Below are 70,827 nucleotides of genomic sequence, written 5' to 3'. Positions count from 1 at the left end.
CTCGTTAACAGCACTTGCCCCGACAGCCTGTTTAGGCTACACAGAGGTGGGGGAGGGGGGGGGAGGGGGATCTTTTGTCTTTATCTTTGTTGAGGGTGTTGCAGCAGCAGCAGCAGCAGCGCCAACAACATCGGCAGCACGTGACGGCGTTTAGTGGAAAGAGACTCCTCCCACGTGCCACGTGACAAAATGGCCTCCGGGTACTGAACTGTGAGGTCACTCGGGGGGCCTTCAGCCCCCGTGTAACGGTGTGTGTCGTGTCGCGTGTCGTGTCGCGTGTTGCGGTGCGTGCCACACGCTGCTCTCGAGGCGAAAGGAGCGTCCGGGTTGTTGGGAAGCGGCGGGGGTGGGTTTGGAAAATAAGTTCTGTCGAGAAATGTTGCCGTTTAGTTTTTGACGCCCTTTGAGTCTTTCGGTAAAGTCACAGCTCACATCAAGCACAAATGTGTTTTTAGATTGATGCGAGTTGCACTGAGGCCGGTGGAATAACAAAAACCAAGACCCCCCCATCGTGTAGCATTAACAGATTGTAGGGGCAAGTGTTGTGAGTAGCGAGCAGCACCTATAGACACACAGACAAAGGTCCCCCGTGTAGCCTCTAACAGGCTGTAGGGGCAAGTGCTGTGAGTAGCGAGCAGCACCTATAGACACACAGACAAAGGTCCCCCGTGTAGCCTCTAACAGGCTGTAGGGGCAAGTGCTGTTAGTAGCGAGCAGCACCTATAGACACACAGACAAAGGTCCCCCGTGTAGCCTCTAACAGGCTGTAGGGGCAAGTGCTGTTAGCGAGCGGCACCCTATGAAGGCCGGAACGGCACGCGAGGGGTTTGGTAGGCCAGCGCCACGCCCGGCCGCCTTTGTCTCCCCAGTGCTGGCGATGTTTACGCCACACCGCTACACCAGGTACTCATTTGCAGCCGAGTCGACCTAGGGGAGGCCCAGGTACCGGTTGATGTCATCGTCACTGGTTCGTGTTTGCCGTGAGCGGGAATCGAACTCCGGTCGCCGGGGTTCGTAGCGCTAACCGCTACTGTCGCTCCCCGTACGGAACAACGAACGCACGCACGCACACACGCACACGCACGTTATTGCTATTCAAAAATGTGTAACTTAACGAAAATAAGGAGGCGATTGGAGGTAATTGTTAGTGGCCGTTTGATTTTTCGCTATTGTTTAAAGCACCGCGCGAACCTCCTTGTGGGCTGTGATGTGTACACACACACTCACCCGTCCAACCCCCTTGCCATGTGCCCTACCGTTTGCTGCGTACAAACGCAGAACGTGTAATGGTCACCCCGTGGCCTCCATTTATAAATCGTCAGCGTTCATCCTACAAAGTCGCATCACCACAAGGGAGAGACGCGCAAACAGACGGGCATATTTGTGCTCGTATTGAAACGGCTGCTCGCTATTTGGGTCTGAAAACGCAATTTCCCTGTACAAGAACACGTGTTTAGAGCGGTATGGGTTGACCGGTATGGTCTAAATTTTGATTTAAAGCTTTCGTGACTGCAGCGATTCATATTATTGGTTCTTTCGGTAAAGTCACCACCGCGTAGAAGGGAAACAATAAAATAATAAAAAAATAAAACAATAAAATTCTCAAGACGTTTCGACTGTAACACAAACAGTCATCATCAGGTGTGAAAACCACAACAAGAAATATTTGAAAAAGTGGCGTTTTTTTAACGTTAGCACCACGTTGGTTTTTTTCCACACCTGATGATGACTGTTTGTGTTAGTCGAAACGTCGTGAGAATTGTATTGTTTTATATATATTTTATTGCTTCCCTTCGACGTGACTTTACCGAAAGAACCAAGAATACGGTATGGTGTAGTGTATAGCGTAGCGTGCAGTGCGCAGCGTACCTGTCAACCCCTTATCAGTGCCCTACCTTACTAAAGACCAATTTGGACCCTATTAGTCGCCGCGCCCCTAATAAATCTCGACGTTCATCCCACAGCGTCCCATCACAAGGGAGAGAAACGCAAACCAATAGACAAACAATGGCCCTTTTACTCAATTTCCCTCTACAAGAATACGGCTAAACTGTGTGGGTTGACAGGTATGGTATAGTGCGTAGTAGTGTATAATGTAGTGTATAGTGTACCTGTCAACCCCTTATCAGCGCCCTACCTTATTACAGACCGATTCGTACCTGATTGGTCACCCCGGTGCCCCTTATAAATCTCGACGTTCTTCCTACGAAGTCCCGTCACCACGAGGTATAACAACACACAAACGCAGACGTTTGGTTTTTGCCCGCATTTAAACGCCGTATGGACCTGAAAACGGCGGGGTGAGCCGTGTGGGTAGATGGGGGTCGAGGAGGAGGTGGTGGTGGTGGTGGGGTCGAGGTGTGGGTGGTGGAGTGGAGGAGTCGGCCACCTGCCTGGGGGTGTTGGGCAGTGAGTCTGGGGGTGATGGGGAGATGGGCAGTGAGTCTGGGGGTGATGGGGGTGATGGGCAGTGAGTCTGGGGGTGATGGGGAGATGGGCAGTGAGTCTGGGGGTGATGGGGAGATGGGCAGTGAGTCTGGGGGTGATGGGGAGATGGGCAGTGAGTCTGGGGGTGATGGGGAGATGGGCAGTGAGTCTGGGGGTGATGGGGAGATGGGCAGTGAGCCTGGGGGTGATGGGGAGATGGGCAGTGAGCCTGGGGGTGATGGGGAGAAACCCACCCACCCTTGCCACCCACCCACCCACCCCTTGCTGTGACTTTTGAAGCCCCACGAGGCTTGACCAATGGGGCCTTGCTGCGTGTCAAGCCCGTGGCTGGCTTGGGTCCATAACAACACCACAAACACACATTGGGATGGAATCAGCGGAAGTGGTGAATAAGACAACAAAGGCACCACCCACCCACCACCAACCCACCCACCCACAACCCACCCATCACCACCAACCCCCATCCTTTACCCCCCCCCCCCCCAAGTTTGTTTGCAGTGTTCAAGCAGCTTTTAAGCGGGCCGACGTTGCTTTGTTAATAATAATTTTAAAGTTGGTACAGCGGTTTGTGTTATTTTGTTTAGTTTATTTTAAATATAAATTTGCGGCTAGAGTGGTGGGGGGGGGGGGTTCCTCTCGATTCGACTTAGCCACGACTGCCGTGGGGTTTTCGTTGTTCTGTGGGGAGGAGGATGTTACTGAAGTCACGTGGATAGGTTCAACCTATAGGTGACGTCACGTCTAGGTGAAGTCACGTGGATAGGTTCAACCTTTAGGTGGAGTCACGTGGATAGGTTCAACCTATAGGTGACGTCACGTCTATGTAAAGTCACGTGGATAGGTTCAACCTACAGGTGAAGTCACGTGGATAGGCTCAAAGGAAAATTTGTATTTCTTTGAACCTATCCACGTGACTATAGGTAAAGTCACGTGGATAGGTTCAAATAAAATATTCTTTTTCCTTTGAGCCTATCCAGGTGACTTCACCTATAGGTTGAACCTAATTCTAGATTTAAAGCTTTCGTGACTGCAAGGATCCATACACTTTGGTTCTATTCTGTAAAGTCACGTAGGTAAAAAATAAAACAACAAAAATCACGTTTCGGCCACAACACAAGCGGCCTTCAGGTGAAGGGATCAGGCTGTCTCGAGGACAGCGCTGGAGTGAAACACAGCCACGCTCAGATTGAACCTATCCACGTGACTTTACCTAGACACGTGACTTTACCTAGACGAGACGTCACCTAAAAGTTGAACCTATCCACGTGACTTTACCTAGACGTGACGTCACCTATAGGTTGAACCTATCCACGTGACTTTACCTAGACGTGACGTCACCTATAGGTTGAACCTATCCACGTGACTTTACCTAGATGTGACGCCACCTATAGGTTGAACCTATCCACGTGACTTTACCTAGACGTGACATCACCTATAGGTTGAACCTATCCACGTGACTTTACCTAGACGTGACGTCACCTATAGGTTGAACCTATCCACGTGACTTTACCTAGACGTGACGTCACCTATAGGTTGAACCTATCCACGTGACTTTACCTAGACGTGACGTCACCTTTAGGTTGAACCTATCCACGTGACTTTACCTAGAAGTGACTTCACCTATAGGTTGAACCTATCCACGTGACTTCACCTAGACGTGACGTCACCTATAGGTTGAACCTATCCACTTGACTACCTAGACGTGACGTCACCTATAGGTTGAACCTATCCACGTGACTTTACCTAGACGTGACGTCACCTATAGGTTGAACCTATCCACGTGACTACCTAGACGTGACGTCACCTATAGGTTGAACCTATCCACGTGACTACCTAGACGTGACGTCACCTATAGGTTGAACCTATCCACGTGACTTTACCTAGACGTGACGTCACCTATAGGTTGAACCTATCCACGTGACTTTACCTAGATGTGACGTCACTTATAGGTTGAACCTATCCACGTGATTTTACCTAGACGTGACGTCACCTAAAGGTTGAACTTATCCACGTGACTTTACCTAGACGTGACGTCACCTATAGGTTGAACCTATCCACGTGACTACCTAGACGTGACGTCACCTATAGATTGAACCTATCCACGTGACTACCTAGACGAGACGTCACCTATAGGTTGAACCTATCCACGTGACTTTACCTCGACGTGACTTTACCTAGACGTGACGTCACCTAAAGGTTGAACCTATCCACGTGACTTTACCTCGACGTGACTTTACCTAGACGTGACGTCACCTAAAGGTTGAACCTATCCACGTGACTTTAGCGAAAGACCCAAAGAATATGAATTCCTGCGGTCACCAAAGCTTCAAGTCAAGATTCTGCAGTAGTTGTTTTTTTTTGTTTTTAGAACTTTGCTGGGGGTGGTTGTATCGTTGGGTTTGCGTGCTGGACGTAAAATCTTATCATTAAGTTTTTTTATTTAACAAAACAAACAAACCGGTTAATGTTTATGTGAGAGACAAATTCAAACTCTTTCCCCCCCCCCATCCATCCAGCTTCCGTTGGCCATTTCAGTTGTCACGTGCGATGGGGGAATTGTTGAGCGGAACCGCACAACAATACAACACACAGCGCACAACAACAACAACAACCCAACAAACGTGGTATTGTTGCGCTTCAAACTTTATGTTGCCTCCCTTCCCCCCTCTTTGTTTCAATGCTTTGCTCTATGCCCCCCCCCCCTGCTCTCCTTACCCCTTCCCTGTCTCTCTACCCCCCCTATCTCTCCACCTCCTCTCTCTCTCTAACCCCCTCTCTCCCTACTCTATGCCTGTGTTCCCCCTGTTTTCTATGTAAAACTTTTTTTTGTAACTACGACAAGTGCTGCATCTGCACCCAGCCCTCCTCGCAGCCCTACGGCCGCCTCCCGTTGGGTAGCTCACAATCTGCACGCGGAGCTCTCCGTCGTCTTATGCCACCGAGCACGCGGCCCTCCTCCAGCTGCCCACCGCTCCTTGAAGGCCGGCACAGCGTGGGTCAGCCGCGCACGGCGGAACTCCGGCCCACTCAGCCTGGCTCCGACCGGAGCGCGGAAGATGCCCAGGCTGCCGGCCGGACGTCGCCCCTCCAGGGCCACCTTCCTCGCCCTGTGTGCACGGCGAGCTTGGCGTGGCCGAAGAGCACGTTGACCAGCCCCTGAAGATGTTGGGGTCCGTCGCCCTTCGGGTATCCGAAGATGAGGACCGTCGGGGAGAGAAGTGGAGGCTGAACCTTAGGAGGATGTTTCTCAGGACCTTGAACAGCGAGTCCAGGCTCTTGCGCTCCACGTATTGGTGCGCCACCGTCTCCACTTTACCGCAGGACCGGCACTCCGGGGACGTGTCGGTGGTGACGGTGCCGTGGGCGATGCTCCGGCTGAGGTCGCCGATGCGGTCGTACGTCGAGCTGGAGTGGAGTTGCCTCCAGCGAGGCCTCTCCGGAGAGACGCAGGGCCGGGCTCTCCTCCAGGCGTGGTCCTTGTGGCTCCTCAGGGTGTCCTGTTGGTGGAACCGGACCATGTAGGAGTAGAGCACCTTTACATTTGCGAAGGCCACCTCCGGCAGGTCTTCCAGCCGACAGGTCGTGATCCGCCTTCGTTTGTCGGCATTGGCGATGCAGTGGCACGACTGAGAGCTCCGGTGGAGGGGGACCGAGAGGGGCCTCGTCATCCCCGACGCTGATGGGGATGGCGTTCTCCCCATCGCTGCCGCTGAGAAGGCCCCCTTGGCTTCGGCCAGGATCCGGGCAGCCACCCGGAGCGACTGCAGCCCCCCTGTCTTTGCGGCCATGTCTGCCGGTCCGAGCCACCAGCCCCGTGTTTCGGGCTCCACCAGATCTCCCGTCCTGGTGAGCCGCGCTTTGGCGAGGCGCCTCTCCATGCCGGGGGTGGTGGCGGTGGTGGATGGCAGCTTTGTCTGCGGGGTTCCTGAGGATCGGTTCGAAGACCAGATCCTCGGCCGATCGCGGCTGTTTCAGCCTCCTGACGGCGAGGGAGCTCCACGTCTGCAGGACGCTCCTGGTAGAAGGGTGGCAGCTGTCCCAGTGGGAGGCCCTGCAGGTCCGTGTAGAACAGTTGCTTGGAGCACTGCAGACCCCCCCAGCTGTTTCAGGAGGAAGGAGGCCGTGACACTCCAGGCCGGTGCAGGAACTCCCCTCTCTCCCTTCTCCCCTCTCTCCCTTCTCCCCTCTCTCCCTTCTCCCCTCTCTCCCTTCTCCCCTCTCTCCCTCCTCCCTTCCCCGGCTTGCCGGGCTGCGTTGTAAATAAGTCACGCACGGCGCGGGACTATGGGGATGCGGTTGTACGTCCGGTGAGACAACCACGGCAAGAAAACTGCTTTTTCTCGCCGTGGTTGTCTCACCTGAAGACGATTGCTTGTGTTGTGATCGTCACGTCGAGATCTATTATTGTTTTCTACCTACGTGACTTTACCGAAAGAACCATACGGTATGGATTCCTGCAGTCACGAACGCTGCAAATCAAGATTGATACTAGAGGTTGATTTTCATTTGGCTTCGTCCGCGTTGGAGAGGAGAGAGGTGATGATGGTGATGATGATACCTGTACAGTTATAAAGAGTCTCACGTTGTGAATAGAGAGGAGGGGGAGGGTCACATTTGTTGTGTTTAAAGAGTTTTCTCGTTCAGCTGATCTCCGCTTTCACTTTGTGTGTGTGTGTGGTGGGGTTTTAAAATGTGGTTTTACCGTGGTGGTGGTGGTGGTGTGTGTCTCTCCCGTGTGGTGATGGGGCTGAACGTTGAGATTTATTAGGGGCATGGGGTGACCAATAAGGTTTGAGTTGGTGTCCTAAAGTAGGGCACTGATAAGAGGCTGACAGGTTTGTTATACACTATACACTACACTACTATACACTACACTACTATACACTACACTATACACTACTATACACTGCACTACTATACACTACACTACTATACACTACACTATACACTACTATGCACTACTATACACTACACTATACACTACACTACTATACACTACACTATACACTATACATTACTATACACTACACACTACATACCTGTCAACCCATACGGGTTACCACCCCGTGTTCTTGTGAAGGGAATTTGAGCTCTCAGGCTCACTGACGAGGGCACTGTTATCATGCCCCTGGCACCTGCGATTAGCCACGGTCGGCTACGTACGGTGTGAAAGAAGTTCAACACACAGCACGGTTGGCTACGTACGGTGTGAAAGAAGTCGTGGGGAGTGGTGGTGCAGCGGTTAGCGCTCACGGCCACCGCCACCACCGGTGACGATTCACCTGAACCGGTCCTGGGGCCAACCTTCCCCTAGGTCGACTCAGCCTCAAATGAGTCGCCGGCGCGGTGTGTGGTTAAACATCGCCACTGCGGAAGGGAAGACAAAGGCGGCCGGGCGGGTCGTGGTGACGTCACGCACTTAGCGGCGGGGGGGGGGGTGAGAGATTTGTGACGAAGTGTGGCGAGGCGGGGGTTTGAGAAATGTGACGTCACGTCAAAACGCGCAACTTTATAAATAAACACAGACAACACGTTCCGCTTAATTAAATTGACTTTTTTTAATAAATGTTTTCTCCTACGACGTCAGAGTGTAGCGCCACATTAAACACGCAACGACTACAATGACGATAGTTTACAGCGATTTTAAGCACGTTTTATATATTTTTTTGGGGGTGGGGGGGGAGGGGCAGAGCTTTGTGACGTCATATTCGAGGGAGGAGGAGGGGGGGGGTCTGACTTTTTGTGACGTGTGACGAGAGGGGGGGGGAGGGGGTAAAAAATCGTCCAAAATCGCGTGACGTCATTTATGGACGGCCCCATAGGCGATGCTGCTGCTGCTGCTCGCTGACAGCACTTGCCCCGACAGTCTGTTAGAGGCTACCTGGGGGCGATGGCGATGCTGCTTGCCGCTAGGTAATTATTTAAAAAAAATTAGCTCCAACTTAAATGTGCGCGCAAAGCATTGGTTGAATTGTGCAATTACTATGGTCATAAATTAATGTCATACGTACGTATATTAGTCCACACACTCTGCTGTAGGAGGGAGTGAGATGGAACAGATGGAGATTAGTCCACGCACTCTGCTGTAGGAGGGAGTGAGATGGAACAGATGGAGATTAGTCCACACACTCTGCTGTAGGAGGGAGTGAGATGGAACAGATGGAGATTAGTCCACACACTCTGCTGTAGGAGGGAGTGAGATGGAACAGATGGAGATTAGTCCACATACTGCTGTAGGAGGGAGTGAGATGGAACAGATGGAGATAAGTCCACACACTCTACTGTAGGAGGGAGTGAGATGGAACAGATGGAGATTAGTCCACACACTCTGCTGTAGGAAATAGTGAGATGGAACAGATGGAGATTAGTCCACACACTCTGCTGTAGGAGGGAGTGAGATGGAACAGATGGAGATTAGTCCACACACTCTGCTGTAGGAGGGAGTGAGATGGAACAGATGGAGATTAGTCCACACACTCTGCTGTAGGAGGGAGTGATATGGAACAGATGGAGATTAGTCCACACACACTGTTGTATAAGTGAGATGGAACAGATGGAGATTAGTCCACACACTCTGCTGTAGGAGGGAGTGAGATGGAACAGATGGAGATTAGTCCACGCACTCTGCTGTAGGAGGGAGTGAGATGGAACAGATGGAGATTAGTCCACACACTCTGCTGTAGGAGTGAGATGGAACAGATGGAGATTAGTCCACAGACTCTGCTGTAGGAGGGAGTGAGATGGAACAGATGGCGATTAGTCCACGCACTGCTGTAGGAGGGAGTGAGATGGAACAGATGGAGATTAGTCCACACACTCTGCTGTAGGAGGGAGTGAGATGGAACAGATGGAGATTAGTCCACACACTCTGCTGTAGGAGGAAATGAGATGTAACAGATGGAGATTAGTCCACACACTCTGCTGTAGGAGTGAGATGGAACAGATGGAGATTAGTCCACACACACTGCTATAGGAGGGAATGGGATGGAACAGATGGAGATTAATCAACACACTCTGCTGTAGGAGGGAGTGAGATGGAACACATGGAGATTAGTCCACACACTCTGCTGTAGGAGGGAGTGAGATGGAACAGATGGAGATTAGTCCACACTGCTGTAGGAGGGAGTGAGATGGAACAGATGGAGATGAGTCCACACACTCTGCTGTAGGAGTGAGGGAGATGGAACAGATGGAGATTAGTCCACACACTCTGCTGTAGGAGGGAGTGAGATGGAACAGATGGGGATTAGTCCACACACTGCTGTAGGAGGGGGTGAGATGGAACAGATGGAGATTAGTCCACACACTCTGCTGCAGGAGGAAGTGAGATGGAACAGATGGAGATTAGTCTACACACTCTGCTGTAGGAGGAAATGAGATGGAACAGATGGAGATTAGTCCACACACTCTGCTGTAGGAGGGAGTGAGATGGAACAGATGGAGATTAGTCCACACACTCTGCTGTAGGAGGGAGTGAGATGGAACATATGGAGATTAGTCCACACCCTCTGCTGTAGGAGGGAGTGAGATGGAACAGATGGAGATTAGTCCACACACTCTGCTGTAGGAGGGAGTGAGATGGAACAGATGGAGATTAGTCCACACACTCTGCTGTAGGAGGGGGTGAGATGGAACAGATGGAGATTAGTCCACACACTCTGCTGTAGGAGGGGGTGAGATGGAACAGATGGAGATTAGTCCACACACTCTGCTGTAGGAGGGAGTGAGATGAAACAGATGGAGATTAGTCCACACACTCTGCTGTAGGAGGGAGTGAGATGGAACAGATGGAGATTAGTCCACACACTCTGCTGTAGGAGGGAGTGAGATGGAACAGATGGAGATTAGTCCACACACTCTGCTGTAGGAGGGAGTGAGATGGAACAGATGGAGATTAGTCCACATACTGCTGTAGGAGGGAGTGAGATGGAACAGATGGAGATAAGTCCACACACTCTACTGTAGGAGGGAGTGAGATGGAACAGATGGAGATTAGTCCACACACTCTGCTGTAGGAAAGAGTGAGATGGAACAGATGGAGATTAGTCCACACACTCTGCTGTAGGAGGGAGTGATATGGAACAGATGGAGATTAGTCCACACACTCTGCTGTAGGAGGGAGTGAGATGGAACAGATGGAGATTAGTCCACACACTCTGCTGTAGGAGGGAGTGAGATGGAACAGATGGAGATTAGTCCACACACTGCTGTAAGAGGGAGTGAGATGGAACAGATGGAGATTAGTCCACACACTCTGCTGTAGGAGTGAGATGGAACAGATGGAGATTAGTCCACACACTCTGCTGTAGGGGGGAGTGAGATGGAACAGATGGAGATTAGTCCACACACTCTGCTGTAGGAGGGAGTGAGATGGAACAGATGGAGATTAGTCCACACACTCTGCTGTAGGAGGGAGTGATATGGAACAGATGGAGATTAGTCCACACACACTGCTGTATAAGTGAGATGGAACAGATGGAGATTAGTCCACACACTCTGCTGTAGGAGGGAGTGAGATGGAACAGATGGAGATTAGTCCACACACTCTGCTGGTGTGATCTACCAAGCCTCATTGCCCCGTGTATTGATAGGGAAACGATTTCCATAGAAATCAATGAGCAATAAATTTTTATTTAAAGCTTTCGTGACTGCAGTGATTCATGTTCTTGGTTCTTTCGGTAAAGTCACGTTGAGAATTTAATTGTTTTATATATATTTTATTATTTTATTGTTTCCCTTCAACGTGACTTTATCGAAAGAACCAAGAATATCAATGTTAAGAGTTGAGGAACCGGTTCCCATAGAAAGTCAATGGGGCAATGTTAAGAGATGGGGAACCGGTTCCCATAGAAAGTCAATGGGCAATGTTTTGAGGTGGGGAACCGGTTCCCATAGAAAGTCAATGGGGCAATGTTAAGAGATCGGGAACCGGTTCCCATAGAAAGTCAATGGGCAATGTTTTGAGGTGGGGAACCGGTTCCCATAGAAAGTCAATGGGGCAATGTTAAGAGATGGGGAACCGGTTCCCATAGAAAGTCAATGGGGAAATTTTAAGAGATGGGGAACCGGTTCCCATAGAAAGTCAATGGGGCAATGTTAAGAGATAGGGAACCGGTTCCCATAGAAAGTCAATAATAATCAATGTTAAGAGATGGGGAACCGGTTCCATAGAAAGTCGTGGAATCGAAGAATCGACGATCCAACTAGCGAGTCGAATGCGCGGAATCGACTCGTTCGACCAACAACGACGTCATTGTCCAGCCGCCTCCATGGTATGCAAATTAGGGGCGCGCCACGTGACTCGCGCTCCACTCGGGTGACGTCACGCCGCGTAATTCCCCCTCCCCTCTGCTTATAACCGATAATTAATTAGAGCAAATTTAAAACTTTGCGGACTTTAGTGGCATTCTACGACCGCCAAGGACGGCGCTTTGTTATCTCTCGGCGCTCGTCTCTTGTTGAATTAAAAACTGTTTAAACAAAAAAAAATCCCCTCAGACTTTCGCTACGGTCCTAACCCCCCACCCTCCACCGTCGGCTAGGCTTGGGGTGGCCCTGCCGGCTTTGTGACGCCCCGGTCGGTAAGGGCCTTCTAGGAAAGTGCGCTGTAGGCCGAGGCTTACGGGGTTGCGAGCGGCCCGGAGGGTGAAGGTGGAGAGTTTAGGAGTGGGTCTCGTACCGTAAACTTCAAACGCAGAGCGACAATTACTTAACGCGCAAAGTGTAACTCACAAACGCGGCGCTTAATGTCCGGATTATGGTAAATTTGTTAAATTGTTCTGGACACCACAGGGCTATGAAGGTGTTGGTGCTTCTAGCGTTAGTGGCCTACATTGTCTGTGAGTATTTGAACCGAAACCGAACATATATAACACCTTTATAATGTGTTTAGTTTTATTTGCAAGGTGTAATAAGGCACGTTACACTGAGCTGCGTAGTTGTCAACCCCCCTCCCCCCCCCATGGGGTTCATGTTGTATTCTTGTACGGCGAAATAAGAGTTTTCACATCCATACAGCCGTTTCAATACGGGCAAATTTTGGTTTATTTGTCAATACACAGGAGGTCGTGGGTTCGATCGTGACCCTGACGCCTGCTGCTGCTGTATATGTGGAGTCTGCGTGTCTCTCTGTCATCACCGTGGCTAGGAGATGTTAACTACCTCGCCTGGTATACAGGAGGTCTGGGTTCCATCCCGACCCTGACGATGCCTGCTGCTGCTGCTGTATATTTGTAGTTTGTGTGTCTCTCTCTCGCTCATCATCATCACGGTGACTAGGAGATGTTAACTACCTCGCCTATACAAGAGGATGTGGGTTCGAACGCGACCCTGACGATGCCTGCTGCTGCTGTATATTTGGAGTCTGCGTCTCTCTCATCATAACGGTGGCTAGGAGATGTTAACTACATCGCCCGGTATACAGGAGGTCGTGGGTTCGACCCTGACGCCTGCTGCTGCTGTATATTTGCAATCTGCGTGTCTCTCTCTCATCATAACGGTGGCTAGGAGATGTTAACTACCTCGCCTGGTGTACAGGAGGTCGTGGGTTCGACTCTGATGCCTGTTGCTGCTGTATATGTGGAGTCTGCGTGTCTCTCTCACCATCATCATAACGTTGGCTAGGAGATGTTAACTACCTCGCCTGGTATACAGGAGGTCGTGGGTTCGACCCTGACGATGCCTGCTGCTGCTGCTGTATATTTGCAGTCTGCGTCTCTCTCTCTCATCATAACGGTGGCTAGGAGATGTTAACTACCTCGCCTGGTATACAGGATGTCGTGGGTTAGACCCTGACGCCTGCTGCTGCTGTATATTTGCAGTCTGCGTGTCTCATCATCATCACGGTGGCTAGGAGATGTTAACTACCTCGCCTGGTATACAGGATGTCGTAGGTTAGACCCTGACGCCTGCTGCTGCTGTATATTTGCAGTCTGCGTATCTCATCATCATAACGGTGGCTAGGAGATGTTAACTACCTCGCCTGGTATACAGGATGTCGTAGGTTAGACCCTGACGCCTGCTGCTGCTGTATATTTGCAGTCTGCGTGTCTCTCTCTCTCTCCCCGTGGTCGCGTGGATTTTTGTTCTCCGGGTCCTCCGGTTTACCCCTCCACGTATAGAATCCAACAGTCACGCGTTGAGATTATTGAGATTACTTTCGACTGCTAATAAATGGTCCAATTGATTTATGGTGGCCACTTTTGTTGAGCCGTCACTCTTGGTGGCCAATAATTTAATGCCTCGGTGGGGCTTTGCCTGGTTTGGATGGGGGATTGTTTAGTGACGTAAAACCTTGGGATCGCGAGCATAATTCGTTCCGGAAACGTGTTTGTCATCCAAAGCACTCGTATATCAAAGCACTCGCGTATCGGTTGTGTGATCACGTGACGCTCGGCGGTACAAAGCGTGTACACGTTAACACTACTCGTATTGCAAGATCCTCGCACGTTTATCAAATTAATATTTATTTGAAAAAATTTTGCTCGTCTTGCAAAACACTCGCAGACCAAGTTACTCGCAATCCAAGGTTTTACTGTAGTTGTTTGTGTCTGGGTGATTGTGTTTACCTTTATCGCACTTTGCGCTACGATCGTGTGTTTTTTGTAATTGTGTTGTTGCAACGTTCTTACTTGCTCTGTGGCCCCTGACTGGGACATCTGTGAGCAAAGAGCTTTGTAGCTCGTCGGATTCCTCTTGCAGTATTAATACAGATTCTGATTTTTAGATCGCCGATTAATCCGGTGGCATCAGGGGCAGGAGGGGGTACTGATTTAAAAAAAAAGCCGGATAATCACTACATCATGATTTTTGCACATTATTGCATGACATGTTTTCAGATGGTTATGTGTGTATATATGGTTATTTTGTGTTTTAAATGTGTTTATTATCTGAAATTCGCGTAAATAAACAGAAAAATAGACAAACATAGGCATCTTCCCTTAGAATTTTACGGTATTTGCCGTTTCCTGTACTTACCACTCCAATCTCGAAGGCTCTGCATAGGAGTCCCTATACTTACGAATGCGCTATGTCACAAAGGTCTGTTCATAAGTCGATTTGTTCATAACTCCCAACTTTACTCCTTTCGATTCCAAACATCTTGTACTGCGTGTACACGAAACACGAACTCGTTCGTAAGTAGAGGGGTTGAACATGTAGCAGGCTTTCGCGACCAATATCATCAACCTTAATGCAGGTGCTTTGGGTTAGATCGCGTATAAATATATAAATGTTGTGTAGTTAAACCCACCACCACCGCCGCCACCCGGCACAGCCAACTAGTGAAGGTTATCACGTAAACAGAACGTGCCAATTCGTCACGAGCACCGCACTCACCTGTGTGTCGGAGAGCCAAGCCACAACGTTTACAATCCCGAGTACGTCGTTTCGCCAGTAATTACAACCAGCCGCGTCAGGCGACAGCCAGAAGTGAAGGAGTCCCTTTTAACGTCATTTAATGCTCAAATCTAGCGCGGCTGCTTTGCTCTTTATTTTTATCGCACGCTATCCACGGTGGTGCCGATCGCCGGACCTGGTTACTGCTGCGGCGGCCTTTTGGAGCGGTTTCGCCGGATCGGCCCCCGGGACCGCCGGACGAATGTAGCGATCGGCCGGATAAGCGCGCGGTGCCCCCGATAAGCGACGATCACGCATACGTCGCTGCGTTCACGCTTTGGTCACTGACGCCGCTTGCCCCAGCGGTGTGTGCAGGCTGTGCGGGGGGGCGGGCGGTGGGAAGGAGTGATCTGCTTTGATTGTCCTTGACTAAAACCGTGCCTTCTCTCTCTCCCTCTCGTTTTGTTTTTCGTGTGTTGCAGCCGTCTGGGGCAACCTGACGACTATTGGGTGAGCTTGAGACGCGGCGCCCCGTCCAGCAGAGAAAACGCCCTCGCCACATGAGGCTGCTACGTGTTGCTCTCGCGTTGCTCTCGTGTTGCTCTCGTCTTCTTGTCTGTACATGTGTTGAACTTGGTTTGCACCGTACGTGGCCAACCGCGCTATATCTGTGTGTGTGTTGAACCTTCTTTCGCACCGTACGTAGCCAACTGTGCTATGTGTGTGTGTATGTTGAGTCTATGGTGCAGTGCTGAGTCTATGGTGCAGTGTTGAGTCTATGGTGCAGTGTTGAGTCTATGGTGCAGTGTTGAGTCTATGGTGCAGTGTTGAGTCTATGGTGCAGTGCTGAGTCTATGGGCAGTGCTGAGTCTATGGGCAGTGCTGAGTCTATGAGCAGTGCTGAGTCTATGGGCAGTGCTGAGTCTATGGTGCAGTGCTGAGTCTATGGGCAGTGCTGAGTCTATTGGCAGTGTTGAGTCTATGGTGCAGTGCTGAGTCTATGGTGCAGTGCTGAGTCTATGGGCAGTGTTGAGTCTATGGGCAGTGCTGAGTCTATGGGGCAGTGCTGAGTCTATGGTGCAGTGCTGAGTCTATGGTGCAGTGCTGAGTCTATGGTGCAGTGCTGAGTCTATGGTGCAGTGCTGAGTCTTTGGGCAGTGCTGAGTCTATGGTGCAGTGCTGAGTCTATGGTCAGTGCTGAGTCTATAGTGCAGTGCTGAGTCTATGGGCAGTGCTGAGTCTATGGGCAGTGCTGTGTCTATGGTGCAGTGTTGAGTCTTTAGGCAGTGCTGAGTCTATGGGGCAGTGCTGAGTATGGGGCAGTGCTGAGTCTATGGTGCAGTGCTGAGTCTATGGTGCAGTGCTGAGTCTATGGGCAGTGCTGAGTCTATTGGCAGTGTTGAGTCTATGGTGCAGTGCTGAGTCTATGGTGCAGTGCTGAGTCTATGGGCAGTGTTGAGTCTATGGGCAGTGCTGAGTCTATGGGCAGTGTTGAGTCTATGGTGCAGTGCTGAGTATATGGTGCAGTGCTGAGTCTATGGTGCAGTGCTGAGTCTTTGGGCAGTGCTGAGTCTATGGTGCAGTGCTGAGTCTATGGTCAGTGCTGAGTCTATGGTGCAGTGCTGAGTATATAGTGCAGTGCTGAGTCTATGGGCAGTGCTGAGTCTATGGGCAGTGCTGAGTCTATGGGCAGTGCTGTGTCTGGTGCAGTGTTGAGTCTTTAGGCAGTGCTGAGTCTATGGGGCAGTGCTGAGTATGGGGCAGTGCTGAGTCTACGGTGCAGTGCTGAGTCTACGGTGCAGTGCTGAGTCTACGGTGCAGTGCTGAGTCTATGGGCAGTGTTGAGTCTATGGGCAGTGCTGAGTCTATGGGGCAGTGCTGAGTCTACGGTGCAGTGCTGAGTCTATGTGCAGTGCTGAGTCTATGGTGCAGTGCTGAGTCTATAGTGCAGTGCTGAGTCTACGGTGTAGTGCTGAGTCTATGTGCAGTGCTGAGTCTATGGGGCAGTGCTGAGTCTATGGTGCAGTGCTGAGTCTATGGTGCAGTGTTGAGTCTTTGGGCAGTGCTGAGTCTACGGGGCAGTGCTGAGTCTACGGGGCAGTGCTGAGTCTACGGTGCAGTGCTGAGTCTACGGTGCAGTGTTGAGTCTATGGGCAGTGCTGAGTCTACGGGGCAGTGCTGAGTCTACGGTGCAGTGCTGAGTCTACGGTGCAGTGCTGAGTCTACGGTGCAGTGCTGAGTCTACGGTGCAGTGCTGAGTCTATGGGGCAGTGCTGAGTCTATGGGCAGTGTTGAGTCTATGGGCAGTGCTGAGTCTATGGTGCTGTGCTGAGTCTATGGTGCAGTGCTGAGTCTATGGTGCAGTGCTGAGTCTATGGGCAGTGCTGAGTCTATGGGCAGTGCGGAATCTATGGGCAGTGCTGAGTCTATTGGCAGTGTTGAGTCTATGGTGCAGTGCTGAGTCTATGGGTAGTGCTGAGTCTATGGTGCAGTGCTGAGTCTATGGGCAGTGCTGATTCTATGGGCAGTGCTGAGTCTATGGGCAGTGCTGTGTCTATGGTGCAGTGTTGAGTCTATGGGCAGTGTTGAGTGTATGGGCAGTGCTGAGTCTATGGTGCAGTGCTGAGTCTATGGGCAGTGCTGATTCTATGGGCAGTGCTGAGTCTATGGGCAGTGCTGTGTCTATGGTGCAGTGTTGAGTCTATGGGCAGTGTTGAGTGTATGGGCAGTGCTGAGTCTATGGTGCAGTGCTGAGTCTATGGTGCAGTGCTGAGTCTATGGTGCAGTGTTGAGTCTTTGGGCAGTGCTGAGTCTATGGGGCAGTGCTGAGTCTATGGGGCAGTGCTGAGTCTATGGTGCAGTGCTGAGTCTACGGTGCAGTGCTGAGTCTATGGTGCAGTGCTGAGTCTATGATGCAGTGCTGAGTCTATGGTGCAGTGTTGAGTCTTTGGGCAGTGCTGAGTCTACGGGGCAGTGCTGAGTCTACGGGGCAGTGCTGAGTCTACGGTGCAGTGCTGAGTCTACGGTGCAGTGCTGAGTCTATGGGCAGTGCTGAGTCTATGGGCAGTGTTGAGTCTATGGGCAGTGCTGAGTCTATGGTGCAGTGATGAGTCTATGGTGCAGTGCTGAGTCTATGGTGCAGTGCTGAGTCTATGGTGCAGTGCTGAGTCTATGGGCAGTGCTGAGTCTATGGGCAGTGCGGAGTCTATGGGCAGTGCTGAGTCTATTGGCAGTGTTGAGTCTATGGTGCAGTGCTGAGTCTATGGGCAGTGCTGAGTCTATGGTGCAGTGCTGATTCTATGGGCAGTGCTGTGTCTATGGTGCAGTGTTGAGTCTATGGGCAGTGTTGAGTCTATGGGCAGTGCTGAGTCTATGGTGCAGTGCTGAGTCTATTGGCAGTGTTGAGTCTATGGTGCAGTGCTGAGTCTATGGGCAGTGCTGAGTATATGGGCAGTGCTGATTCTATGGGCAGTGCTGTGTCTATGGTGCAGTGTTGAGTCTATGGGCAGTGTTGAGTCTATGGGCAGTGCTGAGTCTATTGTGCAGTGCTGAGTCTATGGTGCAGTGCTGAGTCTATGGTGCAGTGTTGAGTCTTTGGGCAGTGCTGAGTCTATGGGGCAGTGCTGAGTCTACGGTGCAGTGCTGAGTCTACGGTGCAGTGCTGAGTCTACGGTGCAGTGCTGAGTCTACGGTGCAGTGCTGAGTCTATGGGGCAGTGCTGAGTCTACGGTGCAGTGCTGAGTCTACGGTGCAGTGCTGAGTCTACGGGGCAGTGTTGAGTCTGGGCAGTGCTGAGTCTATGGGCAGTGCTGAGTCTATGGGCAGTGCTGAGTCTATGGGCAGTGCTGAGTCTATGGGCAGTGCTGAGTCTATGGGCAGTGCTGAGTCTATGGGCAGTGCTGAGTCTATGGTGCAGTGCTGAGTCTATGGGTAGTGTTGAGTCTATGGTGCAGTGCTGAGTCTATGGGGCAGTGCTGAGTCTATGCAGCAGTGCTGAGTCTGTGGTGCAGTGCTGAGTCCATGGGCAGTGCTGAGTCTATGGGCAGTTTTGATTCTACGGTGCAGTGCTGAGTCTATGGTGCAGTGTTGAGTCTGCGGTGCAGTGCTGAGTCTATGGGGCAGTGCTGAGTCTATGGTGCAGTGCTGAGTCTATGGTGCAGTGTTGAGTCTATGGTGCAGTGCTGAGTCTATGGGGCAGTGCTGAGTCTGTGGTGCAGTGCTGAGTCTATGGGGCAGTGCTGAGTCTATGGGGCAGTGCTGAGTCAATGGTGCAGTGCTGAGTCTATGGGGCAGTGCTGAGTCTATGGTGCAGTGCTGAGTCTATGGTGCAGTGATGAGTCTATGGGCAGTGCTGAGTCTATGGGGCAGTGCTGAGTCTATGGTGCAGTGCTGAGTCTATGGGGCAGTGCTGAGTCTATGGTGCAGTGCTGAGTCTATGGGGCAGTGCTGAGTCTATGGGGCAGTGCTGAGTCTATGGTGCAGTGCTGAGTCTATGGGCAGTGCTGAGTCTATGGTGCAGTGCTGAGTCTATGGGGCAGTGCTGAGTCTGTGGTGCAGTGCTGAGTCTGTGGTGCAGTGCTGAGTCTACGGTGCAGTGCTGAGTCTACGGTGCAGTGCTGAGTCTGTGATGCAGTGTTGAGTCTGTGGTGCAGTGTTGAGTCTGTGGTGCAGTGTTGAGTCTATGGTACAGTGCTGAGTCTATGGTGCAGTGTTGAGTCTATGGTGCAGTGTTGAGTCTATGGGCAGTGTTGAGTCTATGGTGCAGTTCTGAGTCTATGGGGCAGTGCTGAGTCTATGGGGCAGTGCTGAGTCTGTGGTGCAGTGCTGAGTCTATGGTGCAGTGCTGAGTCTATGGTGCAGTGCTAAGTCTATGGTGCAGTGCTGAGTCTATGGTGCAGTGCTGAGTCTGTGGTGCAGTGCTGAGTCTATGGTGCAGTGCTGAGTCTATGGTGCAGTGTTGAGTCTGTGGGGCAGTGCTGAGTCTATGGTGCAGTGCTGAGTCTATGGGGCAGTGCTGAGTCTACGGGGCAGTGCTGAGTCTACGGGGCAGTGCTGAGTCTATGGGCCGTGCTGAGTCTATGGGCAGTGCTGAGTCTATGGGCAGTGCTGAGTCTATGGGCAGTGCTGAGTCTACGGTGCAGTGCTGAGTCTATGGTGCAGTGCTGAGTCTATGGTGCAGTGCTTAGTCTATGGTGCAGTGTTGAGTCTTTGGGCAGTGCTTAGTCTGCGGTGCAGTGTTGAGTCTATGTTGCAGTGCTGAGTCTACGGTGCAGTGCTGAGTCTATGGGCAGTGCTGAGTCTTCGGGCAGTGCTGAGTCTATGGGCAGTGCTGAGTCTATGGGGCAGTGCTGAGTCTATGGGGCAGTGCTGAGTCTATGGGGCAGTGCTGAGTCTACGGTGCAGTGCTAAGTCTATGGTGCAGTGCTGAGTCTATGGTGCAGTGTTGAGTCTTTGGGCAGTGCTGAGTCTATGGTGCAGTGTTGAGTCTATGGTGCAGTGCTGAGTCTATGGTGCAGTGCTGAGTCTATGGTCAGTGCTGAGTCTGCGGTGTAGTGCTGAGTTTACGGTGGAGTGCTGAGTCTATGGTGCAGTGCTGAGTCTATGGGGCAGTGCTGAGTCTATGGTGCAGTGCTGAGTCTATGGTGCAGTGCTGAGTCTATGGGCAGTGCTGAGTCTATGGTGCAGTGTTGAGTCTATGGTGCAGTGCTGAGTCTATGGTGCAGTGCTGAGTCTATGGTGCAGTGTTGAGTCTTTGGGCAGTGCTGAGTCTACGGTGCAGTGCTGAGTCTACGGTGCAGTGCTGAGTTTATGGGCAGTGCTGGGTCTATGCGCAGTGCTGAGTCTATGGGCAGTGCTGAGTCTATGGGCAGTGCTGAGTCTATGGGCAGTGCTGAGTCTATGGGCAGTGCTGAGTCTATGGGGCAGTGCTGAGTCTATGGTGCAGTGCTGAGTCTATGTGCAGTGCTGAGTCTGTGGTGCAGTGCTGAGTCTATGGGGCAGTGCTGAGTCTATGGTACAGTGTTGAGTCTATGGTGCAGTGTTGAGTCTACGGTGCAGTGTTCAGTCTATGGTGCAGTGCTGAGTCTATGTTCAGTGCTGAGTCTGTGGTGCAGTGCTGAGTCTATAGTGCATTGTTGAGTCTACGGTGCAGTGCTGAGTCTACGGTGCAGTTCTGAGTCTACGGTGCAGTGCTGAGTCTATGGTGTAGTGCTGAGTCTATGGTGTAGTGCTGAGTCTACGGTGCAGTGCTGAGTCTATGTGCAGTGCTGAGTCTATGTGCAGTGCTGAGTCTATGTGCAGTGCTGAGTCTATGTGCAGTGCTGAGTCTATGGTGCAGTGCTGAGTCTATGGTGCAGTGCTGAGTCTGTGGTGCATTGCTGAGTCTGTGGTGCATTGCTGAGTCTATGGCGCAGTGCTGAGTCTACGGGGCAGTGCTGAGTCTATGTTGCAGTGCTGAGTCTATGGTGCAGTGCTGAGTCTATGGGGCAGTGCTGAGTCTGTGGTGCAGTGCTGAGTCTATGGTGCAGTGCTGAGTCTACGGTGCAGTCCTGAGTCTATGGGCAGTGCTGAGTCTATGGGGCAGTGCTGAGTCTATGGGCAGTGCTGAGTCTATGTGCAGTGCTGAGTCTATGGTGCAGTGCTGAGTCTATGGTGCAGTGTTGAGTCTTTGGGCAGTGCTGAGTCTACGGTGCAGTGTTGAGTCTATGGTGCAGTGCTGAGTCTACGGTGCAGTGCTGAGTCTATGGGCAGTGCTGAGTCTATGGGCAGTGCTGAGTCTATGGGCAGTGCTGAGTCTATGGGCAGTGCTGAGTCTATGGGGCAGTGCTGAGTCTATGGGGCAGTGCTGAGTCTACGGTGCAGTGCTGAGTCTACGGTGCAGTGCTGAGTCTATGGTGCAGTGTTGAGTCTATGGTGCAGTGCTGAGTCTATGTGCAGTGCTGAGTCTATGGTGCAGTGCTGAGTCTATGGTGCAGTGCTGAGTCTATGGTGCAGTGTTGAGTCTTTGGGCAGTGCTGAGTCTACGGTGCAGTGTTGAGTCTATGGTGCAGTGTTGTTTCTATGGTGCAGTGCTGAGTCTACGGTGCAGTGCTGAGTCTATGGGCAGTGCTGAGTCTATGGTGCAGTGTTGAGTCTATGGTGCAGTGTTAAGTGTATGGGCAGTGTTGAGTCTATGGGGCAGTGCTGAGTCTATGGGGCAGTGCTGAGTCTATGGGCAGTGCTGAGTCTATGGTTGAAATTCTACAACAATGTGCATTGATTAACAACGCAGACGATCGGAATTTAACGTGTTGCGTTATCAATAGGCGTTGCTTACATTAATTAAGTCACTGCTGTTGACTACATCGATAATGGCGCTTACGATCGTCTTAATCACCGGTTGCGCGTGCGTGCGTGTGCCTGCGTGCGTTCGCATCGCCGCAGAAGCATGAACGAGGGGCAAGTGAAGAAGATTGAAGAGAAGATTGAAGAGGTTCGTTGTTGTGAAACGTCTGCCCCCCCCATCTCCCCACCCGTCTGCGACACCACGCCACACCTCGCGCGCTCAGATACATCATCACGAGCTAGCCGCGTTCGCGATCCGGCGATTCACCCCGCTGCAACCCGCTCACCCCGCTCGCTCCGATTCACCCCACTCCTATTCACTCCGATTCTCACCCCGCTCACTCCGATTCACACCGCTCACTCCGATTCACTCCGATTCTCACCCCGCTCACTCCGATTCACTCCGATTCTCACCCCTCTCACTCAGATTCACCCCGCTCACTCCGATTCACTCCGATTCTCACCCCACTCACTCAGATTCACCCCACTCACTCCGATTCACACCGCTCACTCCGATTCACCCCGCTCGCTCCTATTCACTCCGATTCTCACCCCGCTCACTCAGATTCACTCCGATTCTCACCCCACTCACTCAGATTCACCCCACTCACTCCGATTCACACCGCTCACTCCGATTCACCCCGCTCGCTCCTATTCACTCCGATTCTCACCCCGCTCACTCAGATTCACCCCGCTCACTCCGATTCACTCCGATTCTCACCCCGCTCGCTCCGATTCACTCCGATTCTCACCCCGCTCACTCAGATTCACCCCGCTCACTCCGATTCACTCCGATTCTCACCCCGCTCGCTCCGATTCACCCCGCTCACTCCTATCCACTCCGATTCTCACCCCGCTCATTCCGATTCACCCCACTCACTCTGATTCACACCGCTCACTCCTATTCACTCCGATTCACCCCACTGATGTGGATGCAGAGCCCTCCAAAATCTGTTCAAGACTGTACGGAGAGATCTTTGTTTTCTTGAGTGGGTGTGTGGGTGAGTGAGCGGGTGGGTGAGTGTGCGAGTGTGCGAGATCTGGACAAAGTCCCATCGGCGAGCTCCTCCGGCAGGCAAGGCTGCGTTGGCTGGGTCATGTAGCCCGCATGCCCAGCCACCGCATGGCTGAACAGCTTTTGTTCGGCGGGATAGAGGGGACTAAACGGGCGCGGCACGGGCTAGAGAAGAGATGGAGTGACGTGGTACAGGAGGACGTGGAGCTGAGTGGACTTGCCGATGACCGGTACCAGCGGTGGTCAAGATCGGCCTCTGTGGAGGAGGCTCGTGAACGACGCTACTGGGCAGTTGGAGGCAGCCGCCCTCCAACAACAACAACAACGGAGGGCGGAGGAGCGACGCTCACAACAACGAGCGGAGCGCCGGGCGGCTAAAACCCAACAAATTGGCACAGTAGGGGGCACAGGTGGTGCATCGGCCACTCATCTCAGTCAGGAGGTCACGGGGTTTGCCCACGTGACCTACTGCCGGCGGGCGTTTGACACTTCACGTGGCCTCGGCGTGCACCTAGCCTGGCACAAGCGCCGTGGTGACATCACCACCACTTAGTGGCGAACGGCGGTTGTATGCGAGTGTGGGTCAGAGTGGGTGAGCGAGTACGTTAATGAAGAGTGCGCAAGGTTGGAGCTTTGTTTTTGAGTAGGCTAATACGTGAGTGCGTGCGAGGGTGAGTAAGTGGGTGTGTGAGTGAGTAAGTGGATGGGTGAGTGTGCGAGTGTGGGTGAGAGTGGGTGGGTGAGTGGATTGGCCGTGTGAGCAAGCGGGCAGGTTAAGGAGTGGACGTGTGAGCGAGTTAGAGATGAAATGAGCGGGTGAGTGAGCGAGTACGTTAATACGTGAGTGAGTGTGTGGGTGAGTCAGTGCGTGGGTAAGCCAGCGAGTGGGTGGGTGTGTGGACGAGTGAGTGGGTGGGTGAGTGTGGGTGAATGTGGGTGGGTGGGTGAGTGCGTGGGTGAGTTAGTGAGCGACTGTGGGCGAGAGTGGGTGAGTGGTAGAGCGAGTGGGTGAGTGAGCGGGCGAGCGGGTGTGCGGGTGAGCGGGTGGGTGAGTGAGTGGGTGAGTGAGTGGGTGAGCGAGCGAGCGGGCGGGCGGGTGGGTGAGTGAGTGGGTGAGTTTGGGTGAAGGTGAGTGGGTGAGTGCGTGGGTGAGTTATTGAGCGACTGTGGGCGAGAGTGGGTGAGTGGTAGAGCGAGTGGGTGAGTGAGCGGGCGAGCGAGCGGGTGGGTGAGTGAATGTGTGAGTGTGGGTGAAAGTGGGTGGGTGAGTGCGTGGGTGAGTTAGTGGGCGAGAGTGGGTGAGTGGTAGAGCGAGTGGGTGAGTGAGCGGCCGAGCGAGCGAGCGGGTGGGTGAGTGTGTGAGTGTGGGTGAAGGTGGGTGGGTGCGTGCGTGGGTGAGTTAGTGAGCGACTGTGGGCGAGAGTGGGTGAGTGAGCGGGTGAGCGAGCGAGCGGGTGGGCGGGTGGGTGAGTGAGTGTGTGAGTGTGGGTGAAAGTGGGTGGGTGAGTGCGTGGGTGAGTTAGTGAGCGACTGTGGGTGAGTGTGGGTGAGTTAGTGAGCGACTGTGGGTGAGTGCGTGGGTGAGTTAGTGAGCGACTGTGGGTGAGTGCGTGGGTGAGTTAGTGAGCGACTGTGGGTGAGTGCGTGGGTGAGTTAGTGAGCGACTGGGTGAGAGTGGGTGAGTGAGCGGGTGAGCGAGCGAGCGGGCGGGCGGGTGGGTGAGTGAGTGTGGGTGAAAGTGGGTGGGTGAGTGCGTGGGTGAGTTAGTGAGCGACTGTGGGTGAGTTTGGGTGAGTTAGTGAGCGACTGTGGGCGAGAGTGAGCGAGTGAGCGGGTGGGTGAGTGAATGTGTGAGTGTGGGTGAAAGTGGGTGGGTGAGTGCGTGGGTGAGTTAGTGAGCGACTGTGGGCGAGAGTGGGTGAGTGAGCGGGTGAGCGAGCGAGCGGGCGGGCGGGTGGGTGAGTGAGTGTGTGAGTGTGGGTGAAAGTGGGTGGGTGAGTGCGTGGGTGAGTTAGTGGGCGAGAGTGGGTGAGTGGTAGAGCGAGTGGGTGAGTGAGCGGCTGAGCGAGCGGGTGGGTGAGTGTGTGAGTGTGGGTGAAAGTGGGTGGGTGAGTGCGTGGGTGAGTTAGTGAGCGACTGTGGGTGAGTGTGGGTGAGTTAGTGAGCGACTGTGGGCGAGAGTGAGTGAGTGAGCGGGTGAGCGAGCGAGCGGGCGGGCGGGTGGGTGAGTGAGTGTGTGAGTGTGGGTGAAAGTGGGTGGGTGAGTGCGTGGGTGAGTTAGTGGGCGAGAGTGGGCGAGAGTGGGTGAGTGGTAGAGCGAGTGGGTGAGTGAGCGGCCGAGCGAGCGGGTGGGTGAGTGTGTGAGTGTGGGTGAAAGTGGGTGGGTGAGTGCGTGGGTGAGTTAGTGAGCGACTGTGGGTGAGTGTGGGTGAGTTAGTGAGCGACTGTGGGCGAGAGTGAGTGAGTGAGCGGGTGAGCGAGCGAGCGGGCGGGCGGGTGGGTGAGTGAGTGTGTGAGTGTGGGTGAAAGTGGGTGGGTGAGTGCGTGGGTGAGTTAGTGGGCGAGAGTGGGCGAGAGTGGGTGAGTGGTAGAGCGAGTGGGTGAGTGAGCGGCCGAGCGAGCGGGTGGGTGAGTGTGTGAGTGTGGGTGAAAGTGGGTGGGTGAGTGCGTGGGTGAGTTAGTGAGCGACTGTGGGTGAGTGTGGGTGAGTTAGTGAGCGACTGTGGGCGAGAGTGAGTGAGTGAGCGAGTGAGCGGGTGGGTGAGTGAGCGGTGGGTGAGTGAGTGTGTGAGTGTGGGTGAAAGTGGGTGGGTGAGTGCGTGGGTGAGTTAGTGAGCGACTGTGGGTGAGTGTGGGTGAGTTAGTGAGCGACTGTGGGCGAGAGTGAGCGAGCGAGTGAGCGGGTGGGTGAGTGAGCGGGTGGGCGAGTGAGCGGGTGGGTGAGTGTTGTGTTTTGTTTTTTCCCCCACTCCCACCCCAGGCTGTCGGACCGTTGAGGGACAAAGTGAAGGATCTGGAATTGAGGTAACGGGGCTCCAGGCACGGCGGGAGGAGAGGGGTCGGTGGGCCACGCACTGAGGATTTGTGAGATCACTATCGGGATTTCTTTGTTTGGACTGGAGGAGGAGGGGTTGGGGTGGGGGGTAGAGGAGGGAGGAGGAGGGGGGAGGAGGGAGGGGGCTGGAGGAGGGGGCTGGAGGAGGGGGCTGGAGGAGGTGGAGGAGGAGGTGGGGGAGGAGGAAGGGGAGGGAGGGAGGGGGGTGGAGGAGGGAGGTGGAGGGAGTTGGAGGAGGGGGGGGGAGGAGGAAGAGGGGGTAAGGGGAGGGAGGGAGGGGGGTGGAGGAGGTGGAGGAGGTGGAGGAGGAGAGGGGAGGAGGGGGGAGGAGGAGGAAGAGGGGGTAAGGGGAGGGAGGGAGGGGGGTGGAGGAGAGAGGTGGAGGAGGTGGAGGAGGTGGAGGAGGAGGGGGGAGGAGGAAGAGGGGGGTGGAGGAGGAGGAGGAGGAGCTCTAAGATATTTTCCCACATAGTCCAGTAGACGGCACGGGGGTCCGTGAGTGACAACAACAACAAACAAACCCCCCCACACACACAAACACGACAGCAGTGCAGAATAGAAAAACGAAATGTCAAATCCTCTCCGGTCGGGGATCTTTGTGTGATGGGGTGGGGGAGCGGTGGTGCAGCGGTTAGCGCCATGCCGGCGCCACGAAACCCCGGCAAAACGCGGGTTCGATTTCCGCTCGCGGCCGACGACCATCGGGACTGGTCCCGGGCCTCCCCTAGGTCCACTCGGACTCAAAGGAGCGGCTGGCGAGGTGCGCGGTGAACATAGCAGCCGGGACGTGGCGCTGGCCACCCACCCGCTCGTGCGCCACCGTGCCGGGCCTTGGTAGCTGCTGCTGCTGCTGCTGTAGCTGCTGCTGTAGCTGCTGATGCTGTAGCTGCTGCTGTAGCTGCTGCTGCTGCTGTAGCTGCTGCTGTAGCTGCTGCTGCTGCTGTAGCTGCTGCTGCTGCTGTAGCTGCTGCTGCTGCTGTAGCTGCTGCTGCTGCTGTAGCTGCTGCTGCTGCTGCTGTAGCTGCTGCTGCTGCTGTAGCTGCTCCTGCTGCTGCTGTAGCTGCTGCTGCTGCTGCTGCTGTAGCTGCTGCTGTAGCTGCTGCTGTAGCTGCTGCTGCTGCTGTAGCTGCTGCTGCTGCTGTAGCTGCTGCTGCTGCTGTAGCTGCTGCTGTAGCTGCTGCTGCTGCTGCTGTAGCTGCTGTAGCTGTAGCTGCTGCTGCTGCTGTAGCTGCTGCTGCTGTAGCTGCTGCTGCTGCTGCTGTAGCTGCTGCTGTAGCTGCTGCTGCTGCTGTAGCAGCTGCTGCTGCTGTAGCTGCTGCTGCTGCTGCTGTAGCTGCTGCTGCTGTAGCTGCTGCTGCTGTAGCTGCTGCTGCTGCTGCTGCTGTAGCTGCTGCTGCTGCTGCTGTAGCTGCTGCTGCTGCTGCTGTAGCTGCTGCTGCTGCTGCTGTAGCTGCTGTAGCTGCTGCTGCTGTAGCTGCTGCTGCTGTAGCTGCTGCTGCTGCTGTAGCTGCTGCTGTAGCTGCTGCTGCTGTAGCTGCTGCTGCTGTAGCTGCTGCTGTAGCTGCTGCTCCTGCTGCTGCTGCTGCTGCTGTAGCTGCTGCTGCTGTAGCTGCTGCTGCTGCTGTAGCTGCTGCTGCTGTAGCTGTAGCTGCTGCTGTAGCTGCTGCTGCTGCTGTAGCTGTAGCTGCTGCTGCTGTAGCTGCTGCTGCTGCTGCTGCTGTAGCTGCTGCTGCTGTAGCTGTTGCTGCTGCTGCTGCTCCTGCTGTAGCTGCTGCTGCTGTAGCAGCTGCTGCTGCTGTAGCTGCTGCTGCTGCTGTAGCTGCTGCTGCTGTAGCTGCTGCTGCTGTAGCTGTAGCTGCTGCTGCTGTAGCTGCTGCTGCTGCTGTAGCTGTAGCTGCTGGCTGCTGTAGCTGCTGCTGCTGCTGCTGCTCCTGCTGCTGTAGCTGCTGCTGCTGTAGCTGCTGCTGCTGCTGTAGCTGCTGCTGCTGCTGCTCGCTGATGGCACTTGGCCCCCCCTCCCCCGAAACAGTCCGCCGAAGGCTACACGGCGGGGGGATCTTTGTCTTTTGTGCGTGATGGGTTGCAGCGTCAGTAAGAAGTATCCTCCGGTCAAGTTCCTGTCGGAGAAGGATCGCAAGCGAATACTGGTGCGTAGAACACACGGTTGGCTACGTACGGTGTGAAAGAAGTTCAACACACAGCACGGTTGGCTACGTATGGTGTGAAAGAAGTTCAACACACTACACAATACACTACACTACACTATACACTACTATACACTACACTATACACTACACTATACACTACACTATACACTACACTATACACTACACTACTATAGACTACACTACTATACACTACACTACTATACACTACTATACACTACACTATACACTACACTATACACTACACTACACACTACACTATACACTACTATACACTACACTATACACTACACTATACACTACACTATACACTACACACTACACTATACACTACACTATACACTACACTATACACTACACTATACACTACACTACACACTACACTATACACTACACTACACACTACATACCTGTCAACCCATATGGGTTACCACCCCGTGTTCTTGTGAAGGGAATTTGAGCTCTCAGGCTCACTGACGAGGACACTGTTATCATGCCCCTGGCACCTGCGATTAGCCACGGTCGGCTACGTACAGTGTGAAAGAACTTTAACACACACACAGCGTGGTTGGCTACGTACGGTGTGATAGAAGTTTAACACACTACACTATACACGTAGCACTACGTACGGTGTGAAAGAAGTTAACACACACACAACGGTTGGCTAAGTACGGTGCGATAGAAGTTTAACACACACACATGTAGCACTACGTACGGTGTGATAGAAGTTTAACACACACATGTAGCACTACGTACGGTGTGAAAGAAGTTTAACACACACACAGCGTGGTTGGCTACGTACGGTGTGATAGAAGTTTAACACACACACAGCGTGGTTGGCTACGTACGGTGCGATAGAAGTTTAACACACACACATGTAGCACTACGTACGGTGTGATAGAAGTTTAACACACACACAGCGTGGTTGGCTACGTACGGTGTGAAAGAAGTTCAACACACACACAGCGTGGTTGGCTACGTACGGTGTGAAAGAAGTTAACACACACACAACGGTTGGCTAAGTACGGTGCGATAGAAGTTTAACACACACACATGTAGCACTACGTACGGTGTGATAGAAGTTTAACACACACATGTAGCACTACGTACGGTGTGAAAGAAGTTCACCACCTTCCCCCTCACCCCACAGGTGACTGGTGGCGCCGGCTTCGTTGGCTCCCACCTGGCGGACAAGCTGATGATGGACGGCCACGAGGTGACCGTCATCGACAACTTCTTCACGGGGCGCAAGCGCAACGTGGAACACTGGCTGGGCCACGAGAACTTCGAGCTCATCAACCACGACGTTGTGGAGCCGCTCTATGTCGAGGGTGAGCCGGCGGCTGGGGGCGAGGGGGTGAGCGGGACGGGGTGAGCGGGACGGGGTGAGCGTGACGGGGTGAGCGTGACGGGGTGAGCGTGACGGGGTGAGCGTGACAGGGTGAGTGTGACAGGGTGAGCGTGACAGGGTGAGCGTGACAGGGTGAGCGTGACGGGGTGAGTGTGACGGGGTGAGTGTGACGGGGTGAGTGTGACAGGGTGAGCGTGACAGGGTGAGTGTGACGGGGTGAGTGTGACAGGGTGAGTGTGACAGGGTGAGCGTGACAGGGTGAGCGTGACAGGGTGAGTGTGACAGGGTGAGCGTGACAGGGTGAGCGTGACAGGGTGAGCGTGACGGGGTGAGTGTGACGGGGTGAGTGTGACGGGGTGAGTGTGACAGGGTGAGTGTGACAGGGTGAGTGTGACAGGGTGAGCGTGACGGGGTGAGCGTGACAGGGTGAGCGTGACAGGGTGAGCGTGACGGGGTGAGTGTGACGGGGTGAGTGTGACGGGGTGAGTGTGACAGGGTGAGTGTGACAGGGTGAGTGTGACAGGGTGAGCGTGACGGGGTGAGCGTGACAGGGTGAGTGTGACAGGGTGAGTGTGACGGGGTGAGCGTGACGGGGTGAGCGTGACAGGGTGAGCGTGACAGGGTGAGCGTGACAGGGTGAGTGTGACGGGGTGAGTGTGACGGGGTGAGTGTGACAGGGTGAGTGTGACGGGGTGAGTGGGACGGGGTGAGCGTGACGGGGTGAGCGTGACAGGGTGAGCGTGACAGGGTGAGCGGGACGGGGTGAGCGTGACAGGGTGAGCGTGACAGGGTAAGTGTGACAGGGTGAGTGTGACAGGGTGAGCGGGACGGGGTGAGCGTGACAGGGTGAGTGTGACTGGGTGAGCGTGACGCTCGTGACAGGGTGAGCGGGACGGGGTGAGCGTGACAGGGTGAGTGTGACGGTTTGAGCGTGACGCTCGTGACAGGGTGAGTGTGATAGGGTGAGCGTGACAGGGTGAGCGTGACGGGGTGAGTGTGACAGGGTGAGCGTGACAGGGTGAGTGTGACGGGGTGAGCGGGTCGTGGTGAGCGTGACGGGGTGAGTGTGACAGGGTGAGTGTGACAGGGTGAGTGTGACAGGGTGAGTGTGACGGGGTGAGCGGGTCGTGGTGAGTGTGACAGGGTGAGTGTGACGGGGTGAGTGTGACGGGGTGAGTGTGACGGGGTGAGTGTGACAGGGTGAGCGTGACAGGGTGAGCGTGACAGGGTGAGCGGGTCGTGGTGAGTGTGATGGGGTGAGTGTGATGGGGTGAGTGTGACGGGGTGAGTGTGACAGGGTGAACGTGACAGGGTGAGTGTGACAGGGTGAGCGTGACGGGGTGAGTGTGACAGGGTGAGTGTGACAGGGTGAGTGTGACAGGGTGAGCGTGACGGGGTGAGTGTGACGGGGTGAGTGTGACGGGGTGAGCGTGACGGGGTGAGCGTGACAGGGTGAGTGTGACAGGGTAAGTGTGACAGGGTGAGTGTGACAGGGTGAGTGTGACAGGGTAAGTGTGACAGGGTGAGTGTGACAGGGTGAGTGTGACGGGGTGAGCGGGTCGTGGTGAGTGTGACGGGGTGAGTGTGATGGGGTGAGCGTGACAGGGTGAGCGTGACAGGGTGAGTGTGACAGGGTGAGTGTGACGGGGTGAGCGTGACGGGGTGAGCGTGACGGGGTGAGTGTGACGGGGTAAGTGTGACGGGGTGAGTGTGACGGGGTGAGTGTGACAGGGTGAGCGTGACGGGGTGAGCGTGACAGGGTGAGCGTGTCGGGGTGAGCGTGTCGGGGTGAGCGTGACGCCCGTGATAGGATGAGTGTGACAGGGTGAGCGTGACGGGGTGAGCGTGACGGGGTGAGTGTGACGGGGTGAGCGTGACAGGGTGAGTGTGACAGGGTGAGTGTGACGGGGTGAGTGTGACGGGGTGAGCGTGACAGGGTGAGCGTGACGGGGTGAGCGTGACGCCCGTGACGGGGTGAGTGTGACAGGGTGAGTGTGACAGGGTGAGTGTGACAGGGTGAGCGTGACAGGGTGAATGTGACGGGGTGAGTGTGACAGGGTGAGCGTGACAGGGTGAGCGGGTCGGGGTGAGCGTGACAGGGTGAGTGTGACAGGGTGAGCGTGACAGGGTGAGCGGGTCGGGGTGAGCGTGACAGGGTGAGTGTGACAGGGTGAGCGTGACAGGGTGAGCGGGTCGGGGTGAGCGTGACAGGGTGAGCGTCACAGGGTGAGCGTGACAGGGTGAGCAGGTCGGGGTGAGCGTGACAGGGTGAGCGTGACAGGGTGAGTGTGACAGGGTGAGTGTGACGGGGTGAGTGTGACGGGGTGAGTGTGACGGGGTGAGTGTGACGGGGTGAGTGGGTCGTGGTGAGCGTGACGCTGGGCGGCTATCGGCGCTTCGCGGGTGTCTGGGTGTGGAGCTTTGCCCTCCGCTTGTCTCCCGGTGTTGTCGCCCTGCAGTGGACCAGATCTACCACCTGGCGTCGCCCGCGTCACCCCCCAACTACATGTACAACCCCATCAAGACGCTCAAGACCAACACCATCGGCACGCTCAACATGCTGGGCAAGTCTCACCCGCTCCCTCCACTCCCCTCCACCTCTTCACTCCCTCCCCTCCCTCCCTCTCCTCCTCATCCCTCTACTTCACTCCCTCCCTCTTTCCACCTCTTTCCTCCCACCTGACGGATCGCCCCCCCCCCCCCCCCCCGTGTGTGGCTCCAGGCCTGGCCAAGCGAGTTGGAGCGCGCTTGCTTCTGGCCTCCACGTCAGAGGTCTATGGCGGTGAGAGGATCGATGGGCACCCTCGCACACACACACACACGCACACACACACGCACGCGCTCGCACACACACACACGTACACACACACACATACACACGCCCACACACACACACGCTCGCCCACACACACGCTCGCACTCACACGCACACACGCACACACACACACGTACACACATACACACGCCCACACACACGCTCGCACTCACACGCACACACGCACACACGCTCGCACTCACACACACGCACACACGCACACACACACACACGCACACACGCACACACGCTCGCACTCACACGCACACACGCACACACGCTCGCACTCACACGCGCACACACACACGCTCGCACTCACACGCGCACACACACACGCTCGCACTCACACACACACACGCACACACGCACACACGCACACACGCACACACGCTCGCACTCACACGCACACACGCACACACGCTCGCACTCACACGCGCACACACACACGCTCGCACTCACACACACACACGCACACACACACGCACACACGCTCGCACTCACACACGCACACACACACCCTCGCACTCACACACGCACACACACACGCTCGCACTCACACACACACACGCACACACACACGCACACACACACGCACACACACACACACACGCTCGCACTCACACACACACACACGCACACACACGCTCGCCCACACACGTACACGCTCTCCCACACACACACACGCTCGCCCACACACACACACACGCACCCTCGCACACACACGCTCCCTCGCACACACACGCACCCTCACACGCACACGCACACACGCACACGCACACACGCACACATGCACACGCACCCTCGCCCACACACGCACACGTACACAAACGCCCACACACGCACACGCACACTCGCCCACACACACACACGCTCCCTCGCACACAAGCACACGCTCGCCTACACACACACGCACCCTCACACGCACACGCACACACGCACACGCACCCTCGCCCACACACACACGCTCGCCCACACACACACACACGCTCACCCACACACACGCTCGCCCACACACACGCTCGCCCACACACACACACACACGCTCGCCCACACACACACACACACGCTCGCCCACACACACACACACACGCTCGCCCACACACACACACACACGCTCACCCACACACACGCTCGCCCACACACACACGCTCGCCCACACACATGCACGCTCGCCCACACGCTCACACACACGCTCGCCCACACACACACACACGCTTGCCCACACGCTCGCCCACACGCTCGCCCACACGCTCACCCACATATATCTGCTGCTGCTGCTGCTGCTGCGACAGACCCGGAGGAGCACCCGCAGGGGGAGTCTTACTGGGGCCACGTGAACCCCATCGGGCCTCGGGCCTGCTATGACGAGGGCAAGCGTGTGGCGGAGACCATGTGCTACGCCTACCAGAAGCAGGTGCCTGCTCCGTCGGTGACCTCACGGTCATGGCGGCGACGGCCGTGGTCGTCGGTGGGGGTGTCACCGGCGTCGCGGTCGTCACCGGCGTGGTTGTCGTCGTCGTCATCACCGGCGTGGTTGTCATCGTCGTCGTCACCGGCGTGGTTGTCGTCGTCGTCGTCACCGGCGTGGTTGTCATCGTCGTCATCACCGGCGTGGTTGTCATCGTCGTCATCACCGGCGTGGTTGTCATCGTCGTCATCACCGGCGTGGTTGTCATCGTCGTCATCACCGGCGTGGTTGTCATCGTCGTCATCACCGGCGTGGTTGTCGTCGTCGTCGTCACCGGCGTGGTTGTCATCGTCGTCGTCACCGGCGTGGTTGTCATCGTCGTCATCACCGGCGTGGTTGTCATCGTCGTCATCACCGGCGTGGTTGTCGTCATCGTCATCATCGGCGTGGTTGTCATCGTCGTCATCACCGGCGTGGTTGTCATCGTCGTCATCACCGGCGTGGTTGTCGTCGCGGTCGTCACCGGCGTGGTTGTCATCGTCGTCATCACCGGCGTGGTTGTCATCGTCGTCATCACCGGCGTGGTTGTCATCGTCGTCATCATCGGCGTGGTTGTCATCGTCGTCATCACCGGCGTGGTTGTCATCGTCGTCATCACCGGCGTGGTTGTCATCGTCATCACCGGCGTGGTTGTCATCGTCGTCATCACCGGCGTGGTTGTCATCGTCGTCATCACCGGCGTGGTTGTCGTCGCGGTCGTCACCGGCGTGGTTGTCATCGTCGTCATCATCGGCGTGGTTGTCATCGTCGTCATCACCGGCGTGGTTGTCGTCGCGGTCGTCACCGGCGTGGTTGTCATCGTCGTCATCACCGGCGTGGTTGTCATCGTCGTCATCACCGGCGTGGTTGTCATCGTCGTCGTCACCGGCGTGGTTGTCATCGTCGTCATCACCGGCGTGGTTGTCATCGTCGTCATCACCGGCGTGGTTGTCATCGTCGTCATCACCGGCGTGGTTGTCATCGTCGTCATCACCGGCGTGGTTGTCATCGTAGTCATCACCGGCGTGGTTGTCATCGTCGTCATCACCGGCGTGGTTGTCATCGTCGTCATCACCGGCGTGGTTGTCATCGTCGTCATCACCGGCGTGGTTGTCATTGACGTCATCACCGGCGTGGTTGTCATCGTCGTCATCACCGGCGTGGTTGTCATCGTCGTCATCACCGGCGTGGTTGTCGTCGCGGTCGTCACCGGCGTGGTTGTCATCGTCGTCATCATCGGCGTGGTTGTCATCGTCGTCATCACCGGCGTGGTTGTCATCGTCGTCATCACCGGCGTGGTTGTCGTCGCGGTCGTCACCGGCGTGGTTGTCATCGTCGTCATCATCGGCGTGGTTGTCATCGTCGTCATCACCGGCGTGGTTGTCGTCATCGTCATCACCGGCGTGGTTGTCATCGTCGTCATCACCGGCGTGGTTGTCGTCATCGTCATCACCGGCGTGGTTGTCATCGTCGTCATCACCGGCGTGGTTGTCATCGTCATCACCGGCGTGGTTGTCATCGTCGTCGTCACCGGCGCGGTTGTCGTCGTCGTCATCACCGGCGTGGTTGTCGTCGTCGTCATCACCGGCGTGGTTGTCATCGTCGTCGTCACCGGCGTGGTTGTCGTCGTCGTCATCACCGGCGCGGTTGTCATCGTCGTCATCACCGGCGTGGTTGTCATCGTCGTCATCACCGGCGTGGTTGTCATCGTCGTCATCACCGGCGTGGTTGTCATCGTCGTCATCACCGGCGTGGTTGTCGTCGTCGTCATCACCGGTGTGGTTGTCATCGTCGGCATCACCGGCGCGGTTGTCATCGTCGTCATCACCGGCGTGGTTGTCGTCGTCGTCATCACCGGCGTGGTTGTCATCACCGGCGTGGTTGTCATCGTCGTCATCACCGGCGTGGTTGTCGTCATCGTCATCACCGGCGTGGTTGTCATCGTCTTCACCGTTGTCATCGTCGTCACTGTCGCGGTCGTCACCGTCGTTACCGCCAACAGCAGCAGCATCGTCATCGCGTCCACCGTCACCACCACCACCGTCACTATCATCACCTCCGTCACCAACACCAACACCACTATCATCACCTCCGTCACCACCACCACCACCACTATCATCACCTTCGTCACCAACACCAACACACACCAACACCACTAGTCATCATCCTCCGTCACCACCACCCAACACCACTATCATCACCTCCGTCCCACCACCACCACCACTATCATCACCTCCTCACCACACCAACACCACTATCATCACCTCCGTCACCACCCCAACACCAACATCATCACCTCCGTCACCACCGCCACCACCACTATCATCACCTCCGTCACCAACACCACTATCATCACCTCCGTCACCACCGCCACCACTATCATCAACACCTCACCAACACCACTATCATCACCTCCGTCACCACCGCCACCACCACTATCATCACCTCCGTCACACCGCCACCACTATCATCACCTCCGTCACCAACACCACTATCATCACCTCCGTCACCACCGCCAACACCACTATCATCACCTCCGTCACCACCACCACCACTATCATCACCTCCGTCACCACTGCCACCACCACTATCATCACCTCCGTCACCAACCACCACTATCATCACCTCCGTCACCACCACCAACACCACTATCATCACCTCCGTCACCACCTCCACCACTATCATCACCTTCGTCACCACCACCACCACTATCATCACCTTCGTCACCACCACCAACACCACTATCATCACCTCCGTCACCACCAACACCACTATCATCACCTCCGTCACCACCAACACCACTATCATCACCTCCGTCACCACCACCACCAACACTATCATCACCTCCGTCACCACCGCCAACACCACTATCATCACCTCCGTCACCACCGCCAACACCACTATCATCACCTCCGTCACCACTGCCACCACCACTATCATCACCTCCGTCACCACCACCAACACCACTATCATCACCTCCGTCACCCCGCCACCACTATCATCACCTCCGTCACCACCACCACCAACACTATCATCACCTCCGTCACCAACACCACTGTCATCACCTCCGTCACCACCTCCGTCACCACCGCCACCACTATCATCACCTTCGTCACCACCACCACCACCACTATCATCACCTTCGTCACCACCACCAACACCACTATCATCACCTCCGTCACCACCAACACCGCTATCATCACCTCCGTCACCACCACCACCAACACTATCATCACCTCCGTCACCACCACCACCAACACTATCATCACCTCCGTCACCAACACCACTGTCATCACCTCCGTCACCACCTCCGTCACCACCGCCACCACTATCATCACCTTCGTCACCACCACCACCACCACTATCATCACCTTCGTCACCACCACCAACACCACTATCATCACCTCCGTCACCACCAACACCGCTATCATCACCTCCGTCACCACCACCACCAACACTATCATCACCTCCGTCACACCGCCAACACCACTATCATCACCTCCGTCACCACCGCCAACATCACCTCCGTCACCACCATCATCTTCGTCAGCACTTCAGCCGTCGCCACCACCAGCACCATGGCTCCACGAGCCGTGTGTCACGTGTGTGTATCTGTGTGTCCGTGTGTCACGTGTGTGTATCTGTGTGTCCGTGTGTCACGTGTGTGTGTCCGTGTGTGTGTGTCCGTGCGTGCGTGTCCGTCTCTGTGTGTGTCCGTGTGCACGTGTGTGTGTGTCCGTGTGTGTGTGTCCGTGTGTGCGCGCGTGTGTGTCCGTGTGTGTCCATGTGTTTGTGTGTGTGTGTGTCCATGCGGCCGTGTGTGTGTGTGTGTCCGTGTGTGTGTCCACGCGTGTCTGCGTGTCCGCAGGAGGGCGTGGAGGTGCGTGTTGCGCGGATCTTCAACACGTTTGGGCCACGCATGCACATGAACGACGGACGTGTCGTCAGCAACTTCATCCTGCAGGCGCTGCAGACCGAGCCACTCACGGTGGGAGCTCTCCGTCACCACCACCACCGTTATCATCATCACCGTCACCACCACCACCGTTATCATCATCACCGTCACCACCACCACCGTTATCATCATCACCGTCACCACCACCGCCGCCGCCGCCATCGCGATCACCACCACTACCACCACCGTTATCATCATCACAGTCACCACCATCGCTAACACCAACACCACCACCACCACCACCGTTATAATCATCATCGTCACCATCACCACCACCATCACCACCACCATCACCACCACCACTTATCATCACCACCACTATTATCATCACCACCACTATTATCATCACCACCACTATTATCATCACCACCACTATTATCATCACCACCACCACCGCCGACACCACCACCATTATCACCACCACCGTAACCACCACCACCACCACTATTATCATCACCTCCGTCACCACCACCATTATCACCACCACCGGTATCACCACCGCTATTATCATTACCTCCGTCACCACCATCACCACCGCCATTATCATCACCTCGTTGTTTGTTGTTGTTGGTGTTTGGTGTTGTCTCCTAGGTGTACGGCACTGGGGGTCAAACAAGGTCATTCCAGTACGTCAGGTGAGTTCAGTTTTCCGACCGTCACACACACAAAGACAAAGGTCCCCCGTGTAGCCTCTAACAGACTGTTGGGGGCAAGTGCTGTGAGCAGTGAGCGGCACCTTTGAAGGCTACCGGCACCGTGGCACACGAGGGGGGTGGGTGGCCAAGCACCACGCCCGGCCGCCTTTGTCTCCCCAGTGGCGATGTTACTACACACCGCTCCACCAGGTACTAGTTTGAGGCCGAGTCGACCTAGGGGGAGGCCCAGGACCGGTTCGGACAATCGTCACTGGTGGTGTTGGCCGTCAGCGGGAATCGAACCCGGGTCGCCGGGTTCGTAGCGTCAGCGTAGCGCTAACCGCTGCGCCACCGCTCCCCCAAAACACACACCACACCGCACCGCAAACACTCCAGGTCCCGAAGTATCAGCACTGGGGGAGACAAAGGCGGCCCGGCGGGCGCGGTGCTGGCCACCCACCCACCCCTCGTCTGCCACAGTGCCGGTAGCCTTCGTAGGTGCTGCTACTCGCTCACGGCACTTGCCCCTACAGTCTGTTAAGGCTACTCGGGGGTCTTTGGTCTCGGCAGTGACCTGGTGAACGGCCTGGTGTCACTGATGATCAGCAACGTGAGCAGCCCCGGGAACCTGGTACGGGACCGCACTTCACTCACCATTCTCAAGACTCGCACTCATCCCACCCAGTCACCCACTCACCCACTCACTCTCACACGCACACTCACTCACTCACCCACTCACCCACTCACCCACTCACCTCACCCACTCACCCACTCACTGTCACGCACACTCACTTACTCACCCACTCACCACCCACTCTCATGCACATCTCACTCACCACCACACACCCACCCAGTCACGCACTCTCACCCACTCACTCACCCACTCACCCACTCACTCTCATGCACACTCACTCACTCCACCCCCACTCACCCACCCACTCACCCACCCACCCACTCACCCACTCACCCACTCACTCACTCACCCACTCACCCACCCACCCACTCACTCACTCACTCACCCACTCACCCTCTCACTCACTCACTCACCCACCCACTCACTCACCCACCACCACTCACCCACCCACTCACTCACTCACCCACTCACCCACTCACCCACTCACTCACCCACCCACCCACTCACCCACCCCACCCACTCACTCACCACCACACCCACTCACCCACCCACTCACCCACTCACTCCACGACACTCACTCCTCAGCATCACCCTCCCACTCCCCAGTCACCCACCACTCACCCCTCACTCTCACGCACACTCACTCCCCCACCTCACTCATCCACCCACCCACTCTCATTCACCACTCCACCACCCCCCACTCACCCCCCACTCACCCACTCACCCACTCACCCACCCACCCACCCACTCACCCACTCACCCACTCACCCACCCACCCACCCACTCACCCACCCACCCACCCACTTACCCACCCACTCCATCCGACCCATCACCCACCCACCCACCCACTCTCCCACCCTCCCACTCACCCACTCACTCTCATGCACACTCACTCTCATGCACACTCACTCCCCCACTCACTCACTTCACCCACACACCCACCCACTCTCACTCACCCACTCTCACCCACCACTCTCACTCACTCACACACTCTTACCCACCCACACACCCTCACTCACTGACCCACTCTTACCCACATACTCGCCACTCTCACTACCCACTCTCACTCACTCACTTACCCACTCTCACTCACTCACTCACCCACACTCACTCACTCACCCACTCTCACTCACTCTCACCCTCCCATCTCTCTCACTCACTCACCCACTCTCACTCACTCACCCACCCACTCTCACTCACTCACTCACCCACTCTCACTCACTCACCCACTCACTCTCACTCACTCACTCTCACTCTCTCAATCACCCACTCTCAGCTCACTCACCCAATCTCACTCAAGACTCACTCACTCACCCACTCTCACTCACTCACCCACTCTCACCCCACACACTCATCCACTCTCACCCACACACTCACCCACACACCCACCCACACCCACGCACCCGCACACACCCACTCTCACTCACCCACTCTCACTTACTCACAAACTCTTACCCACATACTCGCCCACTCTCACTCACCCATTCTCACTCACTCACTCACCCACTCTCACCCACACACTCATCCACACTCCCCACTCTCACTCGCCCACACACTCATCACACTCACCCTCAATCACTCACACACTCACCCACTCTCACCCACACACTCATCCACACCCACCCACTCTCACTCACCCACCCATCTCACTCACACTCACCCACTCTCACTCCTCACCACACACCCTCACTCACTCCCCACACACCCTCACTCACTCACCCACCCACTCTCACTCACTCACTCACCCACTCTCACTCACCCACCCACTCTCAAGTCACTCACCCACCCACTCTCACTCACTCACTCACCCACCCACTCTCACTCACTCACTCCACCCACCCACTCTCACTCACCCACCCACTCTCAATCACTCACCCACCCACTCTCACTCACTCACTCCCACCCCTCTCACTCACTCACTCACCCACCCACTCTCACTCACTCACTCACCCACTCTTAATCACTCACCCACTCTCACTCACTCACTCCCTCACTCTCACTCACCCACCCACTCTCACTCACCCACCCACTCTCACCCACACACTCTCACCCACTCTCACCCACACACACTCACTCACTCACCACTCTCACTCACTCACCCACACACCCTCACTCACTCACCCACACCCCTCCCTCACTCACTCACCCACCCCTCTCACTCACTCACCCACTCTCACCCACCCACTCTCAATCACTCACCCACCCACTCTCACTCACTCACCCACCCACTCTCACTCACTCACCCACCCACTCTCACTCACCCACCCACTCTCAATCACTCACCCACCCACTCTCACTCACTCACTCACCCACCCACTCTCACTCACTCACTCACCCACCCCTCTCACTCACTCACCCACTCTCAATCACTCACCCACTCTCACTCACTCACCCACCCACTCTCACTCACCCACCCACTCTCACTCACCCACCCACTCTCACCCACACACTCTCACCCACTCTCACCCACTCTCACCCACACACTCTCACTCACTCACTCACCCACACACCCTCAATCACTCACCCACACACCCACTCTCACTCACTCACCCACTCTCACTCACTCACACACTCATCCACACTCACCCACTCATCCACACTCACTTACTCACCCACCCACTCTCACTCACCCACACACTCACCCTCAATCACTCACCCACACACCCACCCTCACTCACCCACCCACTCTCACTCACCCACTCTCACTCACTCACTCACCCACCCACCCACTCTCACCCACACACTCACACACCCACTCTCACTCACTCACTCACCCACTCTCACTCACCCACCCACTCTCACTCACTCACCCACTCTCACTCACCCACTCTCACTCACTCACTCACCCACATCTCACTCACCCACACTCACTCACTCACCCACCCACCCACTCTCACCCACACACCCACACACTCTCACTCACCCACACTCACCCACCCACTCTCACCCATCACCCACCCCCCCACCCACCCTGGCACACTCTCACACCGTGAGCCAGTGCGCTGCCCTGCTGATGCTCAGTGTCCGCCTGCCGTGCACAGGGCAACCCTGAGGAGCATTCCATCATGGAGTTTGCCCGCATCATCAAGAGCCTTGTGGGTTAGTGCTCCTCCTCCTACTCCTCGTCACCACGACGACGACGATGATGATGATACTCGTGACGATGATACTCGCGACGATGATCGTGACAATGATACTCATGATTATGCTGATGATGATAATGATGATGATGATAATGGTGATGCTGATAATAATGATAATGCTGCTGCTGATGATTATAATGGTGATGATGATAATGCTGATGATTGATAATGGTGATGATGATTGAAAATAATGATGATGCTAATAATGCTGATGATCATGGTGATAACGCTGATAATCACGACAGTGATGATGATAATGATGATGATAATGGTGATGCTGATAATGATGATAATGCTGCTGCTGATATTTATAATGGTGATGATGATGATAATGCTGATGATTGATAATGGTGATGATGATTGATAATAATGATGATGCTAATAATGCTGATGATCATGGTGATAACCCTGATAATCACGGCAGTGATGATGCTGATGATGATAATGAATGGTGATGCTGATAATGATGATAATGCTGCTGCTGATGATTATAATGGTGATGATGATGATGATGGTAATGCTGATGATTGATAATGGTGATGATGATTGATAATAATGATGATGCTAATAATGCTGATGATCATGGTGATAACGCTGGTGTTGCTGATAATCACGACAGTGGTGATGCTGATGATTTTGCCAATGACGATGATGATCATGATGATGATCATGATGATGACGATGATGACAATGATGATGATGATGACGATGATGACGACGATGATGATTGTCATCGCAGGGAGTTCCAGCCCCATCGTGAACCTTCCCGAGGCCCAGGACGACCCTCAGAGACGCAATCCGGACATCCAAAAAGCTCGCAAGCTGCTGGGATGGGAGCCCGCGGTACGGTTGCCTGGCAACACGGGGTTGCCTGGCAACACGGGGTTGCCTGGCAACACGGGGTTGCCTGGCAACACGGGGTTGCCTGGCAACACGGGGTTGCCTGGCAACACGGGGTTGCCAGGCAACACGGGGTTGCCTGGCAACCAGTTTACTTCGTAAATTGTCTTCCCTTTCCTTTGATTTGTGAGTCTGTCATGGTGCCACGGTGTTCTAACGGCACTCGCGCTGCACGTTAGAACGGCACACGTGTTCCACGTTATAAACAGCACACACGTGTTCCACGTTATAACAGCACACACGTGTTCCACGTTATAACAGCACACGTGTTCCACGTTATAACAGCACACACATTCCACGTTATAACAGCACACACATTCCACGTTATAACAGCACACACATTCCACGTTATAACAGCACACACATTTCACGTTATAACAGCACACACATTCCACGTTATAACAGCACACACATTCCACGTTATAACAGCACACACATTCCACGTTATAATAGCACACACATTTCACGTTATAACAGCACACACATTCCACGTTATAACAGCACACACATTTCACGTTATAACAGCACACACATTCCACGTTATAACAGCACACACATTCCACGTTATAACGGCACACATTCCACGTTATAACAGCACACGCATTCCATGTTATAACAGCACATTCCACGTTATAACAGCACATTCCACGTTATAACAGCACACACATTCCACGTTATAACAGCACACGCATTCCACGTTATAACAGCGCATTCACGTTATAACAGCACACACATTCCACGTTATAACAGCACACCATTCCACGTTATAACAGCACACACATTCCACGTTATAACAGCACACACATTCCACGTTATAACAGCACACACATTCCACGTTATAACAGCACACACATTCCACGTTATAACAGCGCATTCCACGTTATAACAGCACACACATTTCACGTTATAACAGCACACACATTCCACGTTATAACAGCACACACATTCCACGTTATAACAGCACACAACATTCCACGTTATAACAGCACACACATTCCACGTTATAACAGCACACACATTCCACGTTATAACAGCACACACATTCCACGTTATAACAGCACACACATTCCCACGTTATAACAGCACATTCCACGTTATAACAGCGCATTCCACGTTATAACAGCACACACATTTCACGTTATAACAGCACACACATTCCACGTTAGAACAGCACACACATTCCACGTTATAACAGCACACACATTCCACGTTATAACAGCACATTCCACGTTATAACAGCGCATTCCACGTTATAATAGCACACACATTCCACGTTAGAACAGCACACACATTCCACGTTATAATAGCACACACATTCCACGTTATAACAGCACACATTCCACGTTATAACTGCACACACATTCCACGTTATAACAGCACATCCCACGTTATAACAGCACATTCCACGTTATAACAGCACATTCCACGTTATAACAGCACACACATTCCACGTTATAACAGCACATTCCACGTTATAACAGCACATTCCACGTTATAACAGCACACACGCATTCCACGTTAGAACGGCACATTGCATGTTATAACAGCACACACATTCCACGTTATAACAGCACACACATTCCACGTTCTAACAGCACATTCCACGTTATAACAGCACATTCCACGTTATAACAGCACATTCCACGTTATAACAGCTCATTCCACGTTATAACAGCACACACATTCCACGTTAGAACGGCACATTGCATGTTATAACAGCACACATTCCACGTTAGAACGACACACATTCCACGTTCTAACGGGACACGTGCTCCGCACTAACGGTTCACTATGCCTGCTGCTGTATATTTGGAAGTCTTCGTGTGTCTCTCTCGCTATCTCTCTCCCCGTGGTTGCGTTTTCCCGCCTCCATGGCTTAGAATCCACGTCAGCCACGCACTTGAGAGTCATCTGGCTGCTGCTATTATAAACTTCCTACACGGACGACGACGACGACGATGATGACGGTGACGGTGACGATGATGATGACGGTGACGATGACGGTCACGGTGATGATTCAGGTGACGGTGATGATTCAGCCGCCGTTTGATTGAGCTGCTGTCATCGGCGATGGGGCCAGGGTTTCGCTTCTGAACACGACGTGCTCGCACGGCAGCCCGGTGCGTGGCCTTACGCCTGGTGTGTAAAAATAAACGTGAAAATAAAAAATAGTTTAGCTTGAGTAAAATAAATATAACTGCAGGGTCGGCAGTCAATCAATCGTTACGGCGAGCGATGGAGCGACCGGGTGAGTGACCGGTCAATCGAGCGAGTGAGCGATCAAGCGATAACGGGAGGGATTGATCAAGCGCGCGAGTGAGCGATCAAGCGATAACGGGAGGGATTGATCAAGCGCGCGAGTGAGCGATCAAGCGATAACGGGAGGGATTGATCAAGCGCGCGAGTGAGCAACGGCGCGAGTGATCACGTGAGCGATCGACCCAGCGAGTGACGGAGCGAGCGATTGATCAAGCGAGTGTGCGGTCAGGCGATCGATCAAGCGACTGGTCAATAACGCGAGCGATGGAGCCAATGACGGAGCGATCGATCCAGCGATCGATCGACCCAGCGAGTGACGGAGCGAGCGATTGATCAAGCGAGTGTGCGGTCAGGCGATCGATCAAGCGAGTGATCAATCACGCGAGCGATGGAGCCAATGACGGAGCGATTGATCCAGCGATCGATCCAGCGTTCGATCGATCCAGCGTTCGATCGATCCAGCGATCGATCGACCCAGCGAGTGACTGAGCGAGCGATTGATCAAGCGAGTGTGCGGTCAGGCGATCGATCAAGCGACTGATCAATCACGCGAGCGATGGAGCCAATGACGGAGCGAGCGATCGATCGATCAAGCGATCGATCGAGCGAGATTGAGCGGGGTATTTAAAATTGCGGGCAGCGGCAGCGCCAACCTCTGTGCCCGTCACAGGTGCCGCTGGAAGAGGGACTCGACAAGACGATCGAGTACTTCCGCAAGGAGCTGGAGCATCAAGACAACAACCAGTACCGGCCGCAGCCGAAGCTGGCCAAGACGAAGAAGACTCGCTACAGGCACCTGTGAGGACGCCTCAAGTCTCTCACGAGGACCCCGCCGGCTGCGAGGACCCCGCTCACCCCACCACCACCGCCGCCACCGCCGCGGGCCTTCATCACAACCCCCGCCCGGGGGGGCAGGTGTCCACGGCGCTCGCTTCGCGACCTGCCCGCGGGAAATTTGCGATGATGATGATGACGACGACGGTGATGGTGATGGTGAAGATAAAACAAAATTTTGTTGTTTCCTTTGCTTTGGGGTGTTGTTTTTAGTAAAAAAAAGAAAAAAATTCTGGAATTGCAATTTGTAAAAAAAAAAAATTGGTTAGCAATTTCTGTTATTGAAATTTATTATTTTATTTTTTAGCACTTTCTGGAATTGCAATGCCTTAGATATTATTTTTTTTTTATTTTTGGAATTGCAAGTTCTCAAACTTTTTTTTTTAGCAATTTCTGGAATTGAAATTTCTTAAAATGTTTGTCTGTTTGCAATTTCTGGGATTGCTTTTCTACATTTTTTATTGCTATTTCGTAATTTTTTAGGAAATTTCTGGTATTGCAATTTCTAATTTTTTTTTTACAATTTCTGGAATTGCAATCTCTTAATTTTTTTTTGTTAGCGATGTTCAGAATAGAAATTTCTTGAATTTCTTTTTTTTTTTACAATTTCTGGAATTGCAATTTCGTAATTTTTTTGTTATCAATTTCTACAGTTCTTGGAATTGAAATTTCTGCTATTTTTTGTTCGCGATTTATGGAATTGAAAGTTCTTATTTAAAAAAAATCAATTTCTGGAATTGCAATTTCTAGAAAAAAATTTTGTTAGCAATTTCTGGAATTGCAATTTCTTAAATTTCTTTTTTTACAATTTCTGGAATTGCAATGCCTTAGATGTTTTTTTTTGCAATTTCTGGAATTACAATTTCTCAAACTTGTTTTGTTGCAGTTTGTGGAATTGCTATTTTTTTATTTTTTCGTTAGCAATTTCTGGAATTGAAATTTCTTAAAATATCTATTTGTTAGCAATTTCTGGGATTGCTATTTCTTGAATTTTGTTTATTGCAATTTCTATTTTTTTTGTTAGCAATTTCTGGAATTGCAATTTCTGGAATTTTTGTGTTATTAATTTCTGGAATTGAACATTTCTTGAAAGAATATCTTTGCAGTGGGGTTCGTATTCAGAATCAGAATCTTTTATTTATGTCGCAGGAGGAATCTGAAGGGCGGTAAAGCGCTTTGACACACGTGTCCAGTATTTTATTACCCCCCCTCGCGGACGGGAGGGGGGGGGTGGGGGGAGGGAGCCATGGGGAGGGAGCCGGGGGGTGAGCCGGGGGGGGAGGGGAGGTGGGGGGAGGGAGCCGGGGGGGGGGAGCCAGAGGGGTGGGTGGGGGTGGATTGCGCTTGCCCTGTTGTTGACGATGATGGTGGTGGTGGTGGTGCACCCCCTCCCTCCTCCTCCTCACCCCCCCCCTCCTCCTCACCCCCCCCTCCTCCTCACCCCCTCCCTCCTCCCCCCCCCCTCCTCCTCACCCCCTCCTCACCCCCCCTCCTCCTCACCCCCCCCTCCTCCTCACCCCCCCTCCTCCTCACCCCCCCTCCTCCTCACCCCCCCTCCTCCTCACCCCCCTCCTCACCCCCCCTCCTAACCCCCCCTCCTCCTCACCCCCCCTCCTCACCCCCCCTCCTCCTCACCCCCCCTCCTCCTCCCCCCTCCTCCTCCCCCCCCTCCTCCTCACCCCCCTCCTCCTCACCCCCCCCTCCTCACCCTCCCTCCTGCTCCCCCCTCCTCCTCCCCCCTCCTCCGCCCTCCTCCTCCACCCTGTTCTACTACTGTCTACTACTGTCTGCTGCGTTGGGGGGTTGTGATGATGGTAGGGGTTGTGATGATTGTAGGGGTTGTGATGGTAAGGGTTGTGATGATGGTAGGGGTTGTGATGATTGTAGGGGTTGTGATGGTAAGGGTTGTGATGATGGTAGGGGTTGTGATGATGGTAGGGGTTGTGATGATTGTAGGGATTGTGATGGTAAGGGTTGTGATGGTTGTGATGATGGTAGGGGTTGTGATGGTTGTGATGATGGTAGGGATTGTGATGCTTAGGGTTGTGATGATTGTAGGGGTTGTGATGATTGTAGGGGTTGTGATGATGGTAGGGGTTGTGATGATGGTAGGGGTTGTGATGCTTAGGGTTGTGATGATTTTAGGGGTTGTGATGGCAAGGGTTGTGATGGTTGTGATGATGGTAGGGGTTGTGATGATGGTAGGTGTTATGATGGTTGTGATGTTTGGGGTTGTGATGGTAAGGGTTGTGATGGTTGTGATGATGGTAGGGGTTGTGATGGTAACGGTTGTGATGGTTGTGATGATGGTAGGGGTTGTGATGATGGTAGGGGTTGCGATGGGTTGCGATGGTTATGATGTTTGGTGGTTGTGATACTTTTCACCCCATCGCTTCTGCCCCCTCCCCCGGGAGTGAGTGAGTAAGTGAGTGAGGAGGAGGAGGAGGAGGAGAGATGCGGGGCACGACCCTTCACCGTATTCTCCAGATTACACATTTCAGGAGGAAATCGATGAGCTGGCAATCTGCCCCCCCCCCCCCCCCAGCCCCATCACTGCCGCCCAATCTCGGCAAGCGGCCCTTTACAACGGCGAGATCCGACAACAACAACAACAACAACAGCAGCAGCAACAGCAGCAGCAACAGCAGCAGCAACAACAACAACAGCCAGACGGGCAAAGGACGTAGGGAGTGCAAATTCACGGAGACGGTGCCGTAGGAGGGTCGCACGCCCGCTGTGGTTCTTTGCGGTAAAGTCGCGCACGGTGTCAAATAAAATGATTTGGCGGGCACGCGCAACTGTCCACCGTCGGGTGGGGAAGGCGTTGGTCGCCTGCCGAGTGGCCCTGCCGTGATTTGTCTCGTACTTCCTCCCCACGCGGCGATCTTACCGCGAGGAAACGAGCGTGCGGATCCCCTGCCGTCGCAGAAGCTGCAAATCGAGATTAGTTGGCGGGTGGTATCGTTAGACTTCCTTTGGCGGTACCAAAAGTGTAGTAGTGATGATAATGATGATAACGATGATGATGATGATAATAGGGGGTTTTTCCCCCACCATTTTTTTCCGGCAGCTAAACTGAAACCGTTGTGTGTTTTGTTTTTTTTTACGAGGATTCATGTTCACTGCATGAACCACCAATGCCTGCAGTCAAAATGCAAACAAAAAAAACATGCTAAATTTTGATTTAAAGCCATCGTGACTGAAGTAATTTCATATTCTTGGCTCTTTCGGTAAAGTCACCCACGTTGAAGGGAAACAATAAGATAATAAAAAGTATATATATAAAACAATAAAAAAAAATTATCACGACGTTTCGACCGTAACACAAAGGGTCGTCATCAGGTTGTGTCGAAACGTCGTGAGAATTTTTTTTATTGTTTTATATATATTTATTTTATTGTTTCCCTTCAACGTGGTGACTTTAGCGAAAGGGCTAAGAATATTAAAAAAAACATACTCTGATAATATGATGATGATGATGCATTGTCCTTGAAAACTGATTGGTGACGGCTTTCTTTTGAGCCTCGACCCAATTGGTGCTCGACCAGTTTCTCAAGGGCAGCGCATCGTATCATAATATCACGGTATGTTGTTTTTGTCTTGCATTTTTGACTGCAGGTTATTGTTGTTAATGCAGTGACGTGAATCCTTGTAAAAAAAAACGGTTTCAGTTTTGTTGCAAGAAAAAAATGGGGAAAACCCCTATTATTATTATAGTTGGCGGTAGCCGATGGCTTTCGGGACAAATGTTTTTCCGTAACGGAGAGAGGGAGGGCCGGTGGTGGTGTTGGTGGTGGTGGTTATTTTTTGTGTTGGGTCGGAGCATGGGAAAATGTAAAACTGCGTTGTGTCGTCAAAACCCACCACCACCATCATCATCATCATTCGATACGGCCAATCGGTTACTGGGGCTTGTCACGTGAACAAGCACGTGGCCAATCGAGTTGACTAGTGCTGCACTGAACCCCGTGTAGCCTCTAGCAGGGCTGTAGGGGCAAGTGCTGTGAGTAGCGAGCAGCAACTATAGACACAGACAAAGGTCCCCCGTGTAGCCTCTAACAGGCTGTAGGGGCAAGTGCTGTGAGTAGCGAGCAGCACCTATAGACACAGACAAAGGTCCCCCGTGTAGCCTCTAGCAGGGCTGTAGGGGCAAGTGCTGTGAGTAGCGAGCAGCATCTATAGACACACAGACAAAGGTCCCCCGTGTAGCCTCTAACAGGCTGTAGGGGCAAGTGCTGTGAGTAGCGAGCAGCAACTATAGACACACAGACAAAGGTCCCCCGTGTAGCCTCTAGCAGGCTGTAGGGGCAAGTGGTTGTGAGTAGCGAGCAGCACCTATAGACACAGACAAAGGTCCCCCGTGTAGCCTCTAACAGACTGTAGGGGCAAGTGCTGTTAGCGAGCAGCACCTGTGAAGGCTACCGGCACTGTGGCACACGAGGGGGTGGGTGCCCAGCACCACGCCCGGCCGCCTTTGTCTCCCCAGTGCTAGCGATGTTCACTACACACCGCTACACCAGGTACCCATTTAAGGCCGAGTCGACCTAGGGGAGGCCCAGGTACCGGCTCAGATAACCGTCACTGGCGGTGTCGGCCGTGAGCGGGAATCGAACTCGGGTCGCCGGGTTCGTAGCGCAGCGTAGCGCTAACCGCTGCACCACCGCTCCCCGCGCGTGCACGCACACACACACGTAGCGCGTATTGTTCGACGTTCCGGGGCGGGTGGCAGGGGAGAGAGGGGGAGGCTCCCGTCATAATCCAGAGAATACGGTCAATTGTCAACCCGCGGGAAATCCGCACGGATGGGTATGGCGATCCCCCGCGTGCGTGAACAACCCCTACCCTGGGACAGGGGCGGAGCCAGGGGGGGTGACAGGGGCTGGTGACATTCTGCGTGTGGGTGTACGACACTCGGTCTCGCGGACTCGGTGCCAACTGCATTGTCAGAGCGTGTGTCCGTCAACCGATGGCGTCTAGTATCAACAGCCTGACTCTCCGAATCATTCTTGAAATTAACATTTGTTGAATGTCACCCCCGGGCTGAAATCCTGGCTCCGCCCCCCTGCCCTGGGACCCCCTCTTGTCAGACACGCTGTAAAGTTGTTTGTGTTTATTTATTGTTGTTGTTATCGTTGTTATGATTGTTATTACATTCGCGGAGACGGCTCGACCCGGTCGCGGATAAGGAACGCGTGAACGAACACGGAGACACAGAGACACACACACAGACACACAGACACACACAGACACACACAGACACACACACACAGAGACACACACACACAGACACAGAGAAACACACACAGAGACACACAGAGACACACACAGACACAGACACACAAACACAGACACACACAGACACACACACAACAACAACCGCCATTCGCCACTAAGTGGCGGTGACGTCACCACGACGCTTGTGCCAGGCTATGTGCACCCTGAGGCCACGTGAAGTGTGGAACGCCCGCTGGCAGGAGGTCACGGGGCAGACCCAGGTGCCACGGGTCGACTGACTGAGATGACTGGCTGATGCACCACCTGTGCCCCCTACTGTGCCAACCTGCTGTGCTTTAGCCACCACACAGACACAGACAAAGGTCCTCCGTGTAGCCTGAACAGGCTGTTAGGGCAAGTGCTGTTTGCGAGTAGCAACAGCAGCACCTATGAAGGCTACCGGCACTGTGGCACACGAGGGGGTGGGTGGCCAGCACCACGCCCGGCCGCCTTTGTCTCCCCCAGTGGCGATGTTCGCTACTACTACTACACACCGCTATCAAGTACTAATTCGAAGCCGAGTCGGCCTAGGGGGGGGGGTGGGGGGGTGGGGGGAGGAGGGAGGAGGAGGCGGCCCAGGCGACCGGGTCAGATGATCGTCAACACAGGTGATAATCGATAATGTTAATCGTCACCGCAAGCGGGAATCGAACTCCCACGGGTGTCTGCCGCGGGTTGGCGGCGCTAACCGCTGCGCCACCGCTCTTCACACGCACGCGCCGGGTCCCGCTCGTGAGCAGGAGAGAGTCACTTGGATAAACTCGAAATGAACTGAACTGTGGTTTTTTTTCTTTATTATTTGACCAGGTCAAGGCCTCCCGCTTAGCTGCTGTGTCGGTCACTGTTTTAAATATTTGACCAGGTAAAGGTGTCCAGCTAAGCTACTATCAGTCGCTTATTTAAATATTTGACCAGGTAAAGGCCTCCCGCTTAGCTGCTGTGTCGGTCACTGTTTTAAATATTTGACCAGGTAAAGGTCTCCCGCTAAGCTACTATCAGTCGCTTATTTAAATATTTGACCAGGTAAAGGCCTCCCGCTTAGCTGCTGTGTCGGTCACTGTTTTAAATATTTGACCAGGTAAAGGTCTCCCGCTAAGCTGCTGTGATCAGTCACTTATTTAAATATTTGACCAGGTAAAGGTCTCCCGCTCAGCTGCTGTGTCAGTCACTTTTTTAATATTTGACCAGGTAAAGATCTCCCGCTCAGCTGTTGTGTCAGTCACTTTTTTAAATATTTGACCAGGTAAAGGTCTCCCGCTCAGCTGCTGTCAGTCACTTTTTTAAATATTTGACCAGGTAAAGGTCTCCTGCTCAGCTGTTGTCAGTCACTTTTTTAAATATTTGACCAGGTAAAGGTCTCCCGCTAAGTTGCTGTGTCAGTCACTTTTTTAAAATTATTGACCAGGTAAAGGTGTCCAGCTAAGCTGCTGTGTCAGTCACTTTTTAAAATATTTGACCAGGTAAAGGTCTCCCGCTAAGCTGCTGTGTCAGTCACTTTTTTAAATAATTGACCAGGTAAAGGCCTCCCGCTCAGCTGCTGTCAGTCACTTTTTAAATAATTGACCAGGTAAAGGTCTCCCGCTAAGCTGCTGTGTCAGTCACTTTTTTAAATATTTGACCAGGTAAAGGTCTCCTGCTCAGCTGCTGTGCCAGTCACTTTTTTAAATATTTGACCAGGTAAAGGCCTCCCGCTAAGTTTCTGTGTCAGTCACTTTTTTAAATATTTGACCAGGTAAAGGTCTCCCGCTAAGCTGCTGTGTCAGTCACTTTTTTAAATAATTGACCAGGTCAAGGTCTCCAGCTAAGCTGCTGTGTCTGTGCCTTTTTAAAATATTTGACCAGGTAAAGGCCTCCCGCTTAGCTGCTGTGTCAGTCACTTTTTTAAATATTTGACCAGGTAAAGGTCTCCTGCTAAGCTGCTGTGCCATTCACTTTTTTAAATTATTGACCAGGTAAAGGTCTCCCGCTAAGCTGCTGTGTCAGTCACTTTTTAAAATATTTGACCAGGTAAAGGTCTCCCGCTCAGCTGCTGTGTCAGTCACTTTTTAAAATATTTGACCAGGTAAAGGTCTCCCGCTCAGCTGCTGTGTCAGTCACTTTTTTTTATATTTGACCAGGTAAAGGCCTCCCGCTAAGTTGCTGTGTCAGTCACTTTTTTAAATATTTGACCAGGTAAAGGTCTCCCGCTCAGCTGCTGTGTCAGTCACTTTTTTAAATAATTGACCAGGTAAAGGCCTCCCTCTAAGCTGCCGTTTCAGTCACTTTTTTAAATAATTGACCAGGTAATGGTCTCCCGCTAAGCTGCTGTGTCAGTCACTTTTTTAAATATTTGACCAGGTAAAGGTCTCCTGCTCAGCTGTTGTCAGTCACTTTTTTAAATATTTGACCAGGTAAAGGTCTCCCGCTAAGTTGCTGTGTCAGTCACTTTTTTAAAATTATTGACCAGGTAAAGGTGTCCAGCTAAGCTGCTGTGTCAGTCACTTTTTAAAATATTTGACCAGGTAAAGGTCTCCCGCTAAGCTGCTGTGTCAGTCACTTTTTTAAATAATTGACCAGGTAAAGGCCTCCCGCTCAGCTGCTGTCAGTCACTTTTTTAAATAATTGACCAGGTAAAGGTCTCCCGCTAAGCTGCTGTGTCAGTCACTTTTTTAAATATTTGACCAGGTAAAGGCCTCCCGCTCAGCTGCTGTCAGTCACTTTTTAAAATAATTGACCAGGTAAAGGCCTCCCGCTCAGCTGCTGTGTCAGTCACTTTTTTAAATATTTGACCAGGTAAAGGTCTCCCGCTAAGCTGCTGTGTCAGTCACTTTTTTAAATATTTGACCAGGTAAAGGCCTCCCGCTCAGCTGCTGTGTCAATCACTTTTTTAAATATTTGACCAGGTAAAGGTCTCCCACTCAGCTGTTGTGTCAGTCACTTTTTAAAATATTTGACCAGGTAAAGGTCTCCCGCTAAGCTGCTGTGTCAGTCACTTTTTTAAATATTTGACCAGGTAAAGGTCTCCCGCTAAGCTGCTGTGTCAGTCACTTTTTTAAATATTTGACCAGGTAAAGGCCTCCCGCTAAGTTTCTGTGTCAGTCACTTTTTTAAATATTTGACCAGGTAAAGGTCTCCCGCTCAGCTGCTGTGTCAGTCACTTTTTAAAATATTTGACCAGGTAAAGGCCTCCCGCTAAGCTGCTGTGTCAGTCACTTTTTAAAATATTTGACCAGGTAAAGGCCTCCCGCTTAGCTGCTGTGTCAGTCACTTTTTTAAATATTTGACCAGGTAAAGGCCTCCTGCTAAGCTGCTGTGCCATTCACTTTTTTAAATTATTGACCAGGTAAAGGTCTCCCGCTAAGCTGCTGTGTCAGTCACTTTTTAAAATATTTGACCAGGTAAAGGTATCCCGCTCAGCTGCTGTGTCAGTCACTTTTTAAAATATTTGACCAGGTAAAGGTCTCCCGCTCAGCTGCTGTGTCTGTCACTTTTTTTAATATTTGACCAGGTAAAGGCCTCCCGCTAAGTTGCTGTGTCAGTCACTTTTTTAAATATTTGACCAGGTAAAGGTCTCCCGCTCAGCTGCTGTGTCAGTCACTTTTTTAAATAATTGACCAGGTAAAGGCCTCCCTCTAAGCTGCCGTTTCAGTCACTTTTTTAAATAATTGACCAGGTAATGGTCTCCCGCTAAGCTGCTGTGTCAGTCACTTTTTAAATATTTGACCAGGTAAAGGTCTCCTGCTCAGCTGTTGTCAGTCACTTTTTTAAATATTTGACCAGGTAAAGGTCTCCCGCTAAGTTGCTGTGTCAGTCACTTTTTTAAAATTATTGACCAGGTAAAGGTGTCCAGCTAAGCTGCTGTGTCAGTCACTTTTTAAAATATTTGACCAGGTAAAGGTCTCCCGCTAAGCTGCTGTGTCAGTCACTTTTTTAAATAATTGACCAGGTAAAGGCCTCCCGCTCAGCTGCTGTCAGTCACTTTTTTAAATAATTGACCAGGTAAAGGTCTCCCGCTAAGCTGCTGTGTCAGTCACTTTTTTAAATATTTGACCAGGTAAAGGCCTCCCGCTCAGCTGCTGTCAGTCACTTTTTAAAATAATTGACCAGGTAAAGGCCTCCCGCTCAGCTGCTGTGTCAGTCACTTTTTTAAATATTTGACCAGGTAAAGGTCTCCCGCTAAGCTGCTGTGTCAGTCACTTTTTTAAATATTTGACCAGGTAAAGGCCTCCCGCTCAGCTGCTGTGTCAATCACTTTTTTAAATATTTGACCAGGTAAAGGTCTCCCACTCAGCTGTTGTGTCAGTCACTTTTTAAAATATTTGACCAGGTAAAGGTCTCCCGCTAAGCTGCTGTGTCAGTCACTTTTTTAAATATTTGACCAGGTAAAGGTCTCCCGCTAAGCTGCTGTGTCAGTCACTTTTTTAAATATTTGACCAGGTAAAGGCCTCCCGCTAAGTTTCTGTGTCAGTCACTTTTTTAAATATTTGACCAGGTAAAGGTCTCCCGCTCAGCTGCTGTGTCAGTCACTTTTTAAAATATTTGACCAGGTAAAGGCCTCCCGCTAAGCTGCTGTGTCAGTCACTTTTTTAAATATTTGACCAGGTAAAGGTCTCCCGCTAAGCTGCTGTGTCAGTCACTTTTTTAAATATTTGACCAGGTAAAGGCCTCCCGCTAAGTTTCTGTGTCAGTCACTTTTTTAAATATTTGACCAGGTAAAGGTCTCCCGCTAAGCTGCTGTGTCAGTCACTTTTTTAAATAATTGACCAGGTCAAGGTCTCCAGCTAAGCTGCTGTGTCTGTGCCTTTTTAAAATATTTGACCAGGTAAAGGCCTCCCGCTTAGCTGCTGTGTCAGTCACTTTTTTAAATATTTGACCAGGTAAAGGTCTCCCGCTAAGCTGCTGTGCCAGTCACTTTTTTAAATTATTGACCAAGTAAAGGTCTCCCGCTAAGCTGCTGTGTCAGTCACTTTTTAAAATATTTGACCAGGTCAAGGTCTCCCACTAAGCTGCTGTGTCAGTCACTTTTTAAAATATTTGACCAGGTGAAGGTCTCCATCTAAGCTGCTGTGCCAGTCACTTTTTTAAATATTTGACCAGGTAAAGGCCTCCCGCTCAGCTGCTGTGTCAGTCACTTTTTTAATATTTGACCAGGTCAAGGTCTCCCGCTCTGCTGCTGTGTCAGTCACTTTTTTAAATATTTGACCAGGTAAAGGTCTCCCGCTCTGCTACTGTGTCAGTCACTTTTTTAAATAATTGACCAGGTAAAGGTCTCCAGCTAAGCTGCTGTGTCAGTCACTTTTTTAAATATTTAACCAGGTAAAGGCCTCCCGCTAAGCTGCTGTGTCAGTCACTTTTTTAAATATTTGACCAGGTAAAGGTCTCCAGCTAAGCTGCTGTGTCAGTCACTTTTTTAAATATTTGACCAGGTAAAGGTCTCCAGCTAAGCTGCTGTGTCAGTCATTTTTTAAAATATTTGACCAGGTAAAGGTCTCCCGCTAAGCTGCTGTGTCAGTCACTTTTTTAAATAATTGACCAGGTAACGGCCTCCCGCTCAGCTGCTGTCAGTCACTTTTTTAAATAATTGACCAGGTAAAGGTCTCCTGCTAAGCTGCTGTGTCAGTCACTTTTTTAAATAATTGACCAGGTAAAGGTCTCCAGCTAAGCTGCTGTGTCAGTCACTTTTTTAAATAATTGACCAGGTAAAGGTCTCCTGCTAAGCTGCTGTGTCAGTCACGTTTTTAAATAATTGACCAGGTAAAGGTCTCCAGCTAAGCTGCTGTGTCAGTCACTTTTTTAAATATTTGACCAGGTCAAGGTCTCCCGCTAAGCTGCTGTGTCAGTCACTTTTTTAAATATTTGACCAGGTAAAGGTCTCCAGCTAAGCTGCTGTGTCAGTCAATTTTTTAAATACTTGACCAGGTAAAGGTCTCCCGCTAAGCTGCTGTGTCAGTCACTTTTTTAAATAATTGACCAGGTAACGGCCTCCCGCTCAGCTGCTGTCAGTCACTTTTTTAAATAATTGACCAGGTAAAGGTCTCCTGCTAAGCTGCTGTGTCAGTCACTTTTTTAAATAATTGACCAGGTAAAGGTCTCCAGCTAAGCTGCTGTGTCAGTCACTTTTTTAAATAATTGACCAGGTAAAGGTCTCCTGCTAAGCTGCTGTGTCAGTCACTTTTTTAAATAATTGACCAGGTAAAGGTCTCCAGCTAAGCTGCTGTGTCAGTCACTTTTTTAAATATTTGACCAGGTCAAGGTCTCCCGCTAAGCTGCTGTGTCAATTTTTTATATATTTGACCAGGTAAAGGTCTTCCGGTAAGCTGCTGTGTCAGTCACTTTTTTTAAATATTTGACCAGGTAAAGGCCTGGTCAGCTGCTGTGTCAGCCACTTTTTTAGATATTTGACCAGGTAAAGGTCTCCAGCTAAGCTGCTGTGTCAGTCGCTTCTTTAAATAATTGACCAAGTCAAGGTCTCCCGCTAAGCTGCTGTGTCAGTCACTTTTTTAAATATTTGACCAGGTAAAGGTCTCGAGCTAAGCTGCTGTGTCAGTCACTTTTTTAGAATATTTGACCAGGTAAAGGTCTCCAGCTAAGCTGCTGTGTCAGTCACTTTTTTAAATATTTGACCAGGTAAAGGCCTCGCGCTAAGCTGCTGTGTCAGTCAATTTTTTAAATATTTGACCAGGTAAAGGTCTTCCGCTAAGCTGCTGTGTCAGTCACTTTTTTAAATAATTGACCAGGTAAAGGTCTCCCGCTAAGCTGCTGTGTCAGTCACTTTTTTAAATATTTGACCAGGTCAAGGTCTCCCGCTAAGCTGCTGTGTCAGTCACTTTTTTAATATTTGACCAGGTAAAGGGCTCCCGCTCAGCTGCTGTGTCAGTCGCTGTTTTAAATAATTTACCAGGTAAAGGTCTCCCGCTAAGCTGCTGTGTCAGTCGCTTTTTGTTTTATATAGAAGCGCACCGTGGGCTATCACAAATGGTAGCTTTTTCGATTTAAAGCTTTCGTGACTGCAAGGATTAATCTTCTTGGTCCTTTCCGTTGTTTTATTCTCATTCTACATGGTGACTTTACTGAAAGAACCAAAGAAGATGAATCCTTGCAGTCACGAAAGCTTTAAATCGAAATTTAACCACCTCTACGGGGAGGGATTCCACACCACCTCAAGATCCTTCAACAAACTCCGAGATAAGAAGGCTCAACTAATCGAGTCTCTCACCTTTCTGAAGAGATGCCGCGACTCAGCGTTCATTGAAGCGCTGTCTTTCCGACAGTTCTGTTCCTTCACCTGAAGAAGGCTACTTGTGTTGTGGCCGAAACGTCGTGAGTATTGTATTGCCTTATTTTGTTTTTATTGTTTTATTCTCATTCTACGTGACGTTACCGACATCACCATGAAAATGGTAGCTTTTCAAAGAAGTTGGCGGCTTATCGTCGTCGGCGTCATCACGTGGACATTCGTAACGGCAGACGAATTCTCCGCCAAACGCGTGCCGGCGTTGATTGTCGATGTGGAGAGTGGGGGGGGTGGGGTAGGCAAAACTGCAGGAAGACGGACACATCCACGTGACCACGGGGAGAGAGACAATCAGACTACAAATATACAGCAGGTGACAGGGTCGTGATCGAACCCACGACCTCCTGTACATCCGGCGAGGTAGCCAACATCTCCTAGCCACCGTGATGATGATGAGAGAGAGAGACGCAGACTCCAAATATACAGCAGCAGCAGCAGGCGTCGTCAGGGTCGAGATGTAACCCACGACCTCCTGTATACCAGGCGAGGTAGTCAACATCTCCTCGCCACCGTGATGATGATGAGAGAGAGAGACGCAGACTCCAAATATACAGCAGCAGCAGGCATCGTCAGGGTCGGGATCGAACCCACGACCTCACCTCCTGCACACCAGGCGAGGGAGAATTGCGGGCACGACTGACGCCTGTCGGCTGATGGGGTGGAGCAAGCCACGAGCACCACGGACAAGATCGGAATATTTATTACTGGAGGAGGAGGATAAATCCGAAAACCTATAAAGCTCTTTTCTTCATAGATGTCCAGTTAGGGGGCACACACGGGTGTCAGAACTTAACAAGAAACAAATATTCGTTTTTATTTTCACCAGGTGTAAGGCTTTATTGAGTTGCTGTGTAGTCGCTCTTGTTCAGTGGTGGCTTCATCATCACCATGTAGAAATGTGTAGTAGTGGTAGCCACAGCTACTCTGAATACTGTTCCACTATTTGTTCTATAACACCAGCTGTGATGTCCTCACTCATCTGCTGTGTAGTCGCTCTTGATCAGTGGTGGCTTCATCATCATCACCATGTAGAAATGTGTAGTAGTGGCAGCCACAACGACTCTGAATACTGTTCCACTATTTGTTCTATAACACCAGCTGTGATGTCCTCACTGAGTTGCTGTGTAGTCGCTCTTGTTACAGAAGTGACATCCTGGCCATCACGATTTATAGCAGCTCACCCACGTGGTGGCTTCATCATCATCATGTCCAGTGAGGTGTGGATCACAATCTGTATTTGTACTTGGAGCAGGAGAAATCCGATGACCTTTAAAGCTCTTAGTGGTGCAAAGTGCATTGAAGGTAAGCTAATCACCCAGACACACACAACGAGTGTACAGTGTCCACACAGACAAAGGTCCCCCGTGTAGCCTCTAACATGCTGTAGGGGCAAGTGCTGTTATCGAGCAGCAGCAGCTGTGAAGGCTACCGGCACCGTGGCACACGAGGGGGTGGGTGGCCCAACAACCACGCCCGGCCGCCTTTGTCTCCCCCAGTGCTAGCGATGTTTACCACTCGCCGCACTACCAGGGTACTCATTTAAGGCTGAGTCGACCTAGCGGAGGCCCAGGACCGATTGTTCAAATAATCCGTCACCGATGTCGGCGGCGAGTGGGAATTGGAACTCGGCTCGCGTGCGGGGTTTCGTAGCGCGCTAACCGCTGCACCACCGCTCCCCGCACGCGACCCAAAGTGCGGAGTGAACGACAGTGAATAAGAGGCAGTCAAATGCTGTGGGGGGGGGCGCGTCCATAAATGACGTCACGCACCTGGGGGGGAGGGGTTTGAGAAATGTGACGTCACATAAAAACGCGCAAATTTATAAATAAATAAATACAACACGTTCCGCTTAATTAAGTAGACTTTTTAACAAAATGTTTTCTCCTACAACATCAGTGTCAGCGCCACGTTAAATACGCAACTGCTGCAATGATGATAGTTTAAAGCGATTTGAAGCGTGTTTTATATTTTCAAAATGGAAATATGTTTTTTTGGGGGGGGGGGGGTTGGTGGGGGGCAGAGCTTTGTGACGTCATATTTGAGGGGGTGGGGGGGTTTGTGACGTCGTGTGACGAGGGGGGGGGTGGTCAAAAATCGCGTGACGTCATTTACGGACGGCCCCTGACCCTGTGACCTCTCGAAGTCCACGCTCGCAGGGCTCACCCAGGGCCCACCCAGGGCTCACCCAGGGCCCACCCAGGGCTCACCCGGGGCTCACCCGGGGCCCACCCGGGGCTCACCCGGGGCTCACCCAGGGCCCACCCGGGGCTCACCCAGGGCCCACCCAGGGCTCACCCAGGGCCCACCCAGGGCCCACCCAGGGCTCACCCAGGGCCCACCCAGGGCTCACCCAGGGCCCACCGAGGGCTCACCCAGGGCCCACCCAGGGCCCACCCAGGGCCCACCCAGGACTCACCCAGGGCCCACCCAGGGCTCACCCAGGGCCCACCCGGGGCTCACCCAGGGCCCACCCGGGGCTCACCCAGGGCCCACCCAGGGCTCACCCAGGGCCCACCCAGGGCCCACCCAGGGCTCACCCAGGGCCCACCCAGGGCTCACCCAGGGCCCACCGAGGGCTCACCCAGGGCCCACCCAGGGCCCACCCAGGGCCCACCCAGGACTCACCCAGGGCCCACCCAGGGCCCACCCAGGGCCCACCCAGGGCCCACCCAGGGCCCACCCCACCCCCTTTGACGATGCCTTAGAGTCCCGTGGGCTCGCTTACGCACACACAGAGGGCGCTTCAGATCAACACGAAACTAAAATGAAGGGGTCGACGCCTCTAACGGGGGACTGCCGTTTATTAACGGTGAAAAGAACGGGAAAATAATAACAACGCCAACAACAACAACAACACTGCTAACAATGAACATTGTCGACACGATGGAGAATGTGACGTTTAGGAGCTTTAAGTCAGAGGATCTCCCCACCTGTTCGATTTAAAGCTTTCGTGACTGCAAGGATTCATCTTCTTTGGCTTTTTCGGTAAAGTCACCACGTAGAATGAGAATAAAATAATAAATTAATAAAATAAAATAACACAATAATAACACAATGTTATAATTTTATTGTGTTATTTTATTAATGTATTATTTTATTCTCATTCTACGTGATGACTTTACCGAAAGAACCAAAGAAGATCTCCCACCTGTCGCCAGCCCCCCCCTAGCCCCCCAGCCCCCCCCTAGCCCCCCCCACTGAAGCCCCACCCCACCCCCCACCCTCAGAGCCCCGTCCCTCCCTCCCAGATGCAGAAGGGAGTGGTGGTGCATCAGGAGCACGTGGAGCTGATGTGGTACAGGAGCACGTGGAGCTGATGTGGTACAGGAGGACGTGGAGCTGATGCGGTACAGGAGGACGTGGAGCTGAGTGGTACAGGAGCACGTGGAGCTGAGTGGTACAGGAGGACGTGGAGCTGAGTGGTACAGGAGGACATGGAGCTGAGTGGTACAGGAGGACGTGGAGCTGAGTGGTACAGGAGGACGTGGAGCTAAGTGGTACAGGAGGACGTGGAGCTGATGTGGTACAGGAACACGTGGAGCTGATGTGGTCAAGGAGCACGTGGAGCTGATGTGGTACAGGAGGACGTGGAGCTGAGTGGTACAGGAGGACGTGGAGCTGATGCGGTACAAGTGGACGTGGAGCTGAGCGGACTTGCCGATGAGCGGTACCAGCGGTGTCAAGATCAGCCTCTGCGGAAGAGGCTCGTGAAGGACGCCGCTGCTACTGGGCAGTGCCAGGCTAGGTGCACCTTGAGGCTACTGGGCAGTGCCAGGCTAGGTGCACCCTGAGGCTACTGGGCAGTGCCAGGCTAGGTGCACCCTGAGGCTACTGGGCAGCTGGAGGCAGTCGCCCTCCAGCAACTGCAGCGGAGGGCAGAGGAGTGAGGCTCTCACAACAACGAACGGAGCGCCGGGCGGATAAAACTCAACAAATTGGCACAGTAGGGAGGTACAGCTGGTGGTGCATCTACCAGTGGTCATCTCAGTCGGTCAACCCACGGCACCTGCAGGGTCTCTCCCGTGACCTCCTCCTGCACCTAGCCTGGCACAGCAGTCAGCCCACGGCACCTGCTGGGTCTGTCCCGTGACCTCCTCCTGCACCTAGCCTGGCACAGCAGTCAACCCACGGCACCTGCTGGGTCTGTCCCGTGACCTCCTCCTGCACCTAGCCTGGCACAGCAGTCAACCCACGGCACCTGCTGGGTCTGTCCCGTGACCTCTTGTCAGCGGGCGTTCGACACTTCACGTGGCCTCAAGGTGCACATGGCCTGGCACAAGCGTCGTGGTGACGTAACCGCCACTTAGTGGCGAATGGCGGTGTTGTCTCAACTTCTGAGTTCACTCTTTAAATAAATTAATCTGACGCTTGAGCCTCGGAAATCGGACTTTTATTTTTGTATCTCACCTGAAGGCGACATTATGGCAGAGTCTGTGGGGCTGTGTGTGAGTCTATGGGTCTCTGTGTGAGTCTATGGGTCTCTGTGCGAGTCTGTGGGTCTCTGTGTGAGTCTGTGGGTCTCTGTGTGAGTCTGTGGGTCTGTGTGTGACTCTGTGGGTCTCTGTGTGAGTCTGTGGGTCTGTGTGTGAGTCTATGGGTCTCTGTGTGAGTCTGTGGGTCTCTGTGTGAGTCTATGGGTCTCTGTGTGAGTCTGTGGGTCTCTCTGTGAGTCTATGGTTCTCTGTGTGAGTCTGTGGGTCTGTGTGTGAGTCTATGGTTCTCTGTGTGAGTCTGTGGGTCTCTCTGTGAGTCTATGGGTCTCTGTGTGAGTCTGTGGGTCTCTGTGTGAGTCTGTGGGTCTCTGTGTGAGTCTGTGGGTCTCTGTGTGAGTCTATGGGACTCTGTGTGAGTCTGTGGGTCTCTGTGCGAGTCTGTGGGTCTCTGTGTGAATCTGTGGGTCTCTGTGTGAATCTGTGGGTCTCTGTGTGAGTCTGTGGGTCTCTGTGTGAATCTGTGGGTCTCTGTGTGAGTCTGTGGGTCTCTGTGTGAGTCTGTGGGTTCTCTATGTGAGTCTGTGGGTCTCTGTGCGAGTCTGTGGGTCTCTGTGTGACTCTGTGCGAGTCTATGGGTCTCTGTGTGAGTCTGTGGGTCTCTGTGTGAGTCTGTGGGTCTCTGTGTGAGTCTGTGGGACTCTGTGTGAGTCTGTGGGTCTCTGTGTGAGTCTATGGCTCTCTGTGTGACTCTGTGGGTCTCTGTGTGAGTCTGTGGGTCTCTTTGTGAGTCTGTGGGTCTGTGTGTGAGTCTATGGGTCTCTGTGTGAGTCTATGGCTCTCTGTGTGAGTCTATGGGTCTCTGTGTGAGTCTGTGGGTCTCTTTGTGAGTCTGTGGGTCTGTGTGTGAGTCTATGGGTCTCTGTATGAGTCTATGGGTCTCTCTGTAAGTCTGCCTCTGTGTGAGTCTATGGGTCTCTCTGTGAGTCTGTGGGTCCCTGTGTGAGTCTATGGCTCTCTGTATGAGTCTGTGGGTTTCTGTGTGAGTCTGTGGGTCTCTGTGTGAGTCTGTGGGTCTCTGTGTGAGTCTATGGGTCTCTGTGTGAGTCTGTGGGTTCTCTGTGTGAGTCTGTGGGTCTCTGTGTGAGTCTGTGGGTTCTCTGTGTGCGTCTGTGGGTCTCTGTGCGAGTCTGTGGGTCTCTGTGTGAGTCTCTGGGTCTCTGTGTGAGTCTGTGGGTCTCTGTGTGAGTCTGTGGGTCTCTGTGTGAGTCTGTGGGGGCACTTTGTGAGTCTGTGGGTCTGTGTGTGAGTCTATGGGTCTCTGTGTGAGTCTATGGGTCTCTCTGTAAGTCTGTCTCTGTGTGAGTCTATGGGTCTCTCTGTGAGTCTGTGGGTCCCTGTGTGAGTCTATGGCTCTCTGTATGAGTCTGTGGGTCTCTGTGTGAGTCTGTGGGTCTCTGTGTGAGTCTGTGGGTCTCTGTGTGAGTCTGTGGGTCTCTGTGTGAGTCTATGGGTCTCTGTGTGAGTCTATGGGTTCTCCGTGTGAGTCTGTGGGTCTCTGTGTGAGTCTGTGGGTTCTCTGTGTGAGTCTGTGGGTCTCTGTGCGAGTCTGTGGGTCTCTGTGTGAGTCTGTGGGTCTCTGTGTGAGTCTGTGGGTCTCTGTGTGAGTCTGTGGGTCTCTGTGTGAGTCTATGGGTCTCTGTGTGAGTCTATGGGTTCTCCGTGTGAGTCTGTGGGTCTCTGTGTGAGTCTGTGGGTTCTCTGTGTGAGTCTGTGGGTCTCTGTGCGAGTCTGTGGGTCTCTGTGTGAGTCTGTGGGTCTCTGTGTGAGTATATGGGTCTCTGTGTGAGTCTGTGGGTCTCTGTGTGAGTCTGTGGGTCTCTGTGTGAGTCTATGGGTCTCTGTGTGAGTCTATGGGTCTCTGTGTGAGTCTGTGGGTCTCTTTGTGAGTCTGTGGGTCTGTGTGAGTCTATGGGTCTCTGTGTGAGTCTATGGGTCTCTCTGTAAGTCTGTATCTGTGTGAGTCTATGGGACTCTCTGTGAGTCTGTGGGTTTCTATGGGTCTCTGTGTGAGTCTATGGGTCTCTGTATGAGTCTGTGGGTCTGTGTGTGAGTCTATGGATCTCTGTGTGTGTATATGGGTCTCTGTGTGTGTATATGGGTCTCTGTATGAGTCTATGGGTCTCTATTGGCAAATCACAACCCGGATTGGAACCCAGGCTTCTCACTCTGTCAGCGGTTTGGGCTCAGTGTCTGTGATGTGACGGGCCCATTGTGAACACTCTCCTCACAGAGGGGAGTGTTTGAATGTGTGTCTACTTGATCAGCAATGTGTTATACACTGCAGAGTGAGCCTCACTCCCCCGCCCCCCGTAGACCCCCCCAACTCACCCCCCCTCCCTCCCCCCTCCCTCCCCCCTCCCACCCCCCCTCCTCTCCCCTCCTCCCTGCGCGTGAGAGTTGAGAACTCCCAAATCGCCACCACTCCCCAGACAGCCCGGCCACCCTATTGCGGGCTCATCCACAGGGCACAGCGGGTGTGTGTGTGGTGGGTGTCTGTGTGTGTGTGGGTCTCTGTGTGTGTGTGTGGGTCTGTGTGTGTGTGTGGTGAGTCTCTGTGTGTGTGTGTGGTGGGTCTCTGTGTGTGTGTGTGGTGGGTGTCTGTGTGTGTGGTGGGTGTCTCTGTGTGTGTGTTTGTGGTGGGTCTCTGTGTGTGTGTGGTGGGTCTCTCTGTGTGTGTGTGGTGGGTCTCTGTGTGTGTGTGTGGTGGGTCTCTGTGTGTGTGTGTGGTGGGTCTCTGTGTGTGTGTGGTGAGTCTCTGTGTGTGTGTGTGGTGGGTGTCTGTGTGTGTGTGTGGTGGGTGTCTCTGTGTGTGTGTGTTTGTGGTGGATCTCTGTGTGTGTGTGTGGTGGGTCTCTCTGTGTGTGTGTGGTGGGTCTCTGTGTGTGTGTGTGGTGGGTCTCTGTGTGTGTGTGGTGAGTCTCTGTGTGTGTGTGTGGTGGGTCTGTGTGTGTGTGGTGAGTCTCTGTGTGTGTGTGGTGGGTCTCTGTGTGTGTGTGTGGTGGGTCTCTGTGTGTGTGTGTGGTGGGTCTCTGTGTGTGTGTGGTGAGTCTCTGTGTGTGTGTGTGGTGGGTCTGTGTGTGTGTGGTGAGTCTCTGTGTGTGTGTGTGGTGGGTGTCTGTGTGAGTGTGTGGTGGGTCTCTGCGTGTGTGTGTGGTGAGTCTCTGTGTGTGTGTGGTGGGTGTCTCTGTGTGTGTGTGTGGTGGGTGTCTCTGTGTGTGTGTTTGTGGTGAGTCTCTGTGTGTGTGTGGTGGGTCTCTCTGTGTGTGTGTGGTGAGTCTCTGTGTGTGTGTGTGGTGGGTCTCTGTGTGTGGTGAGTCTCTGTGTGTGGTGAGTCTCTGTGTGTCTGTGTGTGTGGTGGGTCTCTGTGTGTGTGTGGTGAGTCTCTGTGTGTGTGTGTGGTGGGTCTCTCTGTGTGTGTGTGGTGGGTGTCTCTGTGTGTGTGTGGTGGGTCTCTGTGTGTGTGTGTGGTGGGTCTCTGTGTGTGTGTGTGTGGTGAGTCTCTGTGTGTGTGTGTGGTGGGTCTCTGTGTGTGTGTGTGGTGGGGCTCTGTGTGTGTGTGGTGGGTCTCTGTGTGTGTGTGTGGTGGGTGTCTCTGTGTGTGTGTGTGTGGTGAGTCTCTGTGTGTGTGTGTGTGGTGGGTCTGTGTGTGTGTGTGTGGTGGGGCTCTCTGTGTGTGTGGTGGGTCTCTGTGTGTGTGGTGGGTCTGTGTGTGTGTGTGGTGAGTCTCTGTGTGTGTGTGGTGAGTCTCTGTGTGTGTGTGGTGAGTCTCTGTGTGTGTGTGTGGTGGGTCTCTGTGTGTGTGTGTGGTGGGTGTTTCTGTCTGTGTGTGTGTGGTGAGTCTCTGTGTGTGTGGTGAGTCTCTGTGTGTGTGGTGAGTCTCTGTGTGTGTGTGGTGGGTCTCTGTGTGTGTGTGTGGTGAGTCTCTGTGTGTGTGGTGGGTCTCTCTGTGTGTGTGGTGAGTGTCTCTGTGTGTGTGTGTGGTGGGTGTCTCTGTGTGTGTGTGGTGAGTCTCTGTGTGTGTGTGGTGGGTCTCTGTGTGTGTGTGTGGTGGATCTCTGTGTGTGTGTGGTGGGTCTCTGTGTGTGTGTGTGTGGTGGGTCTCTGTGTGTGTGTGTGGTGGGTCTCTCTGTGTGTGTGTGGTGGGTCTCTGTGTGTGTGTGGTGGGTCTGTGTGTGTGTGTGGTGGGTCTCTGTGTGTGTGTGTGGTGGGTCTCTGTGTGTGTGTGTCGTGGGTGTCTCTGTGTGTGTGTGTGGTGGGTCTCTGTGTGTGTGTGTGGTGAGTCTGTGTGTGTGTGTGGTGGGTCTCTGTGTGTGTGTGTGTGGTGGGTCTCTGTGTGTGTGTGTGGTGAGTCTCTGTGTGTGTGTGGTGGGTGTCTCTGTGTGTGTGTGGTGAGTCTCTGTGTGTGTGTGTGGTGGGTCTCTCTGTGTGTGTGTGGTGGGTGTCTCTGTCTGTGTGTGTGGTGGGTCTCTGTGTGTGTGTGTGGTGAGTGCCTCTGTCTGTGTGTGTGTGGTGAGTCTCTGTGTGTGTGTGTGGTGGGTCTCTGTGTGTGTGTGGTCGGTGTCTCTGTCTCTCTGTGTGTGTGGTGGGTCTCTCTGTGTGTGTGTGGTGGGTGTCTCTGTCTGTGTGTGTGGTGGGTCTCTGTGTGTGTGTGTGGTGGGTCTCTGTGTGTGTGTGTGTGGTGAGTCTCTGTGTGTGTGTGTGGTGGGTCTCTGTGTGTGTGTGTGGTGGGGCTCTGTGTGTGTGTGGTGGGTCTCTGTGTGTGTGTGTGGTGGGTGTCTCTGTGTGTGTGTGTGGTGAGTCTCTGTGTGTGTGTGTGTGGTGGGTCTGTGTGTGTGTGTGTGGTGGGGCTCTCTGTGTGTGTGGTGGGTCTCTGTGTGTGTGGTGGGTCTGTGTGTGTGTGTGGTGAGTCTCTGTGTGTGTGTGGTGAGTCTCTGTGTGTGTGTGGTGAGTCTCTGTGTGTGTGTGTGGTGGGTCTCTGTGTGTGTGTGTGGTGGGTGTTTCTGTCTGTGTGTGTGTGGTGAGTCTCTGTGTGTGTGTGGTGAGTCTCTGTGTGTGTGGTGAGTCTCTGTGTGTGTGTGGTGGGTCTCTGTGTGTGTGTGTGGTGAGTCTCTGTGTGTGTGGTGGGTCTCTCTGTGTGTGTGGTGAGTGTCTCTGTGTGTGTGTGTGTGGTGGGTGTCTCTGTGTGTGTGTGGTGAGTCTCTGTGTGTGTGTGGTGGGTCTCTGTGTGTGTGTGTGGTGGATCTCTGTGTGTGTGTGGTGGGTCTCTGTGTGTGTGTGGTGGGTCTCTGTGTGTGTGTGTGGTGGGTCTCTCTGTGTGTGTGTGGTGGGTCTCTGTGTGTGTGTGGTGGGTCTGTGTGTGTGTGTGGTGGGTCTCTGTGTGTGTGTGTGGTGGGTCTCTGTGTGTGTGTGTGGTGGGTGTCTCTGTGTGTGTGTGTGGTGGGTCTGTGTGTGTGTGTGTGGTGAGTCTGTGTGTGTGTGTGGTGGGTCTCTCTGTGTGTGTGTGTGGTGGGTCTCTGTGTGTGTGTGTGGTGAGTCTCTGTGTGTGTGTGGTGGGTGTCTCTGTGTGTGTGTGTGGTGAGTCTCTGTGTGTGTGTGTGGTGGGTCTCTCTGTGTGTGTGTGGTGGGTGTCTCTGTCTGTGTGTGTGGTGGGTCTCTGTGTGTGTGTGTGGTGAGTGCCTCTGTCTGTGTGTGTGTGGTGAGTCTCTGTGTGTGTGTGTGGTGGGTCTCTGTGTGTGTGTGGTCGGTGTCTCTGTCTCTCTGTGTGTGTGGTGGGTCTCTCTGTGTGTGTGTGGTGGGTGTCTCTGTCTGTGTGTGTGGTGGGTCTCTGTGTGTGTGTGTGGTGGGTCTCTCTGTCTCACTGTGTGTGTGGTGAGTCTCTCTCTCTCTGTGTGTGTGTGTGGTGAGTCTCTCTGTCTCTGTGTGTGTGGTGAGTCTCTCTCTGTGTGTGTGTGGTGAGTCTCTCTCTGTGTGTGGTGAGTCTCTCTCTCTGTGTGTGTGGTGAGTCTCTCTGTCTCTGTGTGTGTGGTGAGTCTCTCTGTGTGTGTGTGTGTGGTGAGTCTCTCTGTGTGTGTGGTGAGTCTCTCTCTGTGTGTGGTGAGTCTCTGTGTGTGTGTGGTGAGTCTCTCTGTGTGTGTGGTGAGTCTCTCTGTGTGTGTGTGTGGTGATTCTCTCTGTATGTGTGGTGAGTCTCTCTCTCTGTGTGTGGGGAGAACTCTCTGTGTGTGTGGTTAGTCTCTCTCTGTCTGTGTGTGTGGTGAGTCTCTCTGTCTGTGTGTGTGGTGAGTCTGTGTGTGTGGTGAGTCTCTCTGTCTGTCTCTCTCTATGTGTGTGGTGAGTCTCTCTGTGTGTGTGTGTGTGGTGAGTCTCTCTGTCTCTGTGTGTGTGTGGTGGGTTTCTCTGTGTGTGTGTGTGGTGAGTCTCTCTCTCTGTGTGGTGAGTCTCTGTGTGTGTGTGGTGAGTCTCTCTCTCTGTGTGTGTGTGGTGAGTCTCTCTCTGTGTGTGTGGTGAGTCTCTCACTCTCTCTGTGTGTGGTGAGTCTCTCTCTGTGTGTGTGGTGAGTCTCTCTCTCTCTGTGTATGGTGAGTCTCTCTGTGTGGTGAGTCTCTCTGTGTGTGGTGAGTCTCTCTCTCTGTGTGTGGTGAGTCTCTCTGTCCGTGTGTGTGGTGAGTCTCTGTCTCTGTCTCTCTCTGTCTCTCTCTCTGTGTGTGAGAGAGAGACAGAGAGACAAACGCGGTCGGGCGCGGTGCTGCCCATACACCCGCTTCGCTTGCCACCACAGTTGCCGGCCTTCACAGCTGCTGCTGCTGATGATGATGATCGCCAATAGCGTTCGCCCATACACTCTGCTCAAGACTATACGGGAGGGGGTGGGGGGAGAGTCTTTGTCTCTTGTGTTGTGTGGGAGAGAGACAAAGGCGGCCGGGCGTGGTGTTGGCCACACACATGAAGGGTATTGTCCTATCGGGGGCGCCACCGTGGCTATGAGATGTTAACTACCTCGCCTGGCGTACAGGAGGTCGTGGTGATGGTGGATGGTGGTTGATGGTGAATGGTGGTTGATGGTGGTTCATGGTGGTGGATGGTGGTTGATGGTGAATGGTGGTTGATGGTGGTTGATGGTTGATGGTGAATGGTGGTTGATGGTGAATGGTGGTTGATGGTGAATGGTGGTTGATGGTGGTTGATGGTGAATGGTGGTTGATGGTGGTTGATGGTGGTTGATGGTGGATGGTGGTTGATGGTTGATGATGGTGGTGGATGGTGGATTGGATGGTGGTTGATGGTGGATGGTGGTTGATGGTGAATGGTGGTTGATGGTGAATGGTGGTTGATGGTGGATGGTGGTTGATGGTGGTGGATGGTGAATGGTGGTTGATGGTGGTTGATGGTTGATGGTGGTTGATGGTGAATGGTGGTTGATGGTTGATGGTGGTTGATGGTGGTGGATGGTGAATGGTGGTTGATGGTGGTTG

General features: G+C 53.2%; 1 protein-coding gene and 1 long non-coding RNA gene across 5 annotated transcripts; both read left to right on the top strand.

Moving 5' to 3' along the window:
• The first annotated feature begins 11,744 nt into the window (after positions 1–11,744).
• On the top strand, positions 11,745–47,495 carry LOC116958054 (UDP-glucuronic acid decarboxylase 1). 4 transcript variants are annotated; one of them, XM_032980545.2, is made up of 15 exons: positions 11,745–12,287; positions 15,267–15,294; positions 22,210–22,255; positions 26,103–26,146; positions 28,264–28,324; positions 29,493–29,673; positions 32,153–32,257; positions 32,416–32,475; positions 33,801–33,922; positions 37,824–37,943; positions 38,502–38,545; positions 39,116–39,176; positions 42,221–42,278; positions 43,062–43,165; positions 46,152–47,495. In XM_032980545.2, the coding sequence occupies exons 1-15, from the start codon at positions 12,206–12,208 to the stop codon at positions 46,281–46,283; spliced, it is 1,248 nt and encodes a 415-aa protein (XP_032836436.2). In that variant the 5' UTR covers positions 11,745–12,205; the 3' UTR covers positions 46,284–47,495. The 4 variants fall into 4 exon arrangements, with proteins under 4 accessions (XP_032836436.2, XP_032836439.2, XP_032836437.2 ...); XM_032980548.2 differs by having other exon boundaries at positions 11,746–12,029; XM_032980546.2 differs by having other exon boundaries at positions 11,746–12,029; positions 22,207–22,255.
• Positions 47,496–50,796: 3,301 nt separating this feature from the next.
• LOC142906747 (uncharacterized) lies at positions 50,797–58,487 on the top strand. The gene is made up of 2 exons (XR_012930477.1): positions 50,797–53,932; positions 54,205–58,487. It is a non-coding gene; the product is annotated as an uncharacterized LOC142906747 (long non-coding RNA).
• The last annotated feature ends 12,340 nt before the right edge of the window (positions 58,488–70,827 follow it).

This window comes from Petromyzon marinus, chromosome 70, assembly GCF_048934315.1.
Source record: "Petromyzon marinus isolate PM22_M1 ecotype Great Lakes invasive population chromosome 70, UKy_Petmar_22M1.pri1.0, whole genome shotgun sequence".
NCBI lineage: Eukaryota > Metazoa > Chordata > Hyperoartia > Petromyzontiformes > Petromyzontidae > Petromyzon > Petromyzon marinus.
The sequence above is the reverse complement of the archived record's forward strand: the minus strand, read 5'-3'. Positions and strand labels throughout refer to the sequence as shown.

Excerpts from the sequence above, each read along its gene's own strand:
- LOC116958054 (XM_032980544.2), top strand. The coding sequence starts at position 12,206 with ATGGTAAATTTGTTAAATTGTTCTGGACACCACAGGGCTATGAAGGTG. Across the intron at positions 15,295-22,206 it reads GGCAACCTGACGACTATTGG|AAGCATGAACGAGGGGCAAG; the intron begins GTGAGCTTGAGA and ends GCATCGCCGCAG. Across the intron at positions 43,166-46,151 it reads TGCTGGGATGGGAGCCCGCG|GTGCCGCTGGAAGAGGGACT; the intron begins GTACGGTTGCCT and ends TGCCCGTCACAG.